At 32.9% G+C, this 51532-nt stretch overlaps 1 protein-coding gene and 1 pseudogene across 1 annotated transcript; both read left to right on the top strand.

Annotated features, from left to right (window-relative positions):
* The first annotated feature begins 9875 nt into the window (after positions 1–9875).
* Positions 9876–11593, top strand: LOC133187378 (histone-lysine N-methyltransferase, H3 lysine-79 specific-like). The gene has a single exon (XM_061322725.1). It carries the CDS (start codon positions 10715–10717, stop codon positions 11591–11593), a length of 879 nt encoding a protein of 292 aa, XP_061178709.1. The 5' UTR covers positions 9876–10714.
* Positions 11594–18790: 7197 nt separating this feature from the next.
* Positions 18791–35931, top strand: LOC133187379 (ryncolin-4-like; annotated as a pseudogene).
* The last annotated feature ends 15601 nt before the right edge of the window (positions 35932–51532 follow it).

Here is a 51532-nt window from a genome sequence, read left to right as displayed (position 1 = left end):
CGAGAGATATCTCACATAATTGTTTCCCGATATATTTGAAAAGAGTTGATGGATGGAGCGAATACCAGGAAGAGGGCTGTATAGTCGGGGTTTATCTCGAGGAATTTCTTCTACAAATCTAAAAATTCGACGTTTTATATTTGAAACACCTTTCGGATTTTGTAATTTTTCATTGGCAAATTGAAACAATTTTTTTTGCATTTCGAATTATGTACTGCCCACGCAGAATTGCTAAGTCAGCTTGATTTTTTAAAAAAGTCCTTTAGCATGACTTGTTTCGAAAGAAAATCGGATTAATGCTGTGTATCCAAATTCAGCAATAGATTCAGAGACATCTCCGAAACAATGCCTACTCTTATACTGCGCTGCACAGCCATCACAGAATTCGTGCATCGTATGTTCCTCGCATGAAATGGATTTAAGATAATCAGAAACTAATTTCTGACAATGGTGAGTAAAATATTGGTCATGTTTATCGTCTGGAGAAATGGTGAAGAAATGTTCTGTTATCAAAGTGGGATCTTCCATTGTACTTTCAATGCCATCGACTTTGAGAATCGCGTGCCTATGAATTTTTGTTACATGGATTGAAACCTCCGTTCTTTGAAAGAAGTTTGATTGAATTTCATTTTTATCCTAGCATTTGTAATTTTCAGAGAAGTCGTGAATAGTTATACAATGACTGTGTGGCAAACTTTGTTGCATATTCTTTAATTGTTGCATTTGCCATTTGGCACGTATATTATGGGAGGGGAATTTGTTTAGAAGTAGTTTTAAGTAATAGAAAAGTTCAGCAGGTTTAGCAATTTTTTTTGTCGTCATAAGGTTTTTGGTTTCTCTCTCTTTTGATTTTACAGCCTTATATTCGAAACAATCCCATGTTACATCTGGGGAGTCATCATTCGATTCTCGCTCCTCGGGATACAGGTACAACTTGTGAAAACCGCAGTGTTCACACGTTCGATCTAAACAAGCTTTCATGTAATGTTCATTATTTGTGGGACAGAGTGTTTGAGAGACTATTTCGTCAATATGTTCATAGAGATTTGGATTCCAAACGTATGTTTTCCTGTAAGTCATGCATGCTCTAAAAATGTATTTCATTTCCAAATGATTGCGGCAACAACAAGTGACTCTATCTTTTGGTCTGGCTGAACGAATATAGTATGGCTTACATGCCTCAAATAGCCTTTGACATACTTTAATATCAGGGTATTTTAGTTTGAAAGTGTTATAAATTTCTGTTTGTTTTTTTTTTTTTTTAAATTTGAACTGCGTGTGATGAGTACTGCTTTGGACCGATTCTGACCCTCTTTGCGTCATTAGCTCACCTGAGCTGAAAGCTCAAGTGAGCTTTTCTGATCACATTTTGTCCGGCGTCCGTCTGTCCGTCTGTCTGTCCGTCCGTCTGTCCGTCTGTCTGTCTGTAAACTTTTCACATTTTCAACTTCTTCTCAAGAACCACTGGGCCAATTTCAACCAAACTTGCCACTAAGTATCCTTGGGTAAAGGGGATTCAAGTTTGTTCATATGAAGGGCCATGCCCTCTTTCAAGGGGAGATAATTAAGAATTAGTGAAAAAAATGGCATCATTTAAAAATCTTCTTCTCAAGAACCACTTGGCCAGGATAAATGAAACTTATGTGGAAACATCCTCAGGTAGTGTAGATTCAATTTTGTTCAAATCATGACCCCTGGGGGCAGGGTGGGGCCACAATGGGCGATTAAAAGTTTTACATAGGAATACATTGGAAAATTTTTAAAAACTCTTCTTCTCAAGAACAGCAAAGCCATAATTGGTCATATTTATATGGAAGCATCCTCAGGTAGTGTAGATTCAAGTTTGTTCAAATCATGACCCTAGGAGGTAGGGTGGGGGCACAATGGGGGATCAAAGTTTTACATAGAGATATATAGGAAAATATCTTTAAAAATCTTCTTCTCAAGAACAGCAAAGCCTTGCTTGGTCATATTTATATGGAAGCATCCTCATGTAGTGTAGATTCAAGTTTGTTCAAATAATGACCCCCGGGGGTAGGGTGGGGCCACAATGGGTGATCAAAGTTTTTCATAGGAATACATAAGAAAATTCTTTAAAACTCTTCTTCTCAAGAACAGTAAAGTCATGATTGGTCATATTTTAATGGAAGCATCCTCAGGTAGTGTAGATTCAATTTTTTTTTTAAGTCGTGACCCTCCGGGGTAGGATGGGGCCACAATGGGTGATCAAAGTTTTTCATAGGAGTATATAGGGGGAAAAAACTTTAAAAATCTTCTTCTCGGGAACAGCAAAGCCATGATTGGTCTTATTTTAATGGAAACATCCTCAGGTAGCGTAGATTCAAGTTTGTTCAACTCTTGACCCCCTACCCCCCCCCCCTTGTAAACTTTTCAATACTGAACTGATTTTTGCTTTTTTTCCTAAACAATTAAAAATCTTTTGTTTTTGTTTTTTTAAAAAAAACAACAACATAGCCATGAGTAGTCATTTAAGTATGCATGAACCCTCAAATAGTGCAGATTAGATATTTGTTCCAGATTGTGACCTGAGAAGGGGCACAAGAATGGGGTCAAAGTTTTACATGGGATTATATAGGGAAAATAATTATAATGTTCTTCTAAAGATAACTGGGACTTTGAATAGTCTCATGAAAAAAATATAATAAATAATAAAACCAAGCTAAACATCGATATGAGTTTTTTTTTTTTTTTTTTTTTTTTTTTTTTTTTTTTTTTTGTTTCTTTATATATATTTGAATCGGGTTCGAAATCCGAATATATCTTGAAACGAGGCTTTTGTTGCGGCCATTTTGGAAGGGAAAAAAAGCGGAGAAAAGTCAAGATTGCGGAAATTGTGGTAGATTAAACAAAAATCGGTTTTCATATTAGTTGTGTCAAGGTAATGTAATCTATTGATGAAAGAGAAGTACACGACCCGTTCTTGTTGAAAATGATAATAGTTAAACAGACAATTTAATGAGAAAGTATTTTGTATATACGCGGTAATCTACACTGACAGCCCCAGTTGAGAACGATGTTAAATTTCGCTTAAAAACCTAATAAGAATTGCATGACCTAGCCTGACAATCAAACGAATGAATTCAATTTGATGACTCAGCTTGAGAATAAGAAATACGAAAACGGTGTGGTTTTTATGACTTGCTTGAAATAATGTCGGAAACTTTCCGAGTCTCCAATATAATTGTGGCGATGTATTCCATATTTTTAGTCAGAGTGTCAATTGAAGATTTATTTAATTAAAATGTGGGCATTTTCCGTTGAAGTTAAATCTTTTTTAAAAATTGTTTTGCATGTGTAATGCATATATATTTAATATTTACCTTTAAAGCCTTTGAGATTAAAATTTGGTTTGGCTCTGTCAGTTTTTAATGCAACAGTATGTTATAGAAGTACACCAGGTGCATCACTTTACACAAGGAAGAAGGATCAGGAAGGATTTCTTTGCTTAATCAAAAAAAAAAAAAAAAAAAAAAATTCTGTAGTGTGTCATAGTATTGAATAAAGATAATTATGGTAAAAATGCAAGTGTTCTTTGATATTTTTAGTGCAATAAATTTCAGATGCAATAACAAGTACATATCTGTAATGCAAATTGAAAATGAATTTCAGGTTTACAAAAATTTGTTGTGTTGAAATTTCCTACTTGCTCATCTTTTTAGATATATATACCCTTGCAAACAAAGATTAGGGGACATGTTACAGAATCATATGTATGTTTGCCTGTACTTTGTAGATATATTTTGTCTGGAGTTTATCTCTGAAACTATTAATTTTTTTTTAAACTTCTTAGAATCGATTAAAATACATAATTCAAAATTATACACATTGTATTTCAGATTGATATGTCAAGATTTTATTCTGTTTAACTAGGATTAAGAAAAGTGAAATTCTTGTCTGGACATGACTTTGTAACAGAGAAGTTTTAGAGGCTCATACTTGATACAAAAGTAGCTTGTGACCAGGGTTTTTTTTTTTGATTCTGTATAATGTCATTTTGGCAAGATCACAAATGACAGAAGTAATAAATTGTTATGCTATCCACAACCTTGAAATGGAGAAGCATTAGAAGCTGATACTTTAGAGAAAAGAATATTTAGGAAACTACCGTAAATATAGAAAATGATTTGATTTTAGTGTGATTTAAAGGGTGTTTAACTTTTCCTAAATAAAGTAATTGAGAGGATTTTTATGTATGTTATTGAGACTGCAAATGTCTAGAACAACTTAAGATATCCTTGAAAAATTTATTTTCGGTCGCTTGTTTTCATGTCCTTGAAATGATATTTTGTTCATGCAACCGCACAGCAACAGTACACGACTAAAGTCTAAAACTTTCAGGAATGATAGTCATATGTTGATGTGCACCATATGAAAATTGTACGTTGCCGTCACTTCCGGTTGTGACAAAAAGCAATGCAAAAAAGTCTTTTTTTTCAAGTTTCTTTTGTTTTTACAGACATTTAAGAATAATATGACATTAGATGGGTCATGTCCATGCAAACTATTTCTACTAGAAGTGTGGCCAAAAAACCAGAAGTTGTCTCAAACAGAAGTGTTTTTTCATGGAAACTTTTATGAATGATTAGTTGTGAATAATTAAGGTCAAGATCTAGTAAATGAAAGGTGCCTACAGATTTCTCAAATTTGAGAAATAAAGTCCTTTAATGGTGCTTTATAACTTTAGCTTGGTCAAATAAGGTGTTTCGGGGAAAAATTTGTAGATGAACAAGACGAAAAATCATATTTTAAACTGTCATTTTCAATGGAAAATTAAGAAAACTAGTCATGAATACGGGAGTTTTTTCCTTACCAGACAAAGAAATGCATCCAGATTGCCTACAGTCTCCCAGAAAACGGTAATTTATATGTTCTTTGCCTCTTCTTTAAAATAATCTCAAATTGAAAATAGGTATCGGGATTACTTTTCACATGATTTCAAATTAAATTCCATGAAAGTACTTTATTTTCTACAAAATTCTACTAGAGCCGTAAAGTACGGGAAATAGAAAGTTAAAATTGATTATGACGTCATAATTGATCTAGCACCAAAAAGTTAGTCTGAAGTCATTTACTAGATCTTGACCTTAAGATGAATGAACTTTTTATTCATTGGACTACTTTCTGTCATGTCTGGAAGTAAATAAAGAAAACTGGGAAGTAATTTCGAAATAATAAAGTCATTTCATTTTTTACCTGTATTTAAATGTCTTTAGAAGCTTTGAGGTGACTTTTTTAATAATTTAGACTTCTCTAAATGATCAGATTAATTTTTTCAAAGGAGTTGAGAAAACGGAAGACCTGTTATTGCCTAGGCAATAAGTATCTAGTTTTTATTATGGTTATTGACTGAATATTAGGAAATAATCTCATCCGGGATCTTTGTGTGGTAATGTGGACAGAGGCTTGCAATGTCCACAGCAGTACAATGACCCAGGGCAGACGAATTTCCTGATACTCAGTCAGTAACCTTTTTATCACATATTTTAATAGTACTAATGCATTGAAATGGTGAAAATGGTGTGTGGGCGAGCGGCTGCCAAAAGGGTATCCTATTTGTCCCTAGAACTCCTCTACATTTTTCAAGAAAGGAACTCTTGTTTTGCAGAACATTAAAGATGTGCATAGTACTTTAATTTAAATTTTTGAAAAAGTACAAGCTTTTGAACTTATTCATTTTTGGCAAAATATTGCATATAGTATGGATACCTTCTCCTACAGTTTTCAAGAAAGGAACTTTTTATATCCCCTGCAAATGAAGTTTAGGGAGGTAGGGTATATAGGTATCACATTGTCTGTCCATCCATCCTGTCACTGCTTCTCTGGGCTATAACTTTGTTATGGAGAACCACTGAAAGCTCATACTTGGTACAGAGATTGCTTATTACCCACAGTGTGTCTTCACCTTGACCTAAGGTCATTTTGGCAAGTTCAAGGTCACTGGCTTGAAAAGTGTAAAATTCTTCTCCATGTGAAAACTGTCTTTGTATTGGAGAATCACTAGATCCTCATACTGAGTAAAAAGATTGCTTATGACAAAGGGATGTGTGTTCACTGTGTTGAACTTGTTCCAAGGTCATTCTAGCAAGTTCAAGGCTATAGCTTTGTTAATAGAAAATCTTTGGAAGTTCATACAGAGATTAACTTTGAAAGAAGGGTAAGTCAAGACCTTAGCCCAAGTTCATTCCAGCAAGTTCAAAGTCACTGGTAGAAAAGGTATAAAACTCATGCCTGGGTTGTAACTTTGTTATGGAGAGACATATGAAGCTCATACTTGGTACAAAGGTTGCTAATGTCCATTGCATTTGTCATGCCCTTGACCCGAGGTCATTCCGGCAAGTTCAAGGTCAGTCAATCTAATTAAAATTAAATGTTCCGAATCCTCTACCACTTCTCAAACATTTAACATCCCATTCGGGGTCACGTCAGAGAGACCTTTTGATTATGAATAAACATAAAAAATTTGGCCAATCAGATTCAATCTTCTGTATACGATTCTTAAATTAGCCCCGCGGCTACATCTTAACATTATTGATGCTCAGTACATTGAAAGTAATTTTGGTATACATTAAACATATAGTCCGCCAATCTGACATTCTTACCGGAGTAACGCAAACGAAAATGCACAACCTACATGTCTATATATCCCGCACGTCACATTCATATATAGCACGGTTTTTACTATGCATATTTTCTTTACTACAAAACCCCTCGGGGGTTTAGGTTTGGCAGTAAAAAAAGAAATGCATCCGAACTATAACAGGGTATAAGCCAAGATTGAGGAGACAGCGATTTCATTGGGTAATTGAAAGGTCGCTCTGATATGACCCCGAATGGGATGTTGTTAGATGTTTGAGAAGAGGTAGCAGATTCAAAACATTTAATTTTAATTAGATTGAAGGCCAGTGGCAGAAAACTATTAAAAAAAAATTCCTAGCTGGAACTTGGTGGTGGAGAATCATTGCAATTTGGAAACTTGTACTTGGTACAGAGATTGTTAATGATATTAGGGTGTCTCATGACTTTGAACATATCATTTCAGCCAGATCAAAGTCATTGGTATAAAAAATGTACAATTCATAACAGGTTTATAATATTCTAGAATAATACCAGTTGTGTCCACACAAAGAAAACCTGGTTGTATCATTGACAGCTGTTCACTTGTTTCTGATTCTATGAATTTCTCTAAATTTATGATCATAAGCAACCTTACAGTGTAACTCAAAGCCAATTCAAAAGCCATTTGTGTCATTAAATGTACAATGTATGTGATGTCATTAAGAACAGAGAGAAAGAAAATATAAAGAATTACAACTAGAAAAGTATACCCTGGGCTTTTACAGCAAGGTTCGATAGGACTTGGTAAATGATAGGTACACCCTATATGTTCTACTCGGAAATGTATCAAAATATGTAATAATTTTCAGCTTATTTTTTGTTAACATGCAAATGTGTGCCAAAAGTGAAGATAATTTTATTTTTTCTCTATATATTTCATTAAAAACAACATTTTTGTAAACTTACTGGAATGACAACATTTCTTGACAGATTTTACCACAAATTTCTCCATAATCCAAGAAATTGTTATATTTGATCAAAAGAATAGGTTTTTTTTTTTTTATCAGCATTGATATTTAAAAAATATTGTAATTCAAGTGCGACATGAAAATTAAGTCATATACGCACAATAAATTATATAGTGAACATTGATCTTGAATTTTAGAACTGATGTAAATAATTAACTATCTTTTTCTAAAAACTAAATACATGTAGGTAAAGATCTATTAGTAAAAGATAACGACACTTTTTCTGGTTTAAGTACTGAAATAAATAATGAAATTAGACAAAAATCAACCATTTGCCAGTGATTCAACTATATGTGGTTTTCAATAAAATATATAGAGGAAAAATAAAATTACCTTCACTTTTGGCACAGATCTGTACAATATAAAAGACATTAGGTGACATTAAAGGGCAAGATTTAAAGTTCACAAGATAGGTTTCAGGAAAGTTTTATGTATATAACAATTTAAAACTTGTATCATATTGGGAAGGTACAAAATATTTCAAGAATTCTTATGCCCCGCCATGAATATGGCCGGGGCATATAGTGATTGTCATGTCCGTCTTCCGTCCTTCCATCTGTCTTTCCTTAGAGCTTTGTGTTTAGCTCAGTTTCAAAGAAACTATCCAAGATATTTTCATCAAACTTCATATGCTGATAGATATTAATGAGAGCTATGCAACTGCATCAACATTTTTTTACCTTTTTTTTTTTACCTTGACCTTACTTTTCCTAAATAAGTGTTCAGCTCAGTTTTAAAGATACCATTCAAGATAGTGTAATCAAACTTCATATGTTGTTACATACTGATTAGAGCTTTGCAACTGCGTCAACATTTTTTGACCTTGACCTCACTTTTTTAAAATTAGTGTTTAGCTCAGTTTTAAAGAAACCATTGAAGATATTTTTATCAAAATTTATGTGCCGATACATATTGATGAGAGCTATTCAACTGCATCAAAATTTCTTGACCTTTTCTTTGACTTTAACCTCACTTTTCTTGAATTAGTGTTTAGCTCAGTTTAAAAAAAAACATTCCGGATAGTGTTATCAAACTTCATATGCTGATACATACTGATGAGAGCCATTCAACTGCATCAACATTTTTGATCTTGACCTTTCATTTGATCTTGACCTCACTTTTATCAATTTGTGTTTAACTCAGTTTTAAAGAAACCATTCATAATATTTTTATCAAACTTCATATGCTTATACATCCTGATGTAAGCTTTACAACTGCATCAACATTTTTTGAATTTGACCTTTCCTTTGACCTTAACTTCATTTATTTTAAATTAGTATAAAGCTCAGTTTTAATTAAACCATTCAAAATATTTTTATCAAACTTTAATATGCTGATACGTCTTTGTGAGAACTATTCAACTGTATCAAAAATGTTTGACCTTGAACTTTCCTGTGACCTTGACCTCACTTTCCTTAAATTTGCATTTTGCTTAGTTTTAAAGAAACCATTAAACATATTTTTATTTAAGCTTATGCACTTATACATAATTTGGTGAGGATTTATCATCTATATCCAACTTTTAAGATTTCAATTTTAAAGTAACTATTCAAGATATTCTCATCAAATTTCATACACTTATACAATTTTTCATGTTGCATGACTAATATACCCTTGGCAGGGCATTCATGTTCTATGGACATATTTCTAGTTTTATGTCTTGATTTGTTGGGGAGGGGGGTATAACATTTTATTAAATGAGTCTGTAATGGGAAGGGGAATCTATTCACTATAGTTTTGATTTTTGTAAAATATTGTAAATGCTATATCTAAGTTCAGAGAAATTTTTCTTTTGACTTCAAAATTTATTCAGAATTTAGCATTTATCTTTGCCAAAAAGATAAAGATTACTTCAAGTCAAATATAGCCAAATGTTAGTTGTGAACATATTTTAGTTGTTTGAAAATTATAATTGTGACTGTTTTGTTGTAATCCCTGTAATGTTGTTTTGTAGATGCCTCGTAAGAAGTATTGGAAGAAGAGTACAGCCAAGAAAGAGATACAGACTGACAAGACTGAGGAGACTGGCCTCATGCAAAACAGTAAAACATTGTCTGACCTGGACTTGACTGAGGAGACTGGCCTCTGTAAAAACAGTAAAACAATGTCTGACATTAGAATGACTGAGGAGACTGGCCTCGTTAAAAACAGTAAAACCAATGTTGACCCTGAGGAGCCTGCCCTCAGGTTACAAAAAAACAGGAAAACCATAGAAAGTTGTGAAACAAATCTGCTGAATGAACTTTGTGAAAAAGATTTGCTCAATGAACTTTGTGAAAAAGATCTGCTTTATGAATCTGATGAAATGGATTTGCAAAATAAAATTGTTGAAAAAAGTCTAGTAAACAAAACATATACCACTGAATCTTCACAGAATACTGGTGTTATAGTTGGAGAAAAAAAATGCACAGTGTTTCTGAAAGTGACCAGGTATGTACTAGAAAAATAGTATTTGGATCATTCCATCAAGGGGACACTAGATTTTCATCATTCTCAAGAGGTAGTCAGTGTACTTGTAATGCTCTTACCATGCTGATAAAATGTTATGAAGGATTTTCATTTACATCAGAATTTATAGATAGAACATTAGTGTCAGGAGACCAAATTTACATAAAGACCATCAAAAGTTTGCAACAAAGGGGAGAGTTTCTCAACAAACTTTTAAATTTTGATGAATTGCCAATAAACTTATCAGTGGGAGAAAATCATCATGTTATTCAAAAATTTGAAACCATTTGGGGACTGGTTATCTTGGAAGAACAAAATAGGCAGGTTAAAACATTGCATCAGGCTTTAGAAGAGGCATTTCAAATTTCAAGATATTTAATGATAATGATAGGAGCAATTTGTTCTGCTATATATAAAGTGTCGAACAATGAGTATTACTTCTTTGACTCGCATTCACATGATGGTGATGGCATGTCTTCGAGTGAAGGTAAATCTGTACTAGTGCTCAACAGGAGTATTGATGACCTAGTGTCTTATATGTACAACATGTATAACAGCATGCATATTGATCTTGCAGTGCAGTTTGAAATTTTACCCATCTCAATTGCAACATTGTATCATAGCTTTCCAGAAAATGATCCATTACAAAAAGGTTTTACAGAATGGATGATAAGCTAACATCAGTGACAAATTCAGAATCCCAAGGTCAGTACAGGAATACCTATATGAGAGAATACATGAAGAAAAAGAGACAAAATGAACAATTCAAACATATTGAAAGAAACAGAGATGCTAGTGCAAAGAAAGTGAGTAGACAAAATGTTGAAGTGAGAGAAAAAGAAAGAGTACATGATAAAGCTGCAAGAAAATTAAAGCGAAAAAATGTTGAATCAAGAGAAAGAGAACAAGAACTGGATAAATCTGCAAGAAAATTAAAAAGACAAAATTATGATGTTAAAGAGAAAGAAAATGAAAGGGAAACAACTGCAAGGAAACTTAAAAGACAGAATGATGAAGTGAGGGAAAAAGAAAGACATCTGGATAAAGCTGCAAGAAAATTGAAAAGACAAAATGCTGAATCAAGAGAAAGAGAAAAAGAACTGGATAAATCTGCAAGAAAATTAAAAACACAAAATTATGATGTTAAAGAGAAAGAAAATGAAAGGGAAACAACTGCAAGGAAACTTAAAAGACAGAATGATGAAGTGAGGGAAAAAGAAAGACATCTGGATAAAGCTGCAAGAAAATTGAAAAGACAAAATGCTGAATCAAGAGAAAGAGAAAAAAAACTGGATAAATCTGCAAGAAAATTAAAAAGACAAAATTATGATGTTAAAGAGAAAGAAAATGAAAGGGAAACAACTGCAAGGAAACTTAAAAGACAGAATGATGAAGTGAGGGAAAAAGAAAGACATCTGGATAAAGCTGCAAGAAAATTGAAAAGATTAAATTGTAAAGTAAACAAAAAGAAAATGAAGAAAATAGAATTTCAAAAAGCAAGTGTAGGGAAAACCCTCTTATTCTTGAAAAAGAACGATTAAAGAAGCAAGCTAAACGTAGTGACTTTTCTTACAGACAAAATGAGAGGTTGGACAATAAACAAAGAAAACAAGAAAAAAGAAAGAATAAAGAAAATTGCAACAAAGAAAATGAAAGAAATAGACAAAGACAGTTTGGAATAAATATACAGGATTGCATTCACAATTTTCATGAACAGATTAAGCATGGTCCAGTTTTTATATGCTCATGCTGTCATCAAACATGGTTTAAAGAAAGTGTTTTAAAAGTGGAAAACACTAAACTTGATGATGCAAGTAAAAGCAGATACCTTACTTGTATTACTTCTATTGATAATGCTGAATGGATTTGCAATACTTGCTATTCTTCAGTTAGAGAAAGAAAAATTCCCAAGCTGTCTGTTCTTAATGGTATGATATGGCCTCCTAAACCAAGAGAATTAGATTTGTTTCCATTAGAAGAAAGACTAATATCACTTCGAATTCCCTTCATGCAAATTAGAGAGTTGCCAAGAGGTGGAAAATATTCTGTAAAAGGAAATATTGTGAATGTTCCTGTTGATATTCAACCTACTGTTAATAGCTTGCCTAGAAAGATGGATGAAAGTATCACAATTCCTGTTAAGTTCAAAAAAAGGTTGTCTTACCAAAAATGTGATAATCATGAAAATGTACGACCAACAAAAGTACTTATTGCATTACATTGGCTCTTGAACAACAGTGACTTCTACAAGAATGCAAACATCAATGTTGATGATAGCTGGTTTCAAGAAATCACATCTTCTGCAAATGAAATTGTTCAAGAACTAGTGCAAACACAAGCGAGAAGAGATCAGAATACTTGTAATCTTGAGACAGATGACGATGATGAGTATTGTGAAGTAGATGGAGTTGGTAGGGATGGTAATTGTGATACTCTGTTAGATGAAGCTTCTCAAGACATGAATCAAATATACACATTTGCACCAGGAGAAGGACAACGTCCCCTTAGTTTATATCAAGATCAGACTGCAGAATATTTATCATTTCCAACAATATTTTGTGGAAAGGGAAGATTACAAGATCATGAAAGACAAGTTCCTGTGTCATATGCAGATATAGCTAAATGGGAATTAAGAAGTGTTGATAGACGTGCTGCCCAGTCTGTTCCAAATTTGTTTTTTAAGTTGAAAAAAAATACAAATGAAACAAGTTACAGATAAATGCAACCTGGCTCTTAGGAAATGCAAAACCAAAGGAAGATCCATTACAGCAAATGAAATTAAAAATCCTGAACATGTGAATAGCCTTGTTAGACACGATGAAGGTTTTTTTGTGTTCAGGCAGTTACGGAATTCACCTGCATATCTTGAAACAAGAAAAAAGGATGTATTTGCAATGATAAGACAGTTAGGTTTACCAACATGGTTTATGTCACTGTCTGCAGCTGATACAAGATGGAATGATCTCATTAGAGCACTTGGGGTGTTAATGATGGAAAGGAATACACTGATGAACAAATTGACAGCATGTCGTGGTTGAAAAGTCAAAACTAGTGCAAAAGGATCCTATCACATGCACTAGATACTTTGATCATAGGTTCCGTATGTCTATGAATTCAGTGTTGAGGAGTGACCACCATCCAATTGGTGTTGTGAAAGACTTCTTTTATAGAATTGAATTTCAGCAAAGAGGATCACCACATGTTCATATGATTGTTTGGATAGAAAATGCACCAAAATATCATGAAAATAATGAAAAGGAGATAGTAAATTATGTGGATAATTACTTGAAATATGAAAAGAATGAAGAAGATGATTTGAATGGCTTGCAAGTACACAAACATTCACAAACATGCAAAAAGAGAGGTAAAGCTGTATGCAGATTTGGTTTTCCCCTTCCTCCCCTTGAAAAGACTTTGATTTTGGAGCCACTTGAATGTGAAGTTGACAAATACAGGAAAATGTACGATGAAATTCAAAAACAGCTTAATGATATGAAAAATGGATGTGCTTTATCCTACAGGGAACTCCTTGGCACTGTGTTAAAGATATCTGACGAAGATTACATTAAATGCATTAGAAGTTCACTGAGAGGTCCAAAGGTTTTTCTAGAGAGAAAGCCATGTGATATGAGGGTAAACTCATACAACAGTGTTGTTCTTGATGCTTGGAAAGCTAACATTGATATTCAGTATATTTTGGACCCATATGCATGTGCTATGTATATTGTTTCTTATATAAGTAAATCTCAAAGAGGGATGAGTGATTTACTTAACAGAGCAGCAAAGGAAGCTAGAGAAGGAAATCTTGACATCAAAAGACAGGTACGCCACATTGGGAATCATTTTCTCAACAGTGTAGAAGTTGGAGCACAGGAAGCAGCATATTTAGTGTTACAAATGCCAATGACAAAAGCATCAAGAGATGTAGTTTTTATCAACACAAGTCCATCAGATGACCGAGTAATTCTCATCAAAACCGATGCCGAATTAGAAAAATTGACACCAAATTCAACAGATGTGGAATGTAGCAATGTAATTAAACGCTATGCAAAACGCCAAAAACAGCTTGAAAACTGGTGTTTAGCTGATTATGTATCACAACTAGATGTTGTATTCCCTAAAGATGATGAAAAGGAGTTCATTGAAAAGGAAGTGAATGATGATGATGATAAGAATAATAAGTCAGATGATGAATATAACGATTCAGATCTTGACTTTAGTGAAAGTGATACACTTGTTACTTTGAGAAACGGCATAAAAATTAGACGACGTAAAGTGCAAAGGGTAATCAGATATGTGCGGTTTAATATCAAAACTGATCCAGAAAACTACTACAGAGAAAAACTTATGTTGTTTTTGCCTTGGAGAGATGAATCAGCTGATCTAATATCTGGAACTGACACATTTGAGAAATCATTTAATCTAAGGAAATCCTTTCTCACACACAAAGTCAAGGAGTATGAATACAATGCTGATCAGCTTGATGCAGCTCTGCAAATGGCAACTGAGGATTTTTCAGAAGCTTATGATGAATTGGCACCAAATGCTCAACAAATAGAAGCAGAGGATGAAAATGAAGGATCTCATGAATCTGAGAACTTTGTCCCATTTGATCCAGAGAGACCATTTGAACAGAGGCAGTATGATATAGGTTCTGATATTGGCATTCCATCAACAAGACAAATAACTGAAGAAAGTTCTGTTAGATTATCAGATAGTGAATACTTAAAACTTTTGGAGGGTCTGAACATGAAGCAGAGGGAATTTTTCAATCATGTCTTGCAGTGGGTCAAAATAAAGACAGAACCTATTTATTCATATTTATCTGGAGGTGCTGGTGTTGGCAAGTCTGTTTTGATAAGGGCACTTTATCAAGCTCTGCACAGATATCTTTGTTCCACAGAAGGTGAAAATCCAGATGACATAAGAATACTTCTTTGTGCGTATACTGGTAAGGCAGCATACAACATTGGAGGTGTAACTATCGCATCTGCTTTTCATCAAAAAATTAATCAGAGTCAACAAAGCTTACACTGTGATGAGTTGAACACTTTTCGCACAAAGTACCAAAACCTGAAACTAATCATTATTGATGAGATATCAATGGTAGGAAACAGATCATTAGCACTGATTGACAGCCGTCTTCAACTTCTCACAGGCATCAAGAAACCATTCGGTGGCATAAGTATTATTGCTGTTGGTGATTTTTTTCAACTTAAACCTGTGATGGATCGTTGGATCTTTCAGGATTTATTTCATGATGCTCAACCTCTTGCAAGCAATCTTTGGAAGGAGCATTTTTCTATTTTTTGAATTGGATGAAATAATGCGCCAGAAAGATGATATTGAGTTCGCTCAACTTCTTAATCGCCTTCCTTACAATGCAATGACAGCAGAAGATATGAATGTAATACACAGATGCATGATAACAGAAACAAGTGACAATTATCCACACCATGCTCCTCATCTCTTTACACAGAATTCTAACGTAGATGCATACAACAATCAGTTGATTGAAAAACTTGAAGGAGAAAAGATCATAGTGAATTCAGTGGATTCTGTCATTAAAGATTATTCAAAAGAAGTTAAGGAAAAACTGCTTAGATCTCTTCTTAAAGCATATGATGTTTGCAAAACTGCCAATTTGATGCAAAATTTGATCCTTGCTGTTGGGATGATATATGATATCTCAGTCAATGTTGATGTATCTGATGGTTTAACAAATGGGTCATCATGTAAGGTAAAATTAATTGAAAGGAGAATGGAAGGCATATCAAGGCCAAGCATAGTTTGGGTGGAATTTTTTGACTCTGCAATTGGAAAAACAACTCGAAGGAAATATAGACATTTATTTCATGATGGAATTTCTGAGAACTGGACACCAATTTTTGAAGTTCAACGGTCTTTTCTTTGGAACTACAATACTTTTCAGAGAATTCAATTTCCATTACGGCCAGCTGCAGGAAAAACAATTCATAAAGCCCAAAGTTGCACTGTTGATGAAATTGTAATTGATTTGTCTCAAACTAGAGTGAGGAAAATTCCCCATATCCACTATGTAGCACTCAGTCGGGTACGGTAAGTAGATCATCTGCACATTCTGAATTTCAATGAGCAGGCATTAGCTATGGATGAACAAGTTGTAGAGGAAATGGAAAGAATGAAAAAAGAGGTACCACTGCAACTTTGTTATGTCCCATTATACCAGGTTGATTTGCATTGTTTTAAAATTGCTTTTAACAGTTGTAGATCACTTCATAAACACTTCCCACAAATTAAGAATGAGCCAAACATTCTTGCTTCAGATGTAGTTGGATTCTCAGAGACAAGATTAACTAGTGCAGATGTTGAAAATTATCAACTTCAAGGATACACTGCAATATTTAACTTTGAGACTACAGATAATGTTGATAGACGTCCACATCATGGAACAGCACTGTATGTGAAAGATTTTTACAAGACAACCTGCATCTCAAAGGTAAATAGTAGTCCCATAGAGTTCATTATAGCAAACATACATTTAAACCAACGTAGAGATATACAAGTCATAGTTATTTACAAATATCCATCTTGTTCTTTGGAAAATTTTAAACAACATGTAGAAATGCATATAAAGCCCTTGATTGATGACCACAAAGACTTGGTATTCTTAGAAGATTTTAATTTTGATTTGTTTACTGGGCACACAGACTTTCTAACATTCATGGAAAAAGGCTTTAACTGTAAACAAATTGTAAGTAAGACTACTCATGACTCTGGTTCTAAACTTGATTTAATTTTTACAAACATATACCCATGTGAAACAGATGTGATTGAAGCATATTGGTCTGATCATAAAGTAGTGTATTGTGCATTTGATATGACTAGTATTCATTAAATATAATGGGGCACCTAAATAAAAACTGCAGAGGGAGCTGCAAAAAAATGCCCCCTCCCTCACCCAGTTTGTCCCAGTCCCACTAAGTTTGGGGGTATGGGATATACTAGACTCACCATGTCCACCTGCCTGTTTGAGGATATACTGGTAACATCATGTCCGCCTGCCTACATCTATCCGTATACATTTTTTGTCCAGCATTTATTTTTAAAAATTTTGATTTGGACATTGCTTTGAAATTGAGAAATTTCATAGGCTTATATTTAATACAAACTTATAACTTCTGACCAGGTCTATGCCTTAGTCTTGATGCTGTACCAATTTTATCTAAAGTATTGTCATGAGCCATGACATTTTGATGCTTTATTTTTCAAAGTCATGATAATGTTTTGTATTCAACTAATTTCCTTTCAAAATGAGTTTTAGCAGGATGACATTCTTTTGTTTTTAAAGCTGTTTTAAATATACTTATTTAAAATATATTTTTCCCATGGGTGTATTTGTCCTATTTGGACATTTTGGTTGCAGTAAACCAACTAATTGAAAATCTAAGTTTTATTTTTTACCTTATGTTTAATAGTACATATGTATTTGAGCTGGAACATTTCAGTTATAATAACCTGACTGTCCTTTGTATTAGTTCTTATTGTCTATTTTTAGAAATACTGTTAAGAAACCAGAAGAGCATATGCGCATTGGTAAACTGTCTGTCATCAGTCCATCTAGCTATCTGTCTCCTTTTTTTATTTCAAAAATGCTACTCCTCCTACAGGTTTGGTTCATTTCAATAAGACTTTGTAACAAGTAGACTAATAATGCTAAGATACATAATTCTATAGTTTTTCATTTTAACAAATGACATTGCCATGATTACTAAAAACAGAAATTTCTTAGCTTGTTTTCTTTCAAAATACCCACACACACCCTATAGCTTTGGTTGGCTATGCAGACTTTACACTAACAGACTACAAAAATACTCCTTTCTTTATTATCAGTAGAGTTTCAGTCTCATCAGAGACTTCTGTTTTTTCTTCTTTTTTTTTTAATGAAAAGGTCATGTTCATTTGTTAGAAATATGATTGTATATTGTTTTACGTCCCATTCGAGAATTTTTCACTCATATAGAGACGTCACCATATACCGGTGAAGGGCTTCAAATTTTGACCTTTACTCGGCACTCAGGGCCATTGAGCAGTGAGGGATCTTTATCGTGCCAACGCCTGCCGTGACACGGAGCCTCGGTTTTTAAGGTCTCATCCGAAGGACCCGCAACTTTCACTTCAAAGTGCCGAGCGCGTGGCGAAGGAACAGTTGCTACCTATTTTTTATCGACTTAGGTCTGTCGCGGCCGAGATTCGAACTCACGACCTCCCGATCACGGAGCGAGCGCTCTACCGACTGAGCTACCGTGAACGGTTTGTTAGAAATAAGTTTGCATGTTTTCTAATTATATTTACTGTTTCAAGTTTCATCAGCTAGCTTATTTCTGGAAACTTCTAAAATTACAACCAAAGGATTTCGTACATGTGATTTACTATTGTCAAATACATCATTTGTAAATTTGTTATTTTGAATTTTTGTATCCTTATGTAATCATAAGTATATATAAATATTGCAGTTAGTATTGAATAATCCTTGTACATTTTAGGTAGTCACATATTTATGAGTTGAAAACCAAATTATAACTTAAAGTTATTTTCAGTGCATCATTTTGTGTAATAAAAGTTGAGATTGCTGTATATTTCAATCAGGAGTTTATGAATTGCTTTGTTTTCATATATTTTAGATTAAGAATTATGCATTTTTGATACAAACTTTTTAATATCCACTTTCTCCAAAATGAATTCCATTCATGTAAATAATGTCATACTTGTATTAACTTTAATTAATATTTTCAATCTTTTTATGTGAGTTTACACAAACTATAATGAATTGTGTTGTACAGTATTATACTGAAATTACAATCGGGATCATCACAACTAACAGCAGCATTAAAGGATACTCTTAGTGGACTCTTGCACAGATTTTGACTCATAGTAGTGATTTGGACTGTGCCATTAGCTGTGATTCTGACACTGCTATAATCTAGCTGTGATTCTGACACTAAATAGCCATGTGATTTTGACTATTGCCAGACATATAGCTGCCTAAATAGAGTGTATGTCATTTTATAGAGTGTGACTTATGAGCCGGGATCTCTTCATTTATGGACTTCTCACTTTTGCTCAGATGCATTTGATGTTTATACTTGCCATTATGCTAAGCAACTTTTTATTTGTATCATAAAACTGAAACTTAAACTATATATGAGAGTATACTTTAATTTCATCCTTTTTGTTTAGTTGACATGGTTAACTTCTTTGTAAACCATGTTTGTTGAAAATAACCTGGGTAAATAAATTACAATGCTTATTGTAACACAGTAGATATAATGATTAGGTATTAATCCTCAGATTCAGTAATCTAATGAGTTCATTGAAAAGATATGTACATTCCATCATGGATTATGTGGAAATTTGTGATTATTAAGTAAAATGTGACTACCATTATATCAACTTCATAGACTACAAAAGGTGTCATTTACAGGTAAGTATATAAAGAGGGGGTCACTGGCCAGCCCGTAAAGGGAGGTAAACCTACCTCTTTTAGAAATATATTGAAAAAAATACCATCAACATATGATGGAACATATTATATCACTAATTTAAATCACAAAATTCTCACCAATAGAGAAAAAAAGTTCTCTATTCATTATCCAACAACATTGTATGAATCTGAGGTTAGAAATTTTGATTTGTGATTGAAAAAGTATTGTAAATCTATTGTAAATCTGGATTTTTTTTATTTAAATTCACTCACATAATCTTTCCCTTTTTCGGTTTTCGTTGGGAAAGGTTATTTGTAATGAGTGATCATGTTTTTATTTGTGTAACCAATATATTTAAGACATATACATATTATGACTGCATTGTTATAATTTTTAATGCTGTTTTACTTCTCATTCTACATTCATTCTCAGGTTCAATCTTGATGTTTAAAATTTATACTGAATACATGCTCTTGACTTATCACTACGTAATCTTCATTTAGATAGCTTCGTAACAAATGATCAAGTGTTAAATTTCAAATTATATACATAGGCACTTGAATTGTATCACAATTTAATATTTTAATTGTACTAATGTATAACATTTTGAATGTAATTATATTCAAGTTTTGTTATAATTTCAAATAAATTTTTTAACACAATCATAAATATGCATTTTTTTATTGAAGGAAACAATTTTTTTGCATATATATGATTATGAAAGGGATTTATTAAACCTTGGACAGTCTTGAGAACTTAATCTAAAGAAATGCACATTAAAAGCCCCTGCATTCAAGTGCAATTGAGTAAACAGAGGGTTCATCTGAAATTGGAGCATTCCCATCTTGTGTGGATTTAATTTACTAAAGAGGCCACAAATTTATGAGATAAATGTATTTCATGGAACTAAAAGGGGTCTTTGTTTTAAATCCTCTGAAGAACAGCTAGGCCAAAGTGGCTCAGGTGAGCGTTGTGGCCCATGGGCCTCTTGTTTTTATTTCCAGTCGGATGAAAATTTTCGGGGGCGCACCAAAGTTTTCTGTTTACATCAGACAGAGTGTCGGACATTGTTTTTCGCTTTGTATAGGTGAAGCTGGATGACTCTGAGTGAACAATTTTATCGCGTACAACATAGGCCTTTGATATACGTCGAAGACGAAGTCAAAGCTTTTTAACAAGAGAAGATTTAGATCTAGATTTTTTTTTTTTTACAGAATCTCCACTGACGGAGGCTGTCAGGAAATTCATTACCTCCCTTGATTTGTCACACCTTTTCATTTTCAGTCTTGAAACAGATCCTTTTATATCACCGAGCACAGAATTTTGAAGGATTGAATTTTCTTTTTCTTCCAGATAGGGAACAAGGTTTTTAGTTTCTAGTATTTTAACCACTGGTGAATTTTTGTCTTCTAAAAATGCAGCAATGGTAGCAGCTTGTTTCAAAGGAGATTTTGGAAAGTTTGATTTTAATTTTTTCAAAGCTCGACTTTTTTGCATTTTGTTTTCAAATGATAGCTCAGTGGCTTCCTTTATTTCGCCCGATATTTGTCGGTCTTGTTTTTTCTGCGCCACCTTTTTTGCCTCTCCATTTTTTTGGTGCGTTCAAATTCATTTAATTTGTTAAGTTTAGACTTAATTTCTCATTCTCTTTGTTTTTTGACCCTGTTATTTTCTCTTTTAATCCTTTCCAGTTCGCGCTGTTTTCGTTTTCGTATTGTTGCTGCTTTTGTGTGTGCATCTAAATAGAAAATCTGACAAACTTGTAATTTCGTGAAAATAAATCACATAACAATTTTTTTTTTCTCAAATATTAAAATTCTATTTAATGCAACACATTTTAATAAGAATTTAAGAATTGCGCGATTGACTTGAATTAATTTTTTACCAGTACCAAACCTTGGACTTTTACTTTAAATTTCTCTTTAAAAGAAATGATTACTCAATGTTTTACACGTATCAAAAACATAAAATTTCATGTTTACATTTTATTGGGGTTTTATACAGGAAAAAATATCCGAAAAAAAAAAAAATAACAATCGTGGTGGGATGTTTGTACCTCGAACAGGACATTTTTGTTGGGATCCGCCGTTATTTTCGGAGTTTTGTTCGCTGTCTTTTACCCTCTTTCTCCATTCAATAGTTTGTTGCACCCTCCCTCTTTTGCCTCCTTTTTTCCTTATTTGTTTTAATCCGTTCAGCGGCTGTCAATTTATTCGTGTTTAAATAATGTGTAAGTACAACTATTAGACCACAGATCTGTTTAATCAATTACTTGCAATTTACAAGATATACTATATAAATCATTGTATACAGTCATGTTCATTTCTTCCCCACCCATTTTAGATTTAAAAATACATCATACTTTGACATTTAAAAAAAATGAATATATTGGTGTATTCTTATTACATGTTTTACAACAACAGTAGTTACTTAAGGGTATAAAACTTCTGATATCTTACTATAAATTATATGTTTACGTAAAGGTACGTTAATAACAATTGAACGTCAAAATAACCTTATTTTTACGTCGGTGACATAACATATTGACATTCATTTTTGCTGGGATTTTGTAACCGTTTCATTGAATATAGATTTATTTATACAAAATTCTTTTTCAAAGATGCACATTTGATAAAAAATCTTAATTTTTTTTATTTTGTCTTTATTTAACGACTATAGAAAAGATTAATATTACTACGATTATATAAAATTAACTAGCGGTATAAAATTTGGGCAGGATGTTACATTCAATGTTGACTCCGTAGATTGTCTCTAAAGTAATCATATTCTTAAAGAATTAGTTCAATTTTATGTCTCAAGGAAAGTACGATTATGCACATTTTATATATAAAATTTGAGGGGGCTAAATCAAAAAATAAAATCATAATATGAAATCAAATAATTGAACATTGCATATAACTATGACGTTTTCGCCATCAATTTTTTTTGACACATAGATACATATCTTATTTCATTATTATTCAGAAAATTTACTGCGTCAAACGCTAAAAATTCTGTATAGGTATGCATTTACTGATAATATGAAAAGTATTTTTAGGTTTTTGAAAATGTAATAGTGATCGTTAACTCAGTATAACAAATTGACCTATTCCACACTATTTAGAAATTGCAACCTTAGACCTTTATCATCAAAATATAAGGCGCTATTTACACCATATCATTCAATTTCAAAAAACGATTATTTTCATATAGATAAGTATTATTGAAATATAATTCCAAAATCTAACTTAAAATATTTGATTTTTCTTAAATATCTAATTACTCGCCATGGTCCTTCTCTCTTTCCTCAATTTGTAACGCATGTCTACACACCCATCTTGCATTTTGAGCCAGCGTCCATGGCATACAAATTGAATGACATCACAATTGAAATGACGTGCATAATTTACATCATATTTTTAATTTTTCCGCTAGATTTCATGGAGGTATTTTATATTTTAATGAAGTTATCGACATTTTGCTACTGCATGTGCATTGCTCTTGTTACCTGTCTACATGTAATTTTGACGTGATTTTCGTTATATTAGACTAAATACATTTTTAATAATCAATTTTTGGACATGTTTTTAATAGAAATGTATAGAGAATAAAATTACCAACCGAATGATATATAACTTTAAATAGTAAATACTTTCCATCACACATAAATGAGAGGTTAATGATCCAGCAATTGTAATTAAAACTTTTTGACACCAATAGCGTGTGCAATGTCTAAAACATAAAATTCAAAAATGATTTTTTTATCTTGATTTATAACAGAACAAAATGATTGTATTTTGAAATAATTTCAGAATTGCATGCTAGTAAGAATATTTAGATAATTCAGCAAGCGATTGTCACGCAATATTTTGCTCAGCTCTACCAAGTGTGCGAGGCTCTTGGGGGAAGAATGTTTAGCTTAGTGATGTGCGTTCTGTGTCTTTTCCCCTTACAAAGTTATTCCTCCGGAATAAAGCCAAATTCCTTCGTATAAGGTAGCTTATTATTTAAAAATTTATGTAAGCTTAAAATTTCGAATCAATTAATTTGTTATTTTCATATTTTTTTGATTTTCTTTTATTTGGGTACATACCTCTAATTATTTTTAGAATCGGTAGGGAAGAAAGTAGTGCAGAAAAAATTACAAGTTCCTTAATTTGTAGACCTGAATAAAAAAAACTGTGATAATGTATTAAACTGAGCCTCATACTTGTTGATAAGGAGTATGTTCCCTAGCAAAAAAGCTTGGCAGATGTAATTTATCAATAAGATCAGCAGAATTATTTTATGTATTATAACACCAGTGAGAAGTCTGGAATTCCCCTACTTTCACTTTCATTTTCAGAGGTTAACGCAGACAGACGCATTTTGCCGGAAAACGAATCTGACATGCCACCTCGAGATTTTAACCAAGGAAAGACAACTTGATGTGCTTTGATTTGAGGGGTCACTCACTGCTGAACGAAAATTAGGGACATTGCTATGTGAAGAAACGTTAACATTGCCGCCTATGGGAAAACAATTAGTGGACTGTACCCAATATGTGGAGCCTATTGGTAAGAGAAAATTCTCATAGATCTTTATTTTGTTTTGAACTCGGTGTTTACTATCATTTCCAATTGTTTAGATTTATGAAGGAAGCACATTTTAATTTGTTTATACATATTTTGAAACAAATTGATTTGTTAATAACCCCCCCCCCCCCTTACCCCTTAGGAACAGACAGCTTATGCTCATATCTTCCATTGTGTACACATGTACATGTAGCATGTAAATTAAATGTATCGATTTTATACAATTTATTAATCCAGAGCCATTAATAGATATTTAGAAAAAGAACAGTTATTTTAGAAGTACATCCACCACTATTGTTTATTTTCAATACACAAAAATGAGGTCGGAATCAGTATTCAGTGAAGTTCAAGGTCAAAGTGAAAGTAGAGTGGCAGTAAGTTATCGAAACTGCTTAGTGCTACCTAGTGCAGAGTCTTGCAGTATGTAGGTGAAATGCACTTGTCATTTTATGAAAGAGGTAAAGAAAAAAAAAGGTTTCCATGCCTTATTACAATATTTGTAAATGAAAACTTTTATTTTCATGGAATAGAATTACATGAATGAGGACATAGTATACATGTGCATTCTTTCAAAGAAGTTGGTCAGGCTACAGTTCTGTGGAAGTTAAGCAGTGTGTGCGTGAACATGCACACTAACATTTTTTATATTTTACATGATTGTATTAACTGCATTACATGTATTTGTCTAATGTATAATTATTGTCAGTAAACATGCTTTTTACCTGTATTATTAATTTACATGTAATTTAACAATGTTGAGACTAATCAGTGCAAATTCATAATTTTCAACTGATATTAGATTATGGGCATAAAAGGAATGTGGTAGGATTGTGTGTGTTTGGTGTCTGTCTGTGAATGTTTTAGGTGCTTTTGATGCTGATAAATTATTGCACCATTTTTTAAATTGATTTTTTTTTTTAGGTTCATGGTGATACAGGACAACTTCGAGGTTCATGCAGATGGTGTTTAAAGCTATCAGTCAGTAAAAACAAACTCATTTGAACACATCTTGAGTCTTCACATGTAAAATGATGGCAGCACTTTCAATATGTAAGTTGAATTTGCTAAAGCTTCTTTGTGTGTGTGTGTGTGTGGGGGGGGGGGGGGGGAGGGGAGGGAGGTGGTGTTAAAGCTTAGAAAATGTAGATTTTAAATGAATATTTAAGCTATGAAAGTGACCATCAAACTAATCTGTACATGTATGCTATATATTTTACAGCTAATATAATTTGAAAAGAATTTCAAAACAATATTTAACATTCATAGTGTTGTGTATGATAAAATATTAAGATTAAAAAATATAAGAGTTAAAATTTCTTTAATATTTGTCAGTCAAAACGAGCGACTTGTAAGGAAATTCAAAATTTTCAAAGTTCTCTTTGATTTTTCTACAAATTACAAAATGGTTACCATGGAAACAAAACATTTTCTGTAGACTATTTATTTGATCTGCTCATGCTAGTATTTTTATTATCTTATAGTTATAATGAATATTTTAGTTCTAATTTCATCTTCTAATTAAAAGTACGGGAAAAGTAACACTACATGTGTAATAAGCAATCCATTATTATGATGTCATTATGACGTCATAGATGAGTGAACTTGCATTGGCGTAAAAATTGCTTTGAAACAGATGAATGTACACAAGAATATATAGGCTTATAACTTTTTTATTCCTACACCAATTTTCTTGAATGATACATCAATGGACAGGAAATAATCAGTACTTTTTATTTTAACTACTTTTGGGGTATTTGTAAACTTAATATTTTTGTCTATCATGGAGAAACAATGAATTCAAGGGTGAGGGATGATCAAATTTTGTGTGAAAATGCATTGATTTTTTGAAATAAGAGAAATGGACCCATATGAGTGCTTGATTGTAATTTTGCTTGATGTATTTAAAGTCATGAAAGAGAATAAAAGTGGTAGAAGTACATTAATAGGCTAACCGATGACTTAAAATGTGGGTGCAGTTGTGGCTAGATGGAAGCATTTTTAAAGGATTTTGCATATAGAACTGTGCATGCTGTAAAATCTTTATTAATGATTGAATTTTTCTGAAATTTGGCATAGTGTCACTACATAGACTGTAGTATGACTTATGATGTAAAATGTTGTAAAATCCAGAAAATACTCTTTCATATTGGGTACATACCTCTAATTATTTTTAGAATCGGTAGGGGAAGAAAGTAGTGCAGAAAAAATTACAAGTTCCTTAATTTGTAGACCTGAATAAAAAAAACTGTGATAATGTATTAAACTGAGCCTCATACTTGTTGATAAGGAGTATGTTCCCTAGCAAAAAAGCTTGGCAGATGTAATTTATCAATAAGATCAGCAGAATTATTTTATGTATTATAACACCAGTGAGAAGTCTGGAATTCCCCTACTTTCACTTTCATTTTCAGAGGTTAACGCAGACAGACGCATTTTGCCGGAAAACGAATCTGACATGCCACCTCGAGATTTTAACCAAGGAAAGACAACTTGATGTGCTTTGATTTGAGGGGTCACTCACTGCTGAACGAAAATTAGGGACATTGCTATGTGAAGAAACGTTAACATTGCCGCCTATGGGAAAACAATTAGTGGACTGTACCCATTTATATACATGTATGTTAATATCACGTGTAGGTTCTGTTTTACCCAAACTGATGGAAAAGAAATACCCGTAAGAAAGCATCTGTTAGTAAAATATACATAATCTTAATGATAGATATTTAAAGTTTATCATATTTTACTTTTATAAAGCCAACTATTTTTTCTTCAGGTGAAGTTGGTTCTTTCCTGAAGCATGCTCCTTGGGAGCACACTGAAATGTCTGCATCCCTCACTGGACCAATGGTTTTGACCCTAAAATCTAAATACAGACTGGACGGAGGACTGATCTTCTCCAAAAATTGTAAGGAATATTTTTATTGATAAGGAGGATGAATCAGGATGCATGCAAGAACTGTAAGAAATTGATAACATGCATACCTTGATTAATGCATACCTGAAATTTCATTTCTTTTAACTTATCATTATCCCATGATTGACAGTTCAGAGGAAGTACAAGGATTGTGCTGACATTTTAAAAAAGAAACCACATCGTAGAAATAGAGATGGTGTGTACACAATCTATCCTGAAAGGCATGAAAAAGAACGTGTTCTGTGATATGACAACAGACGGAGGGGGGTGGACGGTAGGTCATCTATGTTCAAAAACTTTAAGAAGTTGGATTCTGATATCAAAAGTCTTAAGAATTTTTTGTCAAGGATATTTTTAGTGTCTACACACATATCTTTATCAAAAAAGATAACAAAAACGGGGTCAATATGCCTTTTTGGCCCTACGGTTAATTTCCTTGTTATCGATAACATAAAAATAAAAAAATTGAGACAATATTCTGGAAATAATCAAATAAAGAAAGTATTTGATATATCAATTTCCATTTATATATCTATATGCATTTTTATAGGGGAACACCAAGATTTTAATAAGTAATGAAAAATAGTAAACTTTTGAACTGAATACATGTACCTTCTTCGGTGTTTACTTTTTGAGAAATGTAATTACATGTTTTGGCGAAAACATTGAAGAAAAATAAAAAAAAGATTAGAAGAGAAAATTTAATCCTGAATTTTAATAAGAGCCAATAAAAAATGGCTCTTCAAAGATATCCTTTTAAACATTTATTGGGTAAGTTTAGAATCTGTGGATAAAATGTTAAAACGCAATAGTAAAATTGACGTGTCTAAAATACTTTCTTCACAAAGAATTGAAAAAAAAAAAACCTTTTACAATCCCTCAGATTGATATGTCGCAATTTCATTGGTATAAACAAACACTGGTCTGTCCGCTATTTTTTAATATTTAAATTTCCATTTATTTGTCTTTAACATTCCTTACAAATTAAAATTTTGTTCATTTTCTCATGAACTTGCACAAAGCGCTTGAATATTCCTTGCATGCAAATTAGCAGCGCATGAATACAGAACTACTTTTAAGGGAAATTCCAATGCAGAAAAAATAACAACAGAGTTGTGTTTCACAACAAATTAAATAAATAGATAAATTAAAAAAGAGAAAACAACCCTGCTTGACTATACAAATTATTTCATGAAATAGTTTTTAATTTTCCTACAATATATATATATATATATATATATATATATATATATATATATATATATATATATATATATATATATATATATATATAATAAATAAATACACATGATACATGTTACGTCTGCTTTGATCCCAACATCAAAGAAATGGTTTCTGCTGATGAATCAGATACTAAATTAGGCAATTTTGAAATGCCAACAATCGATGAACTTTATCCTGATCTTCAAAATATGGATTTTCTGTTTGATGATGACCTTGATCTTCCTTTAAATGATTTAAATATGCCAAACATTGGAGTATCATCCATTGAAAACACAAAGGAAATGAATGAAAAATTGAAGCTTGATGAGGAAGGGAATCTGCAGTCAACATTAGATTACAAACTGATAAATCCACAGAAAACAAGATTTGGAAATGTTTCAAATGAATAACTCTTAAAATTTTATGAGAGTAACCAGTCAAAAAATACCAGAAAAAACACAAAATGGGGAATAAAAGTCTTCCATGGGTATGAGTTGTCACTTTTACAAATTTCTTGCAGATTCTGTTGATAATGATTCTTTGCATAAAAATAATATTCAGTCAAAATTATCCCTGATGTTTTTAAATAATAGAACAATCAGTAGAAAATCTGACTGACATGCAAAGAAACCTAGATTTCAACCTTGCTTGTCCTTTTCAGAGTGGTGTGTGGAGTCTTAGGGCCACGCAGTAGATTTCATGTCCATAAATGCTGATGAACTGGCCACATTACTGACAAAGTTTTATTGTGAAGGAAAACCAAAAGAAACAAATGCTAGACAAAACTCCTTTCCATCAGAACTAGCAGGGGAATATCATAAAAACACCCTGAAGAACATCCGTGGAGCCCTCACCCGTCATCTCCAGGACTTGGGACGAAACATAGATATTGTGAATGCCACAGAATTTAAAATTGCCAACAGAATTCTTAATGGTCTTTTGAAGCAACGTATGCAAGAGGATCTTTCTCGCCCAACTGTTCATAAAGATATCATTAGTGATGATGATCTAAAATTAATTGCCACTTATTTTAAAAATGCTGAAACAAACCCCATCATCCTTAGACAATGTGTTTTTTTCAACCTTGCTACACAATTTGTTACAAGAGGAGCTGAGTTTCACCATCAATTAAAAATTAAATCATTCACGTTCAAAACTGATAATTTTGGCGAGTATGCAGTTTTGAATTATGAAGTAAAACAAAAAAACTTCCAGGGTGGTTTGGGTACAGAGGAAGCTCCAAGCGACAAACGCATGTATGCGACAGGATCAGAAACATGCCCCATAAAAATGTTAAAGCTGTTGATTAAGAAAACTGATGTCACTTCAACTCACCTTTTTAACCAATACAATAAGGTTGCAGTTGATTTCCCATCTCTCACATCCACATGGTTTCCAAACAAACCTTTAGCAAAAAGAACATTTACTAACTTTTTGTCCGAAAATCTGCAAATTTGCCAAAACCAGTAAAATCTATACTCCACATTGTTTGAGGGCAACCTCAATACAACACATGAACAACGCTGGTCATGAAACAAGGCACATTATGTTCATGTCAGGGCACAGAAATGAATCTTCCATAAGATCATACAATAGACACTGTTCAACACAGCAGAAAAAAAGCACTGAGTGCTACACTTTCAAAAATGACAGATGAAAACTTACCAAGACAAGAGACATCAAATGCTGAGCCAGTTCTCGATAATAGCTCGGTTCTGTCAGCACCTCTTTCCTCTGATGTTGTTTCCTATGGAATTCTACAACCTTCCTCAGTTGAAGATTCTAAACATGCTAAACAAATGATGATAAATATGCAACACTCAAGCTCATCGGTTACCGAAACAGTACAAACTCAAGGAATCATGACACATTCAACATTTCACGGGTGCACATTCCACTTCGTTTCAAAATGACTGACCATGCTGACGGCCTGATCACTAACGTTGTAATATTTACACATTCGCCTTCCGGAAACATTTTTCGTGTATAAACCAAGTTTTGTTGAATATTCTTTATTTGTATTTGTTTCTTGAAGTCTACTGATTAAATTTTGAAATTAATTATCATTGTTGTGTGTTGTATATTGTATATTCTAAACTGCACTATATTTTTCACAACGACGTAGTTTGAGGCTCACCACGGGATCAAGCACTAGACGATATCAATGTAATATATGGAGATAACGAACAGTATTCAAGCTCAAAAGTCCATTATACAATACAAAATAGGAGCAGAGCAAACACGGACCTCCAAACATCAGAGGTGGGATCAGGTGCCATGGAGGAGTGAGCATCCCCTGCCGACCGGTCACACCCGCCGTGTGCTCCTTGTCATGATCGGGAAATAACGGAAAAATCCGTCGACAATTCAGTGTGTAAATAATGGCCTAACAATTAGTATGAAAAACATCAGTCAGCATTTGACTCAATGATAAATTGTATTTGCTGACAAGGTCATTGTATCGACCATACAACTTACGAAATGATGACTTTAAATGAGACAGCTGATATTCTTGTTTCATCAACTTATTTGTCAATAATTTACCTCGTTTTAGAAATTTTACATACGTAGAGCATGCTCTTGCGTATCGAATCAACTGAGAGATATATACCCCGTATGCAGGTGATGAAGGTATATTGCTGCATAAGTAAGGGAAGTTGACGATTGAAAAGTTAAAGTCATCACGTTTATCATAAAGCTTGGTTGTTAGATTACCATTAACGTCTTTTTCAAGTAAAATATCCAAATATGAAACAGATGTGTCAGACTCTGTGGTATCTTTTATCTCAAGTTCACCAGAATATATCGTATCGACATAAGAATGAAAATAGCCATTGTTAATTGACAATACGTCGTCGATATATCTAAATGTCGAGTTGAACGCCACAGCAAGTGTTTTCTTCTTTTCACGTACACGATTTTGGACAAATTCTGCATCATATGAATACAAAAAAAGGTCTGCTAACAACGGGGCGCAATTGGTACCCATGGGAATTCCAATAGATTGTTGGAAGACCTGGTCTCCAAAAGCCACATAGATATTGTCAATCAGAAACTCAAGCATCTTTTTAATGTCAACTTCAGAGTACTTGTGTGTACAATCAGAATGTTTTTTAACAAAATAATTTTGCAAATGACCAATGACAAGGTAAGTACATTTACGAGTTCCATTTTTATTGAAAATGCAGCTGTCAATGATATCAAAAAGCCTGGACTTTAATTTATCGTGGGGAATGGTTGTGTATAAAATTGAAAAGTTGTAAGTTTTTTAGCTGTTGATTTTGGTAAAAATCTTGTGATTTCAAATTTTCCAAAAGCTCCTTGGAATTTTTAAGTATCCACATCTGATTTACACCACTTCTCGAATATATTGTTGCCCAGTACTCTTGAAGTTTCTCCTTCACCACTGTTAATATCTTAGTGAGGAGTAAAGATAGAGGCTTGGTTGAACATTTACTGAAACCCGCTATGTATCTTTGTTTGTAAGGATTTTTATGAAGTTTCGGAATCCAATATAAATAGGGTAATTCGAATTCATTTTGGTTGTTTGGAATATTAAAAATATTCAAAACTGACATATGATTTTGAAGAATTTCTTCCTTAGAAAGGGAACTATGAGTATAAGTTGGATTACCACTTGTAGAATTAAATCCAAGTTCCTCTAAAATACATTTAATATAATGAGCCTTAAAAACAAAGACAATGTTGTTACCTGGTTTGTCAGCAGGGACCAGTACGTACTGATCATGTAATCTATCTAATCTTTTTTTTACTTCTGGATTATTGAATACAGAAGGATAGATGGTTTTCATATTGCCTCTCAATCTTTTAATGCGCGATTTTAACATACATCTGATACATTTAATCCATTCTGACAAAGTGTCAAGGTCTTCTTTTTCATGTCTGACCCATCGCCTGGCGTAGTCCTCTACAGAATCCATAATATTTATGAAATTCTTACGCCAGTTGAAGGATCTGGGTTCCCTAAATTTAGGACCTTTTAAAATTAGTGATCTAAGGTCCTCATTATTAACTATATTTACGTCACCAGTAATAACGTGTCCAGCAGGACTATAGTTATAGGGCGAAGAAGAACATGAACACGATGGAGGATTATGTTTCAGATATTCGATATCCAGGCCCTGTAAAGTGTAATTAAAAAGTTTGGAAGCAATAGTCGATGTATATTTGTAGGAAAAACAAGGTGTAGTCTTTAACTTGAAATATGGTGGAATACAAGACTGGACCCTTTTGTGATTAAGAATATTACTTATATTAACAGCGTCAATTCCTTTGTTGGCATATTGAAGTTTAAGGAAAAAACGGATTGTTTTAGCTGCATTTTCTGCAGTAAAACGCGGGGGTTTAAAAAGATTGGCAATATCCATAACTACAGATCCGAGCCTATATTCTGGTGTCGAGGAATCAAAAAATGGACTTTCCTTGACCTTTTCAAGAAGACTATTTAAAAGTTTCAAAGGGACAGAGTAAAGTTTGGTGCGAATATGATGGAGACCTAACTGTTGATTTACGTAAGGTAGTAATGAATCAAAAGAGACATCGTGTATTAAAGGTTTATTGTAAGACCGATGCCCATGACTACGCTTACGTCTCTGTGTATGGTTAAAAAGTCCCATCACATTTACATTGTTACACTGTGGACTGGAAAGATTTCCAACACTATCGACATTGTCATTACATCCATAGGGAAAGGCTCTCCCTAGCTTTCTTATCCAAAATTCTTCTCGTTGTCTACGGAAAGGTGTACTCAGTGATGGACTGTTTGTGTGGTGGTAAATCTTTTCCAGAATTCTAAATTTCATTGACAAAATAGAATGATCAGGTAAATTAAAATGTTTGTATAAAAGTTGCTGACCCCCATTATTTATCTGAAATCTATGACCTGATGTTCTTTTATTGAGTGATCCCTTGGTTTCACGAACATAAACAAGTCCACAAAGATTACATTCTATTCCGTAGACAACATTAGAAGATTTGCAGTTCAGATTTTCCCAAGTTTTGGTACAGAAGCTCTGTCCAGTAAGATTACTGGTGAAAGAGGTGTTAGTTATCAAAATGTCACAGGTTTTACAGTTTTTCGCAGAACATTTTGAAATAGAAGACATGGGATCGGAAAAGGAGTAGAATATATCTCTAATAGAAACTTTACATTCTTTCAATTGTTTGTATGAACTATTGGTTTTATACCAAAACTGGGAATCTGAAGACTGTACATATGACATATGTTTAATATCCCTGAGGATTATCCGAGGGGCACCGAATGAACTCCTTGAGTCTGTGTCCCTTATAGACTCAAAAGAGTGACGCCTTTTTATACTGGGCGACGCGTCTGCCAGTATCATTTCGTTATTCTGTGTACTCAATTAAATGTCCGGTAGGTGAGAATAAATATCTCGCATTATGGCCGACCTGAAGCATTCATCTATCGATGTTTTAGAATTCATTTAGGATGTTTTTGAAATTAGAGTAGAGACCCTTTCAAGAACAGACGTCAGATTTGTTGTAATCTACGTGATGGTAGCGTCGAAAAATTCGCTCAAACAAACCTGGAAAACGTTTGAAATTAAACAGGCAAAAGGTATTTGAGATAAACAAAAGTGCCTCAAAGACTTTTGAAGATTACATGACACTAAAAGGTGAGAATGATAATTATGAAGGCTATTTTGACTGTGTGAAATAGGAGGGGATTCGATAGTCGAGATATTTGGACACAAAATAACAGAAGTAAAATATGTTTTATTGAGTCAGCTTGATCATCAATTCTTGCAGGGACGTATACGTACTACTTGTGGGTCCGGGGGAGGGACTATCACTGTTTTAAGAATAGTCTTTGTTGTAGATTCTATGTCATTCAAATGCCGTACACCCCCTCCCCATTTTTTGTTGCAATAGGATAAAAGGTGTGCAATATTATTAAAAAGTCAAATGTTTAGAGGAAGCCTCTACCCCTAATTTTGGCAGTAAACTTTTTTTCTTGCTTGTCATTTTTCACTGATCCCCTCCCCTTTATGATATATGAGGGCCTGTCTTGTCTTTATATCTCTCACACACTATGATCCTCGAGAAAAATAAATCATCCGGCTTGTTACTGAATTAAGTCTGCTCATGAATATAGACAAAAAATATCTCATTGTTTCCAATGTATTTCAGCTAAATATCAGACTTTAAAATGTAATAGTCTATTCAATACATTTGCTGTACATCTTAAAAAATATGCATATGCATGTACAAACACAGACACAGAGCATAGTATCATTTGCATTTGTATAAGCTATTATTTCTTTAAATGGTATATGCAAGTTTTTTTTTTTAAAGATATAAAACATGAATGAATAATAAAAAGGTTGAATCAAACTGCATAAATGATATGGACATTTTTCAATCACAAGGACTGATTTATTGATTGTATGTTTATTTAAGTCCCATTCAAGATTCATTCATATAGAAACTTCAACATATACCTTTGATGGGCTTCAAATTTAGACCCATACTCGGAACTCCATCGGGCCATTTAGCAATAAAGATTCTTTATCGTGCCAACGCCTACCGTGACAAGGGACTTTTGATGTCTCATTTGAGAGACCCGTAACTTTAACTTCTAGTGCCGGGCGCTAGGCGACGGAACAGTCACTATACCTTTGTTTACGCGGCGCAACCTGCCTCCCATCACGAAGCGAACGTCCTACTATTATAGGGTGCCGTGACCGGTTAATCCCGAGGAAAGCACGTAAATTGAAAAACAAGCAAATCCTATCCAAGGAAAAGCTTGTTATTTCTTAAATATCTTTTGCAAATGTATTAATACTGTTTTTTGTATTACGGTAGGTAATTCAAAGGCGAATGGATGGTTCTACGGATTTTCAAGGGAAGAAATGGGCTGATTACGCAGAAGGCTTTGGAAGACCTGCACATGAGTATTGGCTAGGTATTTTTTCTTAACTGTTTCGTCTTGAAAACAGCTTAAAATACGTCTTTTTTTCTTTTTTCTTTTTTTTTTTTTAAATCATATGCTTTCGATCAGATCACAAATAAAACAAAAGAATTTTACTTTAGAATTGGAATACTATTAAAAATACACTAGAATATTCTTCAGTTTAAAAAGGAATTACAGGAAATGATGCGATACACGCTCTTACTAAAACTGGAAAACAGAAGTTGCGGATAGATGTGGGAAGATTTTCAGGAGATAAAGGATGTGCTACATATTCCACCTTTATTGTTAACAACAATACAAACAAATATAAGCTAAATGTTGGAGGATTTAAGGGATCTCTTGGAATCAGTATGTCAATATTTCATTTAGAAACTTTTTTCCCACCAAGAAATGATATAGGCAAAGGGAACAACAGAACAGGGTTTTTGTGTTATTTAAGTAATTGTTCAGAACACTAGAATATATATTTAAATTAATTTGGTTTTTTTCCTCTGTAGAGGATAATCTGTCGTACTAAAATGGGATGTATTTCTCCACCATCGACAACGATAATGACATATGGGGTAGTAACAGTGCAGTCACGTATGGAAATGGCTGGTGGCACAGAAATTGTAATAATTCCAACTTGAATGGGAAGTATTACAGAAAACCAACCACAGCAATCAATTCATTGACTTGGATCTACTGGTCTGTCAAGAGTTCAAGAGGACTTTTAAAAAGGGCACAAATGATGATAAAACCGAAATGATAATAAAATTCGGATCAAAAGGAAAATGTACTGGGAACATAGAAATAAAGAAGCAATATTGTTAGAGTCAAATCTTGCTTAGCAGAAAAATTTACCTTTAATGGACTTTTTCCATGCAATTCCAAACTTATATGCTTTTATTTCTATATTTTCTTTTACATCAATCTTGCAAAAAAAAATTGACTGGTTTAAATTTCCATCACATTAACATTTGTTGTCCTTATGGACTATATTCAACAATACAAAAGCACAGGATAGAGTTTTGTCAAAATTTTTATTTGCTTAAACCTTGAAAATGTGCATAGGCATGGGGCGGACAGATAAAACGGGTTTTATTATGTATTAAAGCTGACATGAACTCTTAAATATGCGATATTTTCATCCTTGTACGACTTATTTCATTCCCGTACTCCCTTTTCCGCCATATTTTTTCAGGATTCGCTCTCTTATTTTACCGGCTATATAAACCCTGATGCATTTATTACGCTTGAGTGATTTTCTAGCCTGGCTGTAAATATGTACACATCTCCGATGGCAAAGTTTTGGAACAAGCCATGAACTGACCGAAAACATGTAGGCCTGGACACATTCCCGATAAAGCAGTTTTGGAACATACCATAAATCTAACAATCCTACCAAACTAGGAATTTTATTAAAACTGGAAAGAAGTATATAAATTTTTAATAATTTAGATGCAATGCATAAAAATTAAAACGTCACATGCATGTCTGAAGCGCATATATATTTGAACAATAAACAAGAAAAGGCTACCACATGCATTTTTTTTCCAGATAACACTGTACTGTTAAGATTTATGCATGCTACACTGTATATGCACATACTATGCAACTTGTGCATTCAAGTATAACAAATTCAGATATACATGCATGCATGCCGAGAAAACGCGTCGAACGCTTTAAACTCTTCTACCTGAAATACTGCTATCGGTACAGGGATGTGCATATGTCTAGAGATTTGCTTCCTATTTTCCTTTTATCTTTTATTGAAGAAATAACTCCATTTGTAACTCAACGGTAAACACATAGTCACTAGCACTTGAACACACGTGGTCCCTGTCGATCAGCATTTATGGTCAGGGAAAATATCAAAGATGGAAATGACACTGGTATTTGCATGGTTTGACAATGTAGTCACGCAAATAAAACATTTCAGAAATCGAACTGGTGTCGGTACATGTAATAAATATGTTCATGAATGTGGCTTCATTACATCAAATTTATTACTTAAACATACATTCCTGTTACGGATCTTACATTTTTTAAAGAAAAGGAAAGGGGTGAAATACATGTATGTATAATTATACATTCTTCAATATATTCTAAAAAAAACTTCGGTAAAGGTCGGAACTTCCTTGATCAAATATATTAAAATACATGAACTAGCTTCAACTGTTTTAGATATAAAACTAATATATCGTAAATTTACACACACTGAACGATTTGTTTCTGTAGATAGATTATTTTCAAATCAAGGACCTTTCAGGCATCACAAATTACAAGCACGATTGATACCATTACCAACAAGCACAGACTAAATTATGTGTATATAAAATAATCTACAGTACATGTTTTTGTACACATTGAAGTTGAGTAAGTATTACACTATTAGTATATATGAAAGTACCATTTGAAATAGTTCTACCCTGTACCCAAATGTAAAGTGCATGGGGAGATTCAACAATCCTCGCATTGCAAAAGATATCACGTGACAATGCAAAAGTACTAATTACTACATTACATATATTTTTTAAAAACAATTACACATACCGTATAAGTGGAATTTTTAGCGAGACGCAAATTTAGCGATTTATCCTTAAAAATCGGTATATATTTTTAACGAGAAGTATTTTTTGCGATTTTATATTGCCAACAACAGAAGCTATTACAATAGATACGCAATTAATTTTAAGCGATATTCAATTTTAGCGATCTCAACACCCTCGCTAAAGATGCCAAAATTGAATCCTCGCTAAAAATTCTGCTTATACGGTATTTACATGTTCTAGATATTTAAAGAAATTTTGTAATGTGACTGAATGATTAAAATATGATTGCATGCATGTGTATTATTTCTTTAGATATTATATAGATTATATATAGGTGTATAATTAACCGTCAAAGTTTACAGGAAAGGAAAGAGTGTCCATCTCTCCCCAACTCCCAATCCCCCCAAAGTTTTTTTTTTTTTTAATTTCAATATTGTTTTTCCTTTTTTCTTGTCTAAAGATTTCTGGTAGGAACCCTATGGGCGCTTCAGAGCTTCTAATAGGTATAGATAGCAAAAAAAAAAAAAAAAAAAAAAAAAAAAAAACTGGCTTCGTCCCCTCTGGAAAGTATGTGAGAAGGTTCAACATGTTTCCATTCCCGTGAAATATAGTTTTCACAATTGTTTAGTTCCCCTTTCGTCTGGGTGTGTAGTTTGTTTGTTGATTTTGCTTTTGCTTGTCATAAAAATGAGACATTTTTTTTCAGCGGGTTTGACCCACCCTCACTCGGATCTGCTTTTGTAATGACTATAGCATTTACCATTATTTTTAGTTGCATGTGGAACATCAGATTTTATATGCATTACTGCTCTTATGGATGCTTACACATGAGAGAAAGAGAGTGTATGTTTACTTGTATAGAAAATGCAAAAAAATATTTATCCATAACCTTGCGGTTAGGGTTTCAAGTAATCCTTCAACTATCTTTAACGATTTTCTCAAAATACAAGAAATTGTATAGATACCTAATTTTAGACTGCTTACAAAAATTCTCCAATCTGGAAAGGCTCCTATAGATGCATATAAAACAGGCATGTAGCACCGTTTCTCAAAATGTGTGTATGGGAGGGAGAGTGGGGGTAGCAAAATGATTGGCAAGCAAAAAAAAACTTCAGGCACTTAAAAATTGGGGGAGGGGGCAGAAAAAGAACGAAATACTTGGAAAAAAATGAAGGAAAACAGGCATAAAAAAAACTCCGTAGTCACGGGAAGGACGGATTCCATTCATATTATCATTTTCGGCAAACAAAATATTTGAGTACAATGTACAATAATGTTGAATGAGAGTTGGGGGTAGCCAGCCAGTCTTAAAATAAAAATACTTTACAAAATTAACCGTAAAAGACAGGCCTGTAGAACGCGTGGGTGGGGGATGCTGCTTCCCACTTTTTTAAGAGCATAATGTTTTACTGTTTAGTATGAAATACACACTAAAAGGCTGATCCCCTCCACTTTTTGTGGCACTATAGTCAAATCGTTGGCCCACCCCTACATCCCATAACCATCACCAACACAAAATAGAATTTTGGAGATTTTTATTATTTTTATTTTATTATTATTATTTTTTTTTTTTTTTTTTTTTTTTTTTTTTTTGCTTGTCAAAGATTTTTTCAGATAAAGCGTGCGTCAATTGCTTCTTCCGGCTGTCCCCCTTTCAAAAACGATACTACGTGCCTGAAAGACACTCTCAGAAAAGGGGGTACCCCCCCCCGTGTTTATATATTTGTTAATTTGTGTTCTGGTTAAATGCTTTCATATCGTGTTCTAAATCATTTCTTACATCAAATTACTCAGTTTAGTTTTTAGATAATTACGAAAATCACCAGATAAATATTGATAAATGAATCCTGCAATGCAATACATACACGCAAAGAATTAGAACTAGACAATTTTCACTTATACTTCATGAACAGTAATGAACAGCAATCAGACTTTTTTTTGTGATTTATTATTTTTTGCCCAGTCGCACAAATACTAATTCCCTTTTTCACTTTTGATATTTTCCCTAGCTGACCAAAATCTGGTCAGCACGGACTAAGTGTATTTAAGTGCTAGGCTGTACTAAGAAGTGACAACGTGTTTACTTGAGTATTAAGGAGTTTATTACTTTTTTGTGATGCATAGTTTAATAAATGGAATATAAGGTATATCTTCATGGCTGTTTTTTTCTGCTATGGTTTTGGAATGTTTTCATCAATTTATGTGATCCCAAATACTTCACTATTAGAGATGTGCACGCGTGGATAGCCAAACCAAAAATTCACTCAAGTGTAACAAGGGCGTTGGGGTATATATCGTTACAATAAGACAAGGTATCTGAAAGAAATATGGCGGAATACGGCTATAGTTGGTATGAAACAAGTCGTACATTGATGTTGCGTTTTTAAGAATTCATGTCAGCTTTAAGAATGTATTTATTATTTTTTTTCATTTGATTGAAGGATGAAGTGATATCAGTCAAAGTACACAAAAATGCAAAAGATGAAAACAACGACTAATGATCCATTCGATTAACCCATTTAACAATATAAATCATGAACAGGGTAAAATAAGAATCCCTTTAGTTGAATGCCCTTTTCATTTAAACTGAATAATAATGAATGAAGTTAAAAAATTTATTATTATACTAGAAATGAAAAAGAATTTCGTTTAATTTCCATACCATAATACATTAAAGTTATTTCTTCTTATTTGACGAAAATACCTTACTACAAAACTCGATTCATGAAGTAAATTTTACGTTAAAGGCACGAAAAAGGTATATGTTACAATGAACTTCTCATAATCTTAAGCTTTTCTTCCATATTTATTACGAAAGACATCTACCCTTGTGCTTGTGAAAATGAGATTTTTTAAAAATTGATTTTAAAGATCTATTATTTTGACAAAGAACACTGCGGTAAAGTACATGATATGAATGAAAATACAAAATATACCATGGTACACAAAAAACGACTTCTGGTTGGTATGGTGGACTGGTCAGTAGCTCACAGCTTGAGTAATTAATCAGATTTGATATGGAAAGCACGATTTGTTAATAAGTTTGCATGGTGTAGAATATGCCATATACTACCAGGACTAAGCGCAAACGAAAAAATAGTAACCTAACCAAGTGTGTTCGTCATAAAAGCTACGTGAGTCCAAACAAAGGGGCCAATATATCTGTCATGGCGGACAATGGTAACAATGAATCTGTTGAAGTACACAACACAAATAAAGATATGGACGGTGAGAATACAGGTAGTGACCTTGATGATGATGTCGAGAAATGTAAAATGAATATAAGTGAAACACATGTAGAAAATCATACACAAAATACATTAGAAAATCAGGTACGTGTCAGTGAATTCATGGCGCCTTCCCTTCCCATACAAACCCGAACACCCTCCAATCCCTTATCCAAAATGGGTTGACGAAATATTTGACAAACTATTGCAGATCGATAAAAAGTTAACCAAGGTTGATGAAATACATAGAAAATTCTCGGGAATTACGCAACGGTTAAACACCTTTGAATCGGAAATAAACAATCAGAAGAAAATAACAAGTACGTTGGGGAACACGATGCGGACTTTGAAAAAGAACAAAGAGGACGTGGGGAAAGAGGTAGAACAATTAAAACAGTCACATAAAAATAATGAGGATTCTATCACTGATCTCAAATGCCGAAGTATGGAAAATAACTTGTTGTTCTATGGACTAACTGAGTATCAAGGGAACAGGAGAGAGAATTTTACGGCACTTATTAACGACCTTTGTGACACCGAATTGGAAACCCCCAATGTCAGACAATATATAGAAAGAGCACATAGAATTGGACGATTAGATCGAGAAAACAGAAATCCAAGACCCGTCGTGGTAAAGTTCTCTTCATTCAGAGACAGAGAAAGGATAAGAAAAAAGGCAACAAAGCTGTCATCGACTGGTTTCAGAATCCAGGAACAATAACCAAGAGAAATATATGAGCAGCGAAAGCATTGTACCCAATACTGAATGAAGCCAGGCTCCAGGGCAAAACAGCAAAGCTCATTAAAGACAAACTTTTTATAGATGGAATAGAGATTGACCCATCGGACCCTCAGTATAATCAACAAGACGACGACGAAGGCTGGCAAACGGTGGGGCACAGATAGGACACACAGAAGAATGTATGTAGCTTACAGCAAGAAGATCTAAAAATGTTATGCTGGAACATAAATGGCGGTTTTTCCAGTAAATTTGAAGACAGAAGTTTTCAAAGTTTTATCTTCACTTATGACATTGTACTACTAACTGAATGCTGGCTAGAAAAAAAAAATACGACAAACAGTTAACAGACTACGAAATCTTTTATTTTCCAAGAATGAAATGGAAAGCTATACAAGGTGGTGGAACTGTTGTTATGATTCACAAACATCTAAAAAGATTTGTTAGTCTTGTAAAAAATCAGTACGGTTCGCTTATATGGTTAAAAATCAGCAAAACATTAAACAGCATGAAGAGTGATTTATATATTGGTTGTGTATATGTTCCACCAAATAACTCTTCTTTTTATAAACAGTACGATTGTGACCTCTTGCTGGAAATGGAAACACAAATTATTTCATATATGTCCATTGGTAAGTTATGCTTATAGGTGACTTTAATGCTAGAACGGGAGATAGGGATGATTTTATTGCAATTGATTTACTTAATAACGGCATATTACAAGAAGTAACAGAAATGTTATCATACGAAATAGATTTTGTATTACCTCCCCGTATTAATCCTTACCGAGGAATTAATGATTATGGAGTTAAGTTACTGACTCTATGTAAGTCCAGTAGTTTAAGAATACTTAATGGACGACACAATAGAAATTTGGACAGAGATTTCACCTTTATGGGATCGAAGGGGCTAAGTGTTATAGATTATTGTATATCTACCCCAGATGTGTTTGATCTTATCGAAAAATTTATTGTTTCAAACTTTACGACGTTTTCTGACCATGCACCTTTACATGTACAGCTGAAAATTACCAGTTTTGATAAATGTGAAGAAAAAAATGAATATACAAATACGCAAGGAACCCAGTCTAGAACAATTAGGTGGAAGTCAGATCATTTAGAAGAAGTCAAAAATAGTCTTTTAACGCATTTAGATGTATTAGAGTCCTGTAAAGAATGTCCAGAGATAGAAAATCAAGAATCAATAGATAGATCTATTGATCTATTTACGTCAGAAATATCTAAAGCCATTGAACCCTTCTTTGAGATCAAAAACAACATACCGACACAGTCTAGTAAAGAAAATTACTCATGCAGAACCCCGATTGGGTGACACCTGAATTGAAAAGAAAATATCACATGTACTAGTATAAGGCAGATCTTCGGATTTTCAATAAAAATAAAGGAGCGGACACTCATCGTAAATTGCTCGAATCAAAGAAAGAATACAAGATTCTATCCGCAAAGCTTCGGAGAAACTACCAGCGTATTGAAGGGAACATGTTAGAATATTCACGTAAAAACAACCCAAAAGTTTTCTACAAAAATTTCCGTAAGGATAATAAACGTGCAATCAGTGGTTAAACCCGAACGATTCTATGAACACTTTAAAGAGCTTGCAACATCTGTTAGTGCCAATGTAAGTGATATACCGTGTGACGATACGACAGTTTTCGAAGAACTGGACTGTGAAATATCTAATAAAGAAATACTAGACGCACTTACCAAGTTAAAGAGAGAAAAATGTCATGGAACTGACTTGATTATTAATGAATATTTCATTGAATTTAAAACTATTTTGCTGCCTATTATACATAACTTATTTAATAGAATATTTCATTCTGGTATTTTTCCATATATATGGACAAAATCAATTCTTGTGCCTGTATTTAAAAAAGGTGATGCAAATGATACAAATAATCACAGAGGTATTAGTCTTCTCAGTTGTTTTTGCAAACTTTTTACTACTGTATTAAATCAAAGATTATTAAAATGGTCAAATGAGAACTCTGTTATAACAGATGCACAATTTGGATTCCAACCTTAACGTGGAACAGCTGAAGCAATATTTTGTCTACATACATTGATAAATCAATCATTAAGAAAGAAAAATAGATTCTATTGTTGTTTTATAGATTACACAACAGCATTTGATACTGTCGAACGTGCGCATTTATAGCACAAACTTAATATATATGGAATCAGGGGAAAATTACTTGGCATTATACGGTCTACGTATTCTAGTATGAAATGATATGTAAAATACGCGGAATTGCTATCAGAATTATTTAAAAATAATAACGGCCTTTTGCAGGGTGAGATTCTGTCTCCTATTTTATTTTCTTTATATGTAAACGACTTTGAATTAGAGTTTTTGAAACAAGGAAATGTGCCTATTGATTTGCAAGAATTGAATTTATTTGTTTTAATGTATGCAGATGATATGGTCATTTTTGCAGGATCTGTAAAAGAACTTCAAAGAATGTTAAAGATTTTATATGATTATTACTCGAAATGGAACCTCTCTGTAAATATATCGAAAACAAAAATTTTTATTTTTAGAAACGGTGGCAAAGTTCGTAAGGAAGAAAAATGGCATTTAAACGGTGAAAGAATTGAGGTTGTTGACCAATTTATATATCTTGGTGTACTTCTGAATTACAATGGGAAATTTAATATTACTCAAAAACAGTTGGCAATCCAGGGTAGAAAAGCAATGTTTCATTGAAATCAAAAACCAATCACAGGTGTTTAAATACTGAGACAATGTTTTCACTTTTTGATACTTATGTTGCATACATATTGAATTATGGCTGCGAAGTATGGGGCGGACACAATGCTAGTGATATTGAAAAAGTACACTTGGACTTTATTAAAAATGTCTTATGTGTAAGAAAGAGCACAAATACTGCTATGATTTATATTGAAACTGGTAGACTTCAGATGAAGATTTTTCGCATTTTTTCGTATTTTTAAATTTTGGTTCAAGTTGTTAGAGACTGATAATTGTATCCTGAAAATGTGTTATAAATCTTTGTTCGATGAATGTGAATATTCCAGCAAACACTCTGACAGCTGGGTTGTAAATATCAAGAAAAACATTTTTTACTACTTTTATATCTTTTTTTTTTCTCTATGGCCATTACATCATATATTGAAACTTGTGTATTGATTGATTATGTATCTTTCGAGCGGGTTCCTTATAAATAATTATCGAATATATATTAATTACTTTGCCCATGCATCGCAAGATTGACACTGAATGTTCATAACCGAAAATTTGTCAACCGTTGTAATAAAATAAAATAACATAGCCATAGGACCCTGGGCACGTGTCCCCCCCCCCCCATTCCCTTTATATTTTTTATCGATATAATACACTATAGAAAAAATAGCAACTATATGCTTGTCCTTTCAAAAATAACGTCTAATAACTGTAATAACCCCTAGTTGTTATTATTTTTTTTTGGGGGGGGGGGGGGGTTACAGTGATTTTTTTTATTATTATTTACTACGGGCCTGAACAAAATGAAATCATTATCTTTATTAAGCATGTATATTTCAGCCATCCGTACTTAAGGGTCTGTCTCTTGGTTTCACATATTTAGTCACTGGTCACTTTTTAATACCTTGTCACAAACTATACCCACTTTCAAATCCGTATTGGTCACTGGTCACTTCCTAATACCTTGTCACAAAGTATATCCACTTTGAAACCCGTATTACTGTTCATTATTAATCGCTAGTCACTTGTTTAATTACACACTAATAATTCTCATCGATTACAATACGCCCACGCCCACCTTTGCTCTTTGAATCCGATTAACAATATTTATTATCATGACATCTAACCCGTAAACAAAGTAGATAATACGATATAGATATTCTTGATATAAATCTATTATAATGTTTAAGAAGTTATACTATAAATTTAAGCATATTTTGCAGACCAAAAACCCAATATTTTTTTCTAATTTCATTCTGATATATATAATACTCTTTCTTGCATTGTAATATAATCAAATGACCTCTTAGATTTGAATATATTCAACGATTTCTTGAAGGTCAAAACTTAGCAAAGGGGAATAATTGAATCTTAAACCGCCTATTGATTGGTTAGTTTTGATCTTGAATCTCGAAACTCGAATTTCGAATCTTGTATTTCGAAACTCGAATCTCGAATGAGCCTTCTGGGCTTTCGTAGGAACCTGCTATGTTTCTTTGTTTGTAAGGCTTTTTATGAAGTTTCAGAATCCAGTATGAATATGGTAATTCATATTCATTTTGGTTGTTAGGAAAACTAAAATTATTCAAAACTGACATATGATTTTGAAGAATATACTCCTTAGAAAAAGGAGCTATGGGTATGAGTTGGATTGCCGCTTGTAGAATTAAAACCCACTTCCTCTAAAATGCAATTTAAATAATGAGCCTTAAAAACAAAGACAATGTTGTTACCTGCTTTGTCAGCAGGGATCAGTACATTCTGATCGTGTAATCTATTTAATTCTTTTTTCACTTCTGAATTATTGAACACAGAAGGATAGTTGACTTTCATTTTCCCCCTCAATCGCTTAATGCGAGATTTTAACATACATCCGATACATTTAATCCATTCTGACAACGTGTCAAGGTTTTCTTTTTCATGTCTGGCCCATCGCCTGGCATAATCTTCCACAGAATCCCTAATATTTATGAAATTTTTATGCCAGTTAACGACCCTCTAAACACCAGTGCAAAATGCTTTTTGGACATTGAGAAAATTATATTGAATAAAGGTGTAAATATTGAACTTATTTATTTAATTTCCAACATATGGTACGTGGCATTTACCCCCAGGAAAAATGTTCAAACACAACCAAGTATCTAAGAACAGAAATCACAGTTGTTTCCTTCCATGAAGAAAATACATGTAAAATAAATCATTCAATTAATCTATCTTGGCCTTTTAAAATGTTAAGAATACTTGAAATGATTACAAATTCAGTAATACACTGTAAATTTCCATTCATTGGAATTTAAATCTAAGGGTAGATCACTCTAACTGCAGAAAAATGCAACAGAATCAGAAATCTTTAGTGTGCAGTGTAGAGAGGGTTCTTAAAAGATCGGGATCCCTAAATTTTGCCCCTTTTAAAATTAATTATTTAAAGTCCATATCATTTACTATATTTACGTCACCAGTAATAACGTGCCCAGCAGGACTTTAGTTGTAGGGTGAAGAAGAACATGAACACGATGGGGGATTATGTATCAGATGCTCAATACCCAGCCTCTTTAAAGTTTTCTTGTAGTTAAAAAGTTTGGAAGCAATAGTCGATGTATATTTATAGGAAATACAAGGTGTAGTCTCCAACTTGAAATATGGTGGAATACAAGACTGGACCCTTTTGTGATTAAGAATATTACTTCTAATATCTGGGTCAATTTCTTTTATTGGCATATTGGAGTTTAAGGAAAAAAACGTATTGTTTTAGATGCATTTTCTTCTGTAGACCATGGCGGTTTAAAAAGTCGATGATTTGCAATATCCATAACCACAAATCCGAGCCTGTATTCTGGTGTCGAGGAATCACAAAATCGACTTTCCTTGACCTTTTCAAGTAGACTATTTAAAAGTTTTAAAGGAACAGAGTAAAGTTTGGTGCGAATGTGATGAAAACGTAACTCTTGATTTACATAAGGGTAGTAATGAATTAAAAAGCACATCGTGTATTAAAGGTTTATTGTAAGACCGATGCCCATGACTACGCTTACGTCTCTGTGTATGGTTGAAAAGTCCCATCACCTTTAAATTGTTACACTGTGGACTGGAAAGATTTCCAACACTATATCGACATTGTCATAGGGAAAGGCCGTGACTAGTTTTCGGATCCAAATTTCTTCTCTTTGTCTAAGGAAAGGTGTATTCAGTGATAAGCTGTTTGTATGATGGTAAATCTTTTCTAGAATTCTAACTTTCAATGACAAAATAGAATGATCAGGTAAATCAAAATGCTCATAGAAAAGCTACTGGCCCCATTGTTAATTTGGAATCTGTGTCCTGATATTCTTTTTTTAAGTGAACCTTTGGTTTCACCAACATAAACAAGTCCACAAAGATTACATTATATTTCGTAGACAACATTAGAAGATTTGCAGCTCAGAATATCCCAAGTTTTGGTATAGAGGCTCTCTCCAGTAAGATTACTAGTTTATAAAAAGTTCTCTGAAGATTTTATGAATTTTGACCATTAAATGACATATAATGTTAAGAAAGGGAATAAAAAACATAATTTCACGGGTTTTTACTGTAGTATATATAAGTTCTAAAGTCTTTACCCTAGTAAATCAAAATTCCAAAGTTTTTACTATAGTAAATCAAAGTTCCAAAATTTTAACTTTGATACTACAGTTAATTATAGTAAACTATGGTTAACTACAATTTACTATAGTATTTTTTTGTTGTTAGGGAATGAAGAAGTATATCGAGTACTTTTACAACACATCTATAACGTAGAAAGTAAAATTATTTTGATATATATTATAAACTGTATATATTCGTTCATTAAGATTAAATAATTACAATGTTCTTATAATATCTCGTTACTGACTGTTACTGATTAACTACTGTCGACTTAGTTAATCAGCTCCTACGTTTTCTTTCCCCTTTCTGCAATAATGCGAAATCTATAGGGATGAAGGAAAAGTGTCCACCTCATGTCTGGAATTTACAAGCTTAATCTTATTGAGGTACACCAATGGATGATGAACTGTCTCCAACACGAACTCCTTGCCATTGAGATATCGATGGAATTTCCAAACCGTCCATATAACTTCAAAGCATTCCTTCTCAATGGTTGCATAGTGTTCCTCATTCAATTGCAACGTCCGGCTTCCATAAGCAGCAGGTAACTTATATATATCAACTTCCTTTAAATGTAAAACATTGTGCAAAACTTCAAAAATAAGTTGGCACTGGTTCTGCGTTGAAAACAATTATACGATTAAGTCCTATGAAATCTATTCAAAATTGTTAAGTGTTGTCTTTTTTCACTACTAATACATAGGAAACAAATAAAGACTATCTGATTTTTCTGATTCCCATCTCAAACATAATACTTCCTTCCTCCTTAACTGCAAATCGAAGCTGTCTTGGACTTGCTCTGATTGTTGTCTGTAGTTTTGCGTATCTTATAAATAGGTGTGACCTGGTTTAATTTGTCAGTCAGAACGTCACTAAAACTATGTAGATGTTCCATAGACATTTCCCTCTATTATTTGCTCATGATCAGACCTGGGTTCAAATCTATATCCTTGTATGTGTCTACCTTACATATATATACATACCCTTCTTAGTCATCCTGGTTCATCAATTTGTTCTGGACAACAGACATAGCAAAACTCACCACTGTCTCTAAACGTTCAACATAACCTTTTCAGAAATAAGGATGATAGGTTTTGAATTTCTCATATATGTCCAATTGGTAGTGTACATTACATATCTTCTTGACAATCAGGGTTTGGTATCATGCTTGACAATATCTGAAACATGGTAAAAGTTTCATTGTAAATGAAAGTAACAAAGTATTTACTTTTTATGGATAGTAAAAATTTTGATTTACTATAGCCATCAAACAGCAGACAACAGAAATATCAGAAATATAAGATGTTGGAAAGAGAATACATGATGGAGTCTGATTTTTTCTTTGCGATTTAATACCTAATTAATAGGTATTAAGATAGATGCAACAAATATTATACTGAAATTCTTGTAAAACAGGCATTTTCGTTTTTTATTTTGTGTAAGTATTTTTTTTAAGAAATAATTTCTCATTATATTATCAATGGTCAGAACCTTATAACTAACGTAAAGAATCTGTACATTCGTATGAATTTCAGATGTTTAGTTGGGTATTAACACAATAAAGTAGAAAATACAATACAGTAACTGCTATAGACCATAAGATGCCTTTTTTTTTTTTTTTTTTTTTTTTTTTTTTTTTTTTTTACATTTATTTATTTAAAGTATAAAGAAGACGAAATATATCATGGAAAATAAATCAACTAAAGAATTCACAGGTAGGTTAGGACTTCCATAGGCAGAGGTTCTGGAAAACAATTGCGACATTAGGTTAAACAAAGCAAATAAATCTGGGTGAAAACATACAAATATACTCTTTCATACATGCCCAGATAATTCTATTTTGTTGAACTTTAAAGATTTTTGTAGCTGTACCTATATTTTTCAAATTTTAATGTTCCCAACAGCTGATGCAAATGACATCTCTTTGGTCGAACTCAAGCAGATAAAAGAAGTCATCCCGATTTGTATTTTTTTTTTCAGTATAGTACTACTTTTGAGCTTGATTACTATTCGTTATTTCTATATTTGATTGTACATATATATATATTTTTATTTATTTTATTGTTTTTGTTTTTGTTATGAAGTTTTTAGTCTAGCTGCCTTTAATTTGAGTACTCAAATATTACGTTAATGTGCTTTAAGCAGAAATTCACCAAAGAAATGCTTTGCTAAATGATATATGTTAAGGTGTAATCATTGACATAACTAAAAAATATACTGGTATTGATTCATGAGAGGTCAATACCGATTCAATAGAATTGATTTGGATCCATTTCTGATATTATTGCACTTATTATTGATATCTATTTTATGCCACGAGTATTATTTATCTATTATGTTTTTGTTTTTTGTTTTTTTCCATTTTTAATAGACAATATATATTACAGTGTTAAATCAAGGTTCTGTAATAGTATTGATGTTTTAAATTGCAAAGATGAAAATGAAATAAAATTCAAACGTAAATAATACTATAGTAACCAGCGTCATTTCAGAAAAGAGGGTATTTTTTCTAAATTAATTACAGATTTGCATGACAGTAGGTATCATTTAAGTAGCTCACACAGTGCTGACACGCAATATTTATTACAGCTTTTTTCTAAACGCTCAAACATTTCAGGGAAGAATTTTGTGTACCGTGATATGTGTTTTGTGTCTAATTGTTCCCTTAAAAGCAGATTCCTCGGGAATAAAGCCACATCCTTTTGTAAAAGGTATATTATGATTCAAACAATCATGAATTACACATGAAAGTCGGGATTATTTTAGCAAAGGATTTCAATAGTCGGTTTAAATATTCCCGTTTCTTTTCTACTTTGGACTTTTTTGAATGGATTTGAACGGTTCTTTAATCTACAATACCTTTATTTTTTTTATCTTATAGGTTGGGAAAATTCAATCCCTAAGCATTTGGATGTCAAAATGTTGAAAATAAATAAACATTTTTATATCTTCCATTTTAATGTGAAATATTTTTCTTCAGGTGAAGTTGGTTCTTTCTTGAAGCATGCATCTTGGTAGCATACAGAAATGTCGGCATCCCTCAAAGGACCAATGATTCTGACATTAAAATCTAAGTACAAACTTGAAGGAGGATTGGTTTTCTCCAAAAATTGTAAGGATACGTTTTATTAAGAAGGTAGATTGCATAGAATTAATGCAAATGTCATAGAAATTGATAACATGCATACCTTAAAGCATACCTAAAATTTCGGTTCTATCCCTTGATTGACAGTTCAGAGGAAGTACAAGGATTGTGCTGACATTTTAAAAACGAAACCACATCGTAGAAATAATGATGGTGTGTACACAATCTATCCTGAAAAAGGCATGAAAAAGAAAGTGTTCTGTGATATGACAACAGACGGAGGAGGATGGACGGTAGGTACAAATTGTTAAACTATGAAGTAACTTCAGGTCAAGATCTAGGAAGGTGCCTGCAAGTTTTTTTCAAATTTGCGAAACGCATTCTTTTAACCATGGTTTATTATGTATCATATCTTGGTT

The sequence above is a fragment of the Saccostrea echinata genome, unplaced genomic scaffold (assembly GCF_033153115.1).
Source record: "Saccostrea echinata isolate AGI-Se365-2 ecotype Australia unplaced genomic scaffold, CSIRO_AGI_Sech_v1 ptg000015l, whole genome shotgun sequence".
NCBI classification, from domain to species: Eukaryota; Metazoa; Mollusca; class Bivalvia; order Ostreida; family Ostreidae; genus Saccostrea; species Saccostrea echinata.
The sequence above is the reverse complement of the archived record's forward strand: the minus strand, read 5'-3'. Positions and strand labels throughout refer to the sequence as shown.

What these genes read in the sequence shown, in the direction of transcription:
- LOC133187378 (XM_061322725.1), top strand. Translation starts at nt 10,715, where the DNA reads ATGGATGATAAGCTAACATCAGTGACAAATTCAGAATCCCAAGGTCAG.